General features: G+C 41.4%; 3 protein-coding genes across 3 annotated transcripts; all 3 read right to left on the reverse strand.

Moving 5' to 3' along the window:
* Positions 1–32,343: 32,343 nt before the first annotated feature.
* Positions 32,344–33,311, reverse strand: LOC122722316 (glycine-rich protein 5-like). Its single transcript, XM_043952821.1, has one exon. The coding sequence runs from the start codon at positions 33,115–33,117 to the stop codon at positions 32,470–32,472; it is 648 nt and encodes a 215-aa protein (XP_043808756.1). The 5' UTR covers positions 33,118–33,311; the 3' UTR covers positions 32,344–32,469.
* Positions 33,312–34,165: 854 nt separating this feature from the next.
* On the reverse strand, positions 34,166–36,374 carry LOC110604400 (putative Myb family transcription factor At1g14600). Its single transcript, XM_021742552.1, has 6 exons — positions 36,119–36,374; positions 35,800–35,876; positions 35,678–35,714; positions 34,885–35,098; positions 34,636–34,780; positions 34,166–34,540 (listed from the first exon to the last, which is right to left on the reverse strand). Exons 1-6 carry the CDS (start codon positions 36,369–36,371, stop codon positions 34,358–34,360), a joined length of 909 nt encoding a protein of 302 aa, XP_021598244.1. The 5' UTR covers positions 36,372–36,374; the 3' UTR covers positions 34,166–34,357.
* Positions 36,375–41,945: 5,571 nt separating this feature from the next.
* LOC110604428 (glucan endo-1,3-beta-glucosidase 1) lies at positions 41,946–44,734 on the reverse strand. The gene is made up of 4 exons (XM_021742585.2): positions 44,403–44,734; positions 43,000–44,313; positions 42,361–42,388; positions 41,946–42,157 (listed from the first exon to the last, which is right to left on the reverse strand). Exons 1-4 carry the CDS (start codon positions 44,479–44,481, stop codon positions 42,004–42,006), a joined length of 1,575 nt encoding a protein of 524 aa, XP_021598277.1. The 5' UTR covers positions 44,482–44,734; the 3' UTR covers positions 41,946–42,003.
* Positions 44,735–72,089: the final 27,355 nt, after the last annotated feature.

A 72,089-nucleotide genomic window follows, 5' to 3' on the forward strand; every position in this document is an offset into this window, starting at 1 on the left:
ACCTTCGGCGGCACCTTCGGCGGCCGAAACCCCCCTCCAGAGCCGAAAGTCCAAACTTTCGGGGGCAAGCTTAGGCAAGCTTAAGCAGCCGAAACCACCTCCTTAGCATGTTCGGCGGCCGAACCTTCCTTCGGCGGCCGAAACTGGATTCTCCAGTAAGGCAGAACCCTGCTCTGCTTCATGCAAAACTCACCCAAACTTCACACAAACATGCAACCCAAAAATCCACAACCTATATATACTCAAGTATATGCACAAAGGGGTCCAAAACTAACTTAAAACCCCAACAAACATCACAACTCAACACATAAGCATGCTTTGACCACAAATCAACCAAAACCTCAACTTACCCTAATCATACATCTCTACCCATAAACTCCATAAAACCTTCATAAAACATGAAAAGAAGTTCAGGATCTTCACTTACCTCTTACAACCAAGAAGATAAACGATCCCAACGTGGAGATATGGAGAAACTCTCCCTCAAAGTCTCCAACTTCAAAACTTTGGTTGATGTGCTCAAAAGCTTCAAAACAACATAAAACTCATCAAAACTTTGAAAGGTTTGAAGAAAACATGAAAATCACCCAAGGAAGATCATGGTCTCACCTCTGTCTGTGAATGAAAAGAAAATCTTATCCATTCACCGACCTAGGGCCTTTTATAGGTGGCTGGCCAGACCACCTTCGGCAGCCTAACGTGATTCCAAACTCATGCATGTTCGGCGGCCGAACTTCACCGTCGGCGGCCGAACCTGGAAAATCTTCCTTGGTGCTTTTCATTCAAAAAATCATTTCCTTTTATACTTAAAACATTAAAACATTCCAAAACTCTTTAGAAAAACATAAGTCTTACCCTTCTAGCGAATTCCGACATCCTGGATTCCACCGGAAAGTAGAATTTCGATGCCGGACTCTAGCCGGGTATTACATATTTGGTCCTAACAAGAGAGGTAAGTAAGTGTCAATTCCCTGTGGATACGATCCTTTCACCACTATCTACAGTTTTAATATTGTTGGTAGTTAAAAAGGTTATTTTTGACCGGTCTCGACAACCGAACTATTAAAATTGGCGCCGTTGCCGGGAAGTTGATCTAACTTGTTTATTTTTCTTGTATGACCAGATCTGGACGCGAGAAAATCCTACCTTACGATCCGAAAATTGAACGTACCATCAGGAGACTAGGGAAGCAAGCCATTCGGCCTAAAGAAGCTTCCTGCGCAGAACCTTCATCTGAAACCCTCCCCATCGCAGATCCACCATCGAAAATGGCTGAAAACGTTGCACCACCTGCTGCCAATGCCAAACATGTTGTCCGTGAGGAAATACTTCAAGAAAATCCAGCCGTGAGGGCCCCAGAGCCAAGAGAGAGGACCATGAGAGAATGGGCAGCCCCAATAGGTGATCAAGCACATTTGTGCATCAACTATCTGCCTCTGACCGTTCCTTTTGAGCTCAAAACAGGTTTAATTCATCTTCTCCCTAAATTTAGAGGATTAGAAAATGAAAACCCACACAAGCACTTAAAGGAATTCACTATTATTTGTTCATCCATGAGACCTCAAGGTATTTCTGAAGATCATGTTAGACTAAGAGCTTTTCCTTTCTCTCTTGATGACTATGCTAAAGATTGGTTATTCTATTTGCCACCTGGATCTATAACTTCTTGGGATGATATGGTCCAAACTTTTTTGAACAAATATTTCCCAACATCTAAGTCAATTGGCATAATAAGAGAAATCACTAGCATAAGACAGAAACCAACTAAGGATTTATATGACTATTGGGAAAGGTTTCAAAGACTATGTACATGTTGTCCACAACATGATATGTTAGACAGGTCCCTCATACAATTCTTCTATGGAGGATTGTCATCATCAGAAAGGAGATTTATTGATGTAGCTTGTGGAGGATCCATTGCAGACAAGACGCCTAGGGAGATGAGGGAGCTTATCTCCACTCTTGCAGTCTCATCTAGGCAATATGGAGAAGAAAAGCAAACGCAAAGAGGATTACATGAGGTAAGTACATCCGATGTAGATTCTCGAATTTCTAAACTGACTTCTCTTATGGAAAAGTTTGCTCTTAGCCAAACTCAGCTAGCTCAACAGCCTCAGCAACCTCGGCCATTTGGTATATGTGCCTATGTGGGACACCCAACTGATCAATGTCCTACACTTCAAGAAGAGGACCAGCACGTTAATGCAATTGGGAGATATAACAACCAGGTAAGACGTGATCCCTATTCTAACACATATAATCCAGGTTGGAGAGACCACCCCAATCTCAGCTATGCTAGGACAAACAATCAGACCTACCAGAGGAATCAAGCCCAACCAGTACCTCCCAGTTCAGACCCTGCCATTGGTGAGTTGGCAAAGATGATGCAAATGATACAACAGCAGATTGGAGAATTGACATCCACAATAGGCAGAGCTGTAACTCAAGGTAAGTTACCTTCTCAAACAGAGGACAAACCCAGGGAGAATGTTAATGCCATTACGTTAAGAAGTGGGAAAGAGCTTCAAGATGCCAAGACTGATGAACCAGAAACCATTCATGCGCAAGAACCAGAGGTTTCAGCTGAAACCATTCCTGCACCACCTCCACCTGAGCCAGCCGGCCGACCTCAATTGCAAACTGAAACACCTTGTAAAATAGGGAATGTTGGGATTAAGAAGGCTATGTGTGATCTTGGTGCATCCATGAATGTTATGCCCCTTTCCATTTACAATTCTTTGAATGCAGGTGCACTGAAAGACACTAGAGTTGTGATTCAACTAGCTGATAGATCCGTGGTATACCCAAAAGGAGTGCTCGAAGATGTTCTAGTGCAAGTGGATGAGCTTGTCTTTCCTGCGGATTTTTATGTGATTGATACTAAGGAAGACCATTGTAGCACTTCATCAGACATCCTTCTTGGACGTCCATTCTTGAGCACTGCCAGAACCAAAATAGATGTGCATGACGGCACCTTGACCATGGAATTTGAAGGGGAAGTGATTAAGTTCAATGTCTATGATGCTATGAAATTCCCCCATGATTTGTCCCCTGTTTATGGTTTAGACATGATTGATTGTTTAAATCAAGAGATTTTTAATGAGAATCATGATGATGTGCTAAACAATGATCTCTGCAGGGAGTCTGATCTGAAAAATGAAGAGCTGAAATTGACAGAAACCGTCTGCAGCATCCAGCAGCTGAACTGCAGACCACTACAGGAAGAACAGGTGGTGATCGCACCACTTCAGAAGGGACTGCAGAACCAGCCGCATAAGCCCTTTTAGCTTCCGCAAAAAAGGCATCCTTAGGCCGCCGAACTTCACCATCCTTCGGCCGCCAATCCCCACCAACCTTCGGCCACCGAAGTCCTCAACACTTCAATCGGCGACTCTTCAGACACCATCGCAATACCTTCTGCCTCCAGCTCCAGTGCAGACAGTCCATGAACAAACGAAATCCTCCTCACAATAAATTCTGAAATCTGAAGAAAGTGAAAATGACCTCTATGAGCATATCTGCTATACCCAGAATGATGAGCCATGGTATGCAGATATTGTAAACTACCTTGTTACAGGTAATCTGCCTTCTGACATGCCCAAGCACACAAGAGATAAAATAAAGAGTGATGCAAAGTACTATGTTTGGGATGAACCGTACCTGCGGAGACATTGTTCTGATCAAATGATAAGGAGATATATTCCAGATCAAGAAATCGCTTCAGTACTCGCATTCTGCCACTCATACAGCTGTGGTGGTCATTTTGGACCACGAAAGACAGCCCATAAAATACTTGAATGTGGATTCTTTTGGCCTACTCTTTTTCGAGATGTTAATCTGTTTTGCAGGTCATGTGGTAGATGCCAACAAACAGGAAATCTTGGCAACAAAAGCCAAATGCCACAAAACCCCATCATGGTTTGTGAGATATTTGATGTATGGGGCATAGACTTCATGGGCCCCTTCCCACGTTCTTTTGGATACACTTACATCATTCTTGCAGTGGATTACGTGTCCAAATGGGTGGAGGCCAAAGCAACCAAGACAGATGATGCAAGGGCAATAGTTGATTTTGTGAAAACTAACATCTTTGCTAGGCATGGAGTTTCCAAGGCAATCATCAGTGACAGAGGCACCCACTTTTGCAACAAGGTAGTTGGAAATCTTCTCAAAAAGCATAATGTGGTGCACAGAACATCCAAGGCCTACCATCCTCAGACAAATGGACAAGCCGAAGTATCCAACAGGGAGATCAAAGCCATTCTAGAAAAGACTGTGTCCCCCAGCAGAAGAGATTGGAGTACAAAACTGGAGGACGCCTTGTGGGCAAACAGAACAACCTACAAAACACCCATAGGTATGTCTCCTTATAGATTGGTCTATGGAAAAGCATGTCACCTTCCAGTTGAAATAGAACACAAGGCCTATTGGGCTGTCAAGAATTGCAACATGGATCTGAAGGAAGCCGGACACCATTGCAAGTTGCAACTGCAAGAACTAGAAGAGATAAGAAGAGATGCATATGACACTTCGTGGGACAACAAAACCAAGATCAAGGCCTCCCATGACAACCGAATTTCAAGGAAACATTTCGAGGTTGGTGATAAAGTCTTACTTTTTGATTCTCGTTTGAAATTGTTTCCAGGAAAGCTGCGGTCTAGGTGGATTGGACCATTCATTGTTGAGCACACTTACCCTCATGGAGCAGTAGACATTCGCAGTATAGATACAGGGAAGCAATTCAAGGTGAATGGCCATCTCCTGAAGCCATTCTATGAAGGATTTACAGTGCAACTAGTGGAAGAAATTCCACTAGATTGTCGCTTACTCTGTATAGGCTCATCGCATCATGCCAACCACACCAAAGGGAAGTACTCAGTTTCTTTGTTCTTTTATGTTTCTTATACATTAAGGACAATGCATGAATTAGGTGTGGGGGTACGGCATTTTAAATTTTTTGCTTTAGACACATTTTCCCTTTCATTTCGAGTTTTCCTTTCAGTTTTTCCCTTTCAGTTTGTGTTTTCCTTTCAATAACACACACAACCACAATCTTCTTCTTTTTTATTTTCTTTAATCAAACTGATGAGCTATGTTGGATGAACTTTCTTTCCATGACTCCATTGATGTGATGACTCTTTAAACCTAGGTTGAATTAATTGCAATGAGATATATTCATGCTTGGGAATTGCCTTTTGAATTGAATCTTTGAGCTTTCCATGGTGAAAAATATATTAATGACACTCATTAGAGAGAATGAATTGAGAATTGTGTGAATAAACTTAACATGACTTGTTATAGCAATTGGTGTTGATTTGCCCAAATCATTGAGAAAAAGAAATTCAGAAAAGGCCTAGACTTTATGAGCACAAATTGAAAACTGTTCCAATGGTCAAAAGACTATGAACAGAGCTAGTAGCCATTTGGACAGGTGACCAACTGAGTAACTGGGGGTGGGTATCACAAATATGTACCTTCACGTCAAAAGGTTGGTGACTTTTTCAAGCAAGTTTAAAGTACAAAAAGGCTGAATAAAGTACTTCAAAGTAAGGGCAAGTCACTCTGAAAGCTAGAATATGTCTTAATTGAACAAGAACTTATGCATATATGATCTCTCTCTTGAGTAAAACCGATCCTAGACATGGTAAGTAAAGGGAGACAAGGAAAGAGGTAAGTAACCTTGATGTATATATTCTTCATTGCAATGATTCAAAATAGGGGTCTAGAGTAAGAGCTTAAGTGGACATAAAGGATCAAAGCAAAGAGAGCTTGTTTAACTGTGTTTGTTTGCTTAAGGACAAGCAAAAGGTTAGGTGTGGGGGTATTTGACAGAGCATATTTTAGGCCATATTATCATGATCTTAATGATGTTTATTTGCACCTTTTCTACCTAATTTGGTGGTTTTGTTCATGTTTTGCAGAAACTAGGTATGAAAAGACAATCTGGAGAAAATGCTCTTAAAACTGCCAAAAAGTGCCAAATATGGAAAGTTCCAGAAAAGGAAAGTTTCATATATGGAAAGTTCCAAATAAGAAAAGTTTTCATATATGGAAAGTGCTAAATAAGGAAAGAGTCAGAAAGCACAGTTAGCAAACTGTCCGAAATTTAAACTGCAGAATCTTTCCTGCCTTATTTAGAACATGTGCCAAGAAAGGAAAGTTTTCAAATAAGGCAAGTTTTCAGAAAAGGAAAGTCTTCAAATGAGGAAAGTGCAGAAGCAAAAGTAAATAAGGAAAGCTCAGTCAGAAGATTATTTGAAATTCGAATCGCATATCTCTCTTTCCTTGTTTAAAGATGTGCACACACTGCAGCAGTCATATCTTCCAATTTAGGCAGCAAGATCTCATGAAGGCACACTTGCCTCTCCTGCGTTCAGCGTTCAAAATTCAAACGAAGGCTCCACCTAAAAAGAAAAGATTGGACAGATGCACTTTCCCTTCTGCATTCAATGACCGCGCGCCAACTTCCTTCTGCAGCATGATCCGCGCACCACTCTCTATTCAGGAAGGAGATCTCAATGCACTTGGCCTTTATTTAGTCCAGATTCAAGATTCAAAAGAAGGTCCACCTAAATAGGAAATCTGGACAACTCGTACTTCCTATTCAGAAGCATCTGCGCGCCTGCCTCTTCTGCAGAGCACCATTTGCGCGCCTCCTTCCTATTCAATGCCATCCGCGCGCACACCTCTCTCCTGAAGGTCAAGCCGCGCCATCTTCCTCTATTGGCAGCCTTGAATCACTCTTCCTTCCTTTTCAAGTACAAGGTACGTCCCTTTCCTATTTTGAAAGCAATTTGCGCACCAACTCCCTTCTGAAGCCTTGCAGTCCGATTCTTTCCTCTTCTGCAACAGCTTGGGCAGCAAGTTGAGCATGGGCAGCCTCTACATTAATTAGGAAGCAAGGAAGACCTAGGGCAGTACCTAATCTCTATAAAAAGGTACTCCCATTGATAGCCATGAATTTTTTAGACTCTCAGAGACTCTCAGAGACTCTTCTCCTTCTTCCATCCGGATCAAGCAAGACCGCCGCGCCTCCACCTCCTTCGGCTTCTTCTTCTCTTCTTCTACCTTTCTTTTTGGTTGTTTTGTTTCAGCCATGAGTGACTGAAACCTTTTTATTCTAGTTGAAGAATAAGTGAAGCTTTAGTTGTATTGTGGATTGAGAGACTTGGACTACATTGTTAATCTTTTGTTATTCAGTATTCTTGTGATTTCATGCTTTGAGACATTATTGCTTTGTTATTTAAGATCTACATTGATTCTTTGATGCAAAGTAATATATTGTTAGTTTGAATGATTTTTAGTCTGTAATTGCTTGAATTGTTCAAACAGAAGAACACTTGGTGCATAACCAAGTAAATTGCATGATCTAGTGTTGTCTCCATACATTTGGGTAATTAGAATTGGTTCTCTCTATTTCTTAATGCGATTGACTATTGTAAAAGGCCTAAGGCTCAAAGACGTTCTTTGACAACTTGTTAATTAGTAATTAATTGGAGGACTTTCCCTAATTGATTGAGGTGAGATGCTTCTTCAATCTCCATGGCCAATTTATTGAATCAAACAAAGGAACATATGAGTCAATGATCAATCCCATCAACTAAAGTGAATCTGAATCTTCAACTAGAGCTTTCACCATTATTGTTTCATTCTTAATTTACCATCTGCTTTCTTTTTAATTACTCTTTTTATTAATATAATCAAATCAATCTCAAAGCCCCCATTTTTACTTTACATGCACTTGCACTTTATTTTATTTGGTCCTAACAAGAGAAGTAAGTGTCAATTTCCTGTGGATATGATCCTTTCACCACTGTCTACAGTTTTAATATTGTTGGTAGTTAAAAAGGTTATTTTTGACCGGTCTCGACAACCGTATTGTCAAGTACCTCGCATTCTATTTTCTGAAAAATAACATGCATCATATAAAAATTAGCATCATATGGTTCATGTGGTCACACATGAACCTACGTCATACACATAACATATCATTAATGCATTTGCATATAGTCATGGCATTTCACATCATCATCATGACAGGACTCTATATCCTATCTTAGTGGACATGATTTTTCCTATTGTGTTTGCCCTTCTATAACATCTATGAGCCCGACACTCTAGGTCCGACCATATGAACCTAGGGCTCTGATACCACTCTGTAACGACCCAGAAACTGGACCGCTACCGGTGCTAGGATTCAGGTCGACTTAAGGTCGCCGGAACTTGTAGCAAGCCTACTATGCATTCTGTGTACCTGATAAAATCCCATACATGAACACACATTTTTATAAAAACTTAAACTTTTCATATACCAAGCTCGACCTGTACATTCATCATAAACTGTAAACATAAAATCCACACTAGAGCCCTCATCAAATGCTCTAGTATGGTCAACATCATATACTTCAAGCTTGGTCAACATAACTCATTATAAAACTTTTACATAAAAACATGTTCATTGGGATAAACAAATATAAACTAGGGCAAAGCACAAATCTAATCCATTACATATTACATGTTCACTACTAATCTATTACATAAGCTTATACTAGCCTCTAGCTGACTTCCCGCTCTATTCTTGATCCTGCAAACCTGGGGCTAGGGGAAAGGGATAAGCTATAAGAGCCTAGTGAGCAGAATCATAAAAACAATTTAATAAATATATGCTCTCATGAAATGCATCACAACACAAACAATTCACATCAAGGATGGACTTGTCACCAGTAACCCTCTACATATCCAATGTGTCCGGCCCTTGACGGAGCTCCTCACGACTTTCGCTTAAACATAACATAACATATCCAACTGTGCAAGGGGCGTAGAATGGGCAGCCCTAGTCTTTCCCTTACATAGTGTAATACCCGGCTAGACTCCGGTATCGGAATTCCTACCATCCGGTGGAATCTCGAATGTCGGAAGCCTCTAGTAGGGTAGAAACATGTTTTCATAAAATGTTTTAATGTATTTCATGATTTTAAGTAAGAAAGAAATGAGTTTTTGTATGAAAACAACCTTGGAGGAAAACTCAGGTTCGGCCGCCGAACCTCAAGTTCGGCCGCCGAACCTTAAGTTCGGCCGCCGAACATGCATGCGCTTCGGGTGTGCCTTAGGCCCCCGAAGCATAAGTGAGGGAAGTCCAAGTTCGGCCGCCGAACCTCATGTTCGGCCGCCGAACATGGCATGCATGCGGAGGCGCTTTCGGCTCTCGAACATGGCCTAGCCAGCCACCTATAAAGGGGTCCCTTAGCCGAAAACGGGCGAGTTTTTCTCCCCATTTTCGGCCAAGGTGAGCTCTCCGCCATCCCTCGCTGGTTTTGAGTTCTTTCCTTCAAATCTTTCTCGATTTTCATTAGTTTTACCCTTGTTTTGAAGATTTTGAGCATTTGAGCAAGTTTTGGAGCTTGGAGGTTCAAGGAACTCTCTCTCTCCCATTTTTCGAGCTAGGGTGGTTCTCCTCTCGATCTTCAAGAGGTAAGAGCCGATCTTGAGCTTATGGCAGGTTTTAAGTAAGTTTTAAGTAGATCTATGGAGTAGAATGCATGTTTAGGTTATTGTTAGGTTTATGGGTTTATGTTATGATTTTGGACAATGTGAATGCTTGATGTGTTGTAGATGGGGTTTAAGTTAGTTTGATGCCCCTAGGAACTTGCATGCTTGAGTATGTATGTTGTAGATTAGGAGAAATGCATGTTTGGATGGTTTTGGGAGGCAAATGTGCATGAGGAACCAAGTTTCTGCCCTTTGGCAGAAACCAGGTTCGGCAGCCGAAGGACTTTCGGCCGCCGAACCTGCCTGGGAGGTAAGCCTTTCGGCTGCCGAAGCCTGCCCCCGAAAGAGGACTTTCGTCTCTGGAGGGCAGTTTCGGCCGCCGAAAGTGCCGCCGAACATGCATGAGTTTCGTCTCTGTCTAGGAGTTTCGGCCGCTGAAGGTGCCGCCGAACCTGCCTGACTTTCGGCTTTGGAGGGACTTTCGACCGCCGAACCTGCCGCCGAAAGTGCCCTGTCCAGCCTTCCTTTGCATGTTTTTCTATGATTGTTTCATGATGTTTTAGGGGGTTTTTGGGGAGTAGTTTAGAGTTATGTTCATGTATGTTGGTCCCTCATTTGAGTCCACCTGTGTAGGTTCGGACCCGAGGAACCGAGGACCCCAGCAGTGAGTCAGTTGCCCCAGTGTCTGGTCAGAGCTATCCAGAGGTGAGTGGAATAACTCATTACATTTTTAAAGCAAATAAATGGACATTTTAGCATGATTCACACATCATTAATGCCATGAGATATACTAGGTTGTTGCACTAGAATTCACGAATATGTTGCATTGCATACTCTACTGTTGTTGTTGTGGATGAATGTTGGATGATCCATAGCCCTCGATCTATGATGTGACGATGTGATATGTACGGTACAGAATGTAAGACTAGTGGGACCCATTCTACGTTCGCTGGCACTATGTAAGAGAAAGACCAGGACCCATTCTACGTTCTGGCACATTGGAATGTTATGTTATGCCATGTAAGGGAAAGACCAGGACCCATTCTACATTCTGGCACAGTTGGACTATGTAGAGGACTATTGGTGACAACTTCATCCTTGATGTGATTAGCTGTGATGTGATGCATTCCATGTTATCATATGTTTTGAATGTTTTATTATTCTGCTCACTGGGCTCTAGTAGCTCACCCCTCTCCCTAATCCCCCAGGTTTGCAGGCACAGGGTAGACCAGGAGGTCAGCAAGAGTATTGAAGTCTTGTTTTTGTAATAGATAGTGTGGACATGATAAATGTATTTGATGTTATGTAAAAGTCCAGTTTAGACATGTAATGTAATGAGGCTTATGGAGGATAGAGGTGTGCTTGACCATAGAATGTTGTTATCCCTTTAATACATGATCTTAGATGTTTTATGATGTTTATGTAAACCAATTCAACATATGTTGTATCGCCCATTGGGGCATTGATGAGATCCCACAGAGGGGTCAAAGCTTATGATTATGTCTATGTTCAGTGCATGCACAGGTTGAGTTTGGTGTATGAAAGGATGTATGAAAGAAAAGTTTTAATTTTTATGTATGTTGTTGATCATGTATGGGATTAAACAGGTTTACAGGTTGCATGTCAGGCTTGCTACGGGTCCCGGTGGCCTTAAGCCGACCTGGATCCTAGCGCCGGTAGCGGTCCGATTTTTGGATCGTTACAGAATGGTATCAGAGCCCTTGGTTCATAGGATCGGACCTAGAGTGTCGGGCTCATAGATGTTCTAGAAGGTCAAGCACAATAGGAAGATCATGTCCACTAGGATAGGATGTTGAGACCTGTCTTGTATGATGATGTGAAATGCCATGATTATATACATGTGCATTGATGCTATGATATGAATGATATATATGTGATGTGGGTTCATGTGTTTCCACATGAACCATATAATGCTAATGTTTGTGTGATGTGTACTGTTTTTCAGAAAACAGGATGAGAGGAACCCGTCGATCTGCAAGATTGACTGGAGTACCACCTGAGGATGAGGGCACGAGCGCCCGTCCTCCTGCATTGCCTAGGGCAATGTCATGTAGATCAAACAGAGAAAGAGTGTCAATGGACCCTAGAAGGTCTTTTGATGCTAGCAGAAGGGGGACTGATAGAGGAGGAAGTTCTTCAGATGTGAGGGAGGTTATGGAAGAGGATCAGAGGAGGGATGGGAATCTGGATGTCAGCATGGCGGAAGAAGGGACAGGGGAGTCACAGGGAGGCGCTCAGGCCACGGGGTATGGTTTTCCACCCCATTATCCACCCTTCCCACAGGGTTCAGGGTATTCGATGGGAGGCACATCGGATTACTCCAGCTTTAACCCCTACCCTACCTACATGCCTTATCCACCTTTCTATCCACCTTACACACAGTACCCAGCTTATCCACCCTCACCCTTCTATCCTAACCCGGCAAACCCCACCTCGGGGAATGCTGCACCCCCACCTCCACCACCTACAGAACCAGCAACCCCAGTTACTCAACCTTCTAGACCTAGCTCAGCCGGTGGGAGCAAAGTGAAGATGACAGATTACCTTAAGTTGGATGCTCCCAAATACAAGTCAGGGGATGATCCCTTTGAGTACCTGAGAGTAGTGAAGACAATAACTGATGAGCTAGGGGCAGATGACAGCAGGGCCATTCAGATGGCAGGGTTCACCTTAAAGTGCAAAAAGGCACGGGAATGGTTCAAGTGTTATGTGGACCCAAGACTAAACGGCATGACATGGGAGGAATTTGCGAATGAGTTCGCTGGACGGGCTTTTCCAGACAGTTCCAGAGAACTGAAGATGATTGAGTTTGAGCAGCTGAGGCAGACAGAACACATGTGTGTAGAGGAGTTCACGGATAAATTCTTGGAGCTATTGCCTTTTTCAGGGCAAGCTCTAGATACAGATTCGAAGAAGGCCAAGAGATATGTTATGAAATTGCATTCTAGGTACTCCTCTTTGATTCAGTCAGTTGAGAGGGAAAGTTTCCACACTGTGGTGGATATGGCTCGAAGGATGAAGGCGAGTGCTATAGTTGAGGGGTCAGTGAAGCAGTCAGTGACCCAGTCTTCAGGGGTTAAGACCCCAGGCAGAGGAGGGCCAGGTCTCTCTTCTTAGAGCTCAGGTAGCAAGAGGTGGAATAACACCACCAAGAAGCCGAAGAAGAACAAGTTTTGGAGTAAGTTGAAGTCCAGTCTGGGTTTAGGCGGTGGCTCGAGCTCAAGCTCAGATGGTACAGAATGCCTAAGGTGTGGGAGGCCACACAAGGGAGTGTGTCGGGCTGGGACTAATGCATGTTTCAGATGTGGACAGGAGGGACACATGGCTCGGGAGTGTCCTAGAGCACCTTTTATGGGCCAACCCCAGCAGACAGCTTCTGGTAGTGTGGCGCAGCCAGCAGCTCCAGCCACAACTCAGGGCAGTGGCAGAGGTAGAGGGAGAGGGGCAACCTCTTCTTCTGGTTCCCGAGGTGAAGGTCCATCAGCTCTAGCCAGGATCTTCACCATGACACAGCAGGAGGCTAACACATCCAACACCGTGGTGTCAAGTAATCTCATCATTGGGTGTTCTGATGTGTATGCATTAATGGACCCGGTGCATCTCATTCATTTATTGCTCCGAGAGCCGTTGAGAGGTTGGGTCTGATAGTCTCTTGGTTAGAGTGTCCCCTATGGGTCAGTGGACCCAAGTGTGACCCGTCAGTGGCAGAGTCAGTCTGCCAGTACAGTCCAGTTTTTGTTGAGGGAAGATGCCTCTCCGCCGACCTTGTGGTTCTAGATTTGACAGACTTTGACGTCATTCTAGGGATGGATTGGCTATCTACCCATGGTGCTACCTTGGACTGCAGAGACAAGGTAGTCAGGTTCAGAGATCAGAACGGGTCAGAGGTCGTCTTTAGAGGAGACAAGAGGGGTACACCTAGAGGTCTGATATCAGCTCTTCAGGCTCGTAGGTTGCTTAGGAAGGAATGTCAGGGGTATTTGGCTCATGTGAGAGAGCTAGATAGTCAGGTCAGGGAGCCAGCCTCGGTGCCAGTTGTCAGAGAATTTCAGGATGTTTTTCCAGATGAGCTTTCAGGTTTACCACCTGCTAGGGAGATAGAGTTCGAGATAGAGTTGATGCCTGGAACTAGACCGATCTCTATCCCTCCCTACAGGATGGCCCCAGCCGAGTTGAAGGAATTGAAAGAACAGTTGCAAGAGTTGGTAGAAAAGGGCTTCATCCGACAGAGTACCTCATCTTGGGGTGCTCCAGTCTTGTTTCTGAGGAAGAAGGATGGATCCCTTAGACTTTGTATCGACTACAGGCAGTTGAACAAAGTCACTACCAAGAACAGGTACCCTCTACCAAGGATCGATGATCTATTCGACCAGCTAGCAGGAGCGGGTTGTTTCTCCAAAATAGATATGAGATCGGGGTACCATTAGCTAAGGATAAGGGATGAAAATGTGCCAAAGACAGCTTTCAGGACCAGATATGGGCATTTTGAGTTCCTTGTGATGCCGTTCGGGTTAACCAACGCCCCTGCAGCATTCATAGATCTCATGAACAGAGTGTTTAGCCAATACCTGGATCACTTCGTTATTGTCTTCATAGATGATATCTTGTTGTATTCCAGGAATGCAGAGGAGCATGCCCATCATCTGAGGTTAGTTCTGCAGACCTTGAGGGAACATGGCTTGTATTCCAAGTTCTCTAAGTGTGAGTTCTGGCTGAGGAACATTTCATTCTTGGGGCATGTAGTGTCAGGAAATGGGATAGAGGTGGACCCCAAGAAGATAGAAGCTGTGGCTAACTGGCCTAGACCCACTTCAGTGACAGAGATTAGAAGTTTCTTGGGTTTGGCAGGTTACTACAGGAGGTTCGTTCAGGACTTCTCAAAGATTGCAACTCCTCTGACCAGACTAACCAGGAAGAATCAGAAGTTTGTGTGGACCGACCAGTGCGAAGAGAGTTTTGAAGAGCTTAAGAAGAGATTAACATCGGCACCAGTGTTAGCTTTGCCAGCTAGCAGTGAGGACTTCACGGTCTTCTGTGATGCATCCCGAGTGGGTTTGGGTTGTGTGTTAATGCAGAATGAAAGGGTGATTGCTTATGCTTCTAGACAGCTGAAGAAGCATGAGTTGAATTACCCCACACATGACCTAGAGATGGCAGCAGTAATCTTTGCACTCAAGATGTGGAGGCACTACCTCTATGGGGTTAAATGTGAGATCTTCAAGGATCATAAGAGCCTACAGTACATCCTGAGTCAAAGAGATTTGAACTTGAGACAGAGAAGATGGGTGGAGCTGCTGAGTGACTATGATTGCAAGATTCAGTACCATCCGGGTAAGGCGAATGTTGTGGCAGACGCCTTAAGCCGGAAATCACTCGGCAGTTTATCCCACATATCGGCAGAGAGGAGGCCAGTGGTGAAGGAGTTTTACAAGCTCATTGAGGAAGGTCTACAGTTGGAGTTGTCTGGTACAAGTGCTTTGGTAGCCCAGATGAGAGTGGCACCCGTGTTTCTGGAGCAGGTGGCTCAGAAACAGCATGAGGACCCAAAGTTAGTGAAGATTGCCAGGACTGTTCAGTCAGGCAAAGATAGTGAGTTCAGATTTGACAGCAAAGGGATCCTCCGCTATGGGAGCAGACTATGTGTACCAGATGACATAGGGCTAAAAGGAGACATTATGAGAGAGGCTCATAATGCAAGATACATCGTTCACCCCGGAGCCACCAAGATGTATCAAGATCTGAAGAAGGTTTATTGGTGGCCAGCTATGAAGAAAGAAGTGGCACAGTTTGTGTCAGCCTGCGAAGTGTGTCAGAGGGTGAAGCTGGAACATCAGAAGCCGGCTGGAATGCTTAACCCGCTACCTATTCCAGAGTGGAAATGGGAGAATATAGCTATGGACTTCGTAGTGGGGTTACCGGCGACGTCCAACAGATTGGACTCCATATGGGTGATTGTGGACAGACTCACCAAATCTGCTCACTTCATCCCTGTCAGGAGTGGCTATTCTGTGGACAAGTTGGCGCAGGTGTATGTTGATGAGATCGTCAGGCTGCATGGGGTTCCTGTTTCGATAGTGTCTGATAGAGGGCCCCAGTTCACCTCCAGGTTTTGGCGGAGTCTGCAGAACGCCATGGGTACCAGGTTGGATTTTAGCACTACTTTCCATCCACAGACGGACGGACAATCAGAAAGGACCATCCAGACCATAGAGGATATGCTCAGAATGTGTGTGCTGGACTTTGGCGGTTCTTGGAGGCAGCATCTACCTTTGGTGGAGTTTGCCTATAATAACAGCCATCATGCTAGCATCAGGATGGCTCCATATGAAGCTTTGTATGGGAGGAAGTGCAGATCACCTGTTTGCTGGGAAGAAGTTGGAGAAAAGGCCTTAGCAGGGCCTGAGCTAGTAGAGATTACCAGCAGGGTAGTACCCATAATCAGAGAAAGGATCAAGACTGCTGCAAGCAGACAGAAGAGTTATGCAGACATCCGCAGAAGACAGGTAGAGTTTCAGGAGGGGGATCTGGTATTGCTCAAGGTGTCTCCTATGAAAGGAGTGGTTCGCTTTGGGAAGAAAGGTAAACTAGCCCCACGATACATCGGACCCTTTGAAATCTTGGAAAAGATTGGGAATATGTCGTACAAGCTGGATTTACCTGCTTCAATGGAAAGAATCCATCCGGTTTTCCATGTTTCCATGTTGAGGAAGTTTGTGTCAGATCCGAGCAAGGTTCTCAGTGAGCCTGATGTGGAGGTCTAAGAGGATCTCACCTATGTTGAACAGCCAGTACGGATCATAGACACCCAGATCAGAAAACTAAGGAACAAGGAAATCCCGATGGTGAAAGTCCTGTGGAACCACCACAATTTGGAAGAATGCACTTAGGAGACACGGGAGTCCATGCTCTAGCAATACCCTTATCTTTTCTAAGGTTAGTTCTTTGTGAGTCCATGTGCTTGTATGTATGTTTTGTTTATGCCATGCTATGTGTTAGTTGGTGAACATTCGGGGACGAATGTTCTTAAGGGGGGGAGAATGTAATACCCGGCTAGACTCCGGTATCGGAATTCCTATCGTCCGGTGGAATCTCGGATGTCGGAAGCCTCTAGTAGGGTAGAAACATGTTTTCATAAAATGTTTTAATGTATTTCATGATTTTAAGTAAGAAAGAAATGAGTTTTTGTATGAAAACAACCTTGGAGGAAAACTCAGGTTCGGCCGCCGAACCTCAAGTTCAGCTGCCGAACATGCATGCGCTTCGGGTGTGCCTTAGGCCCCCGAAAGCATAAGTGAGGGAAGTCCAGGTTCTGCCGCCGAACCTCATGTTCGGCCGCCGAACATGGCATGCATGCGGAGGCACTTTCGGCTCCCGAACGTGGCCTATCCAGCCACCTATAAAGGGGTCCCTTAGCCGAAAACGGGCAAGTTTTTCTCCCCATTTTCGGCCAAGGTGAGCTCTCCGCCATCCCTCGCCGGTTTTGAGTTCTTTCCTTGAAATCTTTCTCGATTTTCATTAGTTTTACCCTTGTTTTGAAGATTTTGAGCATTTGAGCAAGTTTTGGAGCTTGGAGGTTCAAGGAACTCTCTCTCTCCCATTTTCCGAGCTAGGGTCGTTCTCCTCTCGATCTTCAAGAGGTAAGGGCCGATCTTGAGCTTATGGCAAGTTTTAAGTAAGTTTTAAGTAGATCTATGGAGTAGAATGCATGTTTAGGTTATTGTTAGGTTTATGGGTTTATGTTATGATTTTGGACAATGTGAATGCTTGATGTGTTGTAGATGGGGTTTAAGTTAGTTTGATGCCCCTAGGAACTTGCATGCTTGAGTATGTATGTTGTAGATTAGGAGAAATGCATGTTTGGATGGTTTTGGGAGGCAAATGTGCATGAGGAACCAAGTTTCTGCCCTTTGGCAGAAGCCAGGTTCGGCAGCCGAAGGACTTTCGGCCGCCGAACCTGCCTGGGAGGTAAGCCTTTCGGCTACCGAAGCCTGCCCCCGAAAGAGGACTTTCGTCTCTGGAGGGCAGTTTCGGCTGCCGAAAGTGCCGCCAAACATGCATGAGTTTCGTCTCTGTCTGGGAGTTTCGGCCGCCGAAGGTGCCGCCGAACCTGCCTGACTTTCGGCTCTGGAGGGACTTTCGGCCGCCGAACCTGCCGCCGAAAGTGCCCTGTCCAGCCTTCCTTTGCATGTTTTTCTATGATTGTTTCATGATGTTTTAGGGGGTTTTTGGGGAGTAGTTTAGAGTTATGTTCATGTATGTTGGTCCCTCATTTGAGTCCACCTGTGTAGGTTCGGACCCGAGGAACATAGGACCCCAGCAGTGAGTCAGTTGCCCCAGTGCCTGGTCAGAGCTATCCAGAGGTGAGTGGAATAACTCATTACATTTTTAAAGCAAATAAATGGACATTTTAGCATGATTCACGCATCATTAATGCCATGAGATATACTAGGTTGTTGCACTAGAATTCACGAATATGTTGCATTGCATACTCTACTGTTGTTGTTGTGGATGAATGTTGGATGATCCATAGCCCTCGATCTATGATATGACGATGTGATATGTACGGTACGGAATGTAAGACCAGTGGGACCCATTCTACAATCGCCGGCACTATGTAAGAGAAAGACCAGGACCCATTCTATGTTCTGGCACATTGGAATGTTATGTTATGCCATGTAAGGGAAAGACCAGGACCCATTCTACGTTCTGGCACAGTTGGACTATGTAGAGGACTATTGGTGACAACTTCATCCTTGATGTGATTAGCTGTGATGTGATGCATTCCATGTTATCATATGTTTTGAATGTTTTATTATTCTGCTCACTGGGCTCTAGTAGCTCACCCCTCTCCCTAATCCCCCAGGTTTGTAGGCACAGGGTAGACCAGGAGGTCAGCAAGAGTATTGAAGTCTTGTTTTTGTAATAGATAGTGTGGACATGATAAATGTATTTGATGTTATGTAAAAGTACAGTTTAGACATGTAATGTAATGAGGCTTATGGATGATAGAGGTGTGCTTGACCATAGAATGTTGTTATCCCTTTAATACATGATCTTAGATGTTTTATGATGTTTATGTAAACCAACTCAACATATGTTGTATCGCCCATTGGGGCATTGATGAGATCCCACAGAGGGGTCAAAACTTATGATTATGTCTATGTTCAGTGCATGCACAGGTTGAGTTTGGTGTATGAAAGGATGTATGAAAGAAAAGTTTTAATTTTTATGTATGTTGTTGATCATGTATGGGATTAAACAGGTTTACAGGTTGCATGTCAGGCTTGCTACGGGTCTCGGTGGCCTTAAGCCGACCTGGATCCTAGCGCCGGTAGCTGTCCGATTTTCGGGTCGTTACACATAGTGCCAGGGCGCGTAAAATGGGTAGCCCTGGTCTTCCGTATCCGTATCATATCATAACCTGCTCGAGGGCTAGTGGGTCATCCAACATCCATCCACATCAACAATAAATTATGCAATGCATCATATTCGTGGATTCTAATGCAAACATCCTATAAACATGGCATTCGTGATGTATGAACATGCTCAAAAGTTTGATTACTTAAAAATAATAGATTAGTTCAGTTCTACTCACCTCTGGCTGACGCTATACTGACAATGGAGCAGCTGACTCACTGTTGGCTTCTACAGTCTCTCGGATCCAAACCTACACAGGTGGACTCAAATGAGGGACGAAACATAACTCTATCAAGACTCTAAACAACTCCCCAAAAACCCTCTAAAATATCATAAAACATGCACACAAAACAAGCAAAGGAAGGCTGGGCAGGAGACTTTCGATGGCAGGTTCGGCGGCCGAAGGTCCCTACAGATTCGAAAGTCAGGCACTTTCAGGGGCAGGTTCGGCGGCCGAAAGTCTCTACAGATCCGAAAGTCACCAACCTTCAGGGGCAGGTTCGACGGCCAAATCTCCCTTCCAGATCCGAAAGTCCACTCTTTTGGGGGCAAGTTAGGCGGCCAAAGACTGCCTCCACAGGCAGCTTCGGCTGCCGAACCTAGGTTCTCCACAATGGTAGAACCCGATTCCGCCCTAAGCATTTCAGCCCCAAAACTCTCAAACCCTCACACCCAACTTCCTACAACAAGCATACTCACTCCATCATGCATAAGGGGTATAAAAACTAACTTAAGCCCCAACAACAATAACAACAAAAACATCACATAAGCATACATTCATCAACAATCTAACTCAAAGCCTATAACCTTAGATCTAGCCATATCAGACATTTTTCACCCTTACCCCTTATTAAAACTTACTTAAAACATAGGAAAAAAGCAAGGATCTACACTTACCTCTTGAAGATCAAAGGTAGATGCGACCCAAACTTGGAGATGGGGAGAAACAGTCTCCAAACTCTAAAACCTTTGCTCTAAGCTTAAAACTTCAAAAACAAACGAAAACTCATGAAAATCTTGAGAGATTTGAAGGAAAAACACAAGATCATCAAGGGGTGACGGAGACTCACCTTGCTCGGAAATGAAGAGAAAAAAACTCTCTCATTTTCGGGCTGAGGGCCTCTTATAGGTGGCTGGCCAGACCACCTTCGGGGGCCGAAAGGAGAGCTCCCGCGGCGACACCACTTTCGGCGGCCGAACCTGAAGTTCGACGGCCGAACCTGGTGTTCGACTGACTTCAAATTTCTTTTCTTTTATTTTAAAAACTTTAACTCAAAATCAAATAATAAAACCATGAAAATCAATTTGTAAAAATATATTTTATCCTTCTAGAGATTCTGATATCTGAGATTTCGGATTCCAACGGAGATTCTATCGGAAAGTTGAAATTCTGACGCCGGAGTCTAACCGGTATTACAAGAAATTGGCGGTGTGAATTTATTCATATAAGTAAAATCACTAATAAAGTTTTTGAGCCACTTGGCTTCAGTGCAAGCTGCATCCAATGCTACTAATTCTGCTTTCATGGTGGAACGAAAAATTATTGTCTGCTTTGCAAACCTCCAGGCAACTGCACCACCACTCAAAATAAAAACATAACCACTAGTTGATTTAGTTTCTTCAAAATCTGAAATCCAATTAGCATCACTATAACCTTCCATAATAGAAGGAAAACCACAATAATGAATAGTATAGTCAATAGTTCCTTTAAGATATTTAAACACTATTTCCAATGCATGCCAATGAGTGGAGTCAAGATTATGGGTATACTTGCCTAGTTTACCAACATCATATGAAATATGTAGTCTAGTATAATTAGCTAAATGTAATAAAGCATCAATTATTTGTGAATATTTATATTATGAAATACTTTCACCTAGATTTCTTCTTAACTTAATTGAAGGATCATAAGGTGTAAAAGCATGAGAAACATCACTATATTCAAACTTTTTAAATATTTTTTCTATATAATGAGATTGAGTCAATGCAATGCTATCACTACTTTTAATTATTATCATTCCCAAAATAATATCAACTTGACCTAAATCTTTCATTTCAAAGTTGTTAGAAAGAAATGACTTAATTTTATCAATAACTTACATATTACTATCAAAAATTAAAATATCATCAACATACAAATATAAAATAACATAAGTATCATTAAATTATTTAAAGTAAATACATTTATCAATAACATTAATTTGAAAACCATCAAATAATATGACTTATCAAAATTTTCATACCATTGTTTCGGAGCCTGCTTCAAACTATACAAAAACTCAACTAACTTACACACTTTTTTTTCTTGACCAAATTTAATAAAACCTTCTGGTTGGTCCATATAAATTTCTTCTTCTAATTCACAATTAAAAAATGTTGTTTTAACATCTATTTGGTGAATTTTAAGATTATAAATAGAAGCTAAAGAAATTAACAATCTTATAGTAGTAATTTTAGAAACTGGTGCATAAGTATTAAAAAAATCTACTCCTTATTTAAAACCCTTTGCAACAAGTTTAACCTTAAATTTTTCAATACATCCATCAGTTCTTAATTTTTTTAAAAAAAATCTATTTACACTTAATCGTTTTGCAACCGAATAGAAGATCAGATAAAATCCAAGTTTTATTAGAAGTGAATCAATTTTATTTTTAATGGCATCTTTCCAAAAAAGAGAATCAACAGACATCATTTCATCATTATATGTTAAATGATCATTTTCAAGTAAAAATGTATAAAACGCAGGTATAAAATCTTTTGATTTTTTTACTTCTTTTACTTCTTCTAGATTCTAATAAATCATTATTATTAGAAATAGGTGGAGTAAATTCACTTACAGATCTAGGTAACACATTTTTCATAGGAAATATATTTTAAAAAAAAACTTGCATCTTTAGATTCCAAATTTCAGGAATATCAGAATTCAAAATAAGAAATCGATAACAATTGCTATTTAAAGAATAACCAACAAAAGCACAATCAATAGTTTTAGAACCTATTTTTCTTTTCTTAGTAATAGGAATATTAACCTTAGTCTGTTTCCCCACACTTTCAAAAATTTTAAAGATGATTTTTTATTTTTTCCATAATTCATAGAGTGTCTTACTAGAATTTTTATATGGAATTCTATTTAAAATAAAACAAGCAAAATTTAAAGCTTTTCCCCAAAAAATTGTTAGGTAAACCAAAACTAAGTAACATAGAATTTATCATATCCATTAAAGTTCTATTTTTTTCTTTATGCTATTCCGTTAGATTGAAGTGAATATGGTGTAGTAACTTGATGAATAATTTCACACACTTCACAAAATTCATTCATATCATTAGAAGTATACTCACATCCTTTATTAGAATGCAAAATTTTAATTTTAATTTGTAATTGATTTTCAACTTCTGCTTTATAAATTTTGAATTTATCAAATAATTTACTTTTAGCATTAATTAAATAAACATAGCAAAACTTTGAAAAATCATCAATAAAAGTTATAAAATATCTTTTTCCGTCACGAGTTAAAACTCCATTAGTTTTTCTAGATTGTTTAGCTTGTACACATATTTGATATTTATCATTTTTTAATATGATGCTTAGGAATTAGTTCCAAAATCATCATACTTATTAACTATCAAAATTAATATTTTATAATCTTCCATGTCAAAAATTATTACATTTAACATTAACAACAGATAATAAAGAAAAGAAAATTGGATTTTTAAACATAGGTAAAATATTTCATTTATATAATCCATCAACTAAATATCATTTGCCAATAAAAGTGCCAAATTTATTTATCACAGCTTTACCATAACCAAGAGTAATAGTATAACCATTAAGGTCTAATAAAAATGCTCTTATTAAATTTCTTCTTATAAAAGGAACATAAAATACATTATTCAAAATCAAAATATTTCCAGAAGATAATTCAAATTTTATTTGGCATTCTCCTAAGATTTCAACTTCACTCTCATTCCCCATATTCACAGATCCTGCACTTGATGTCGGATACGAAAGAAAATATTTTCTATCAACGCATGCATGTATATTAGCCCTAGAGTCTATCTACCAATCATTAGAGTTAAAAATTATATTTATCTCTAGGTTAGAAACAAAATACCTGTGAGATGAGAAAGAAGTATTAGAATCCATAGTCACTGTATTGGCTTGAGGTTTTTGAACAACTTGAGATTTAGATTGTTGACCATGACGGTGAAAGCAATTTTTAGCCAAATGGTTATCCTTCCCACAAACCCAACATTCTAATTTTTTTTTTCTAGCTAAATTTGTTGTTTTTATTATTGTGTTTAGGAAAATTATTATTTTTAAAACCAAAATTTTTGGAATTTTTAAATTTAGGTTTGTAGTTTTTTTCAACAACATGAGCTTTGACTTGAAATTTATTTTTCTGATTTTGATTTTGAAAAAGATGATACCTTTCTTCAATTCACAAAAAAAAAAAAGCAACTCACTAAAAAAAAAATGTTTAGGCTTTTATTTTAAAGTTCTTCAAAACCAGACAAGGAAGTAACTTTTTAATAAGAGAAATAAAACAGTTTGATATATTCGAGATACTTTTTGTATATTTAATGATCAGGTATGTACACACTTATATACTTGTACAAATAGAGAGATTAGGCTAAGCTAACAGAATGAGTTAGGATAACAACTGTACAACTACAAACTAGCAAATTAGTTATTCTCATCCTTATCAGGCCCCCGCGATTCGAGATGTTCTTAATAGGCACACCAAAATATTTTTCGACTAAAGTTCGAAATCGAATAAATACAGGAAGAACCTCAGATTTCTGTTTAAGAAAATAGACCCAACAATGCTTGCTGAAATGATCAAAGAAAATGATGTAATAACGAAAACCATCAACAGAAACAAAAGGGGAAGGCCCCAAACATCCGAACAAATCAATTCTAAGGGCTGTTTAGCATGATAAAAAGACTCTGGAAAAGATAACTTATGTGATTTGCTCACATTACAGGCATTACAAAAATGACCCAATTTATTCAACGAATGAGAAATGTTATTTGTAATACCTGGCTAGACTCCGGTATCGGAATTCCTACCGTCCGGTGGAATCTCGGATGCCGGAGACCTCTAGAAGGGTAGAATCATGTTTTATAAAAATGTTTTAATGTGTTTTATGATTTTAAGTATGAAATTAAATGAGTTTTTGCATAAAAAGTCCTTGGAGGAAAACCCAGGTTCGGCCGCCGAAAGTCAAGTTCGGCCGCCGAACATGCATGCGTTTTGGAGGCACGTTAGGCCCCCGAAAGCATGAGTTAGGGAAGTCCAGTTTCGGCCTCCGAAAGTCAAGTTCGGCCGCCGAACATTGCATGGATGCGGAGGCACATTCGGCCCCCGAACGTGGCCTGGCCAGCCACCTATAAAAGGGGCACTTAGCCGAAATGGGCGAGTTTTCTCCCATTTTCGGCCACAGCAAGCTTCCGACCTTCCCTTTGCAACTCTTGTGTTCTTCCTCCAAATCTCTTCCATTTTTCTTGAGTTTTAAACTCACATTGCAAGTTTTGAGCATTCAAACCAAGTTTTGGAGCTTTGGGAACTCAGGAGCTCATTTTCGTGGATCTCCAAGTTTAGGTCGTCTCCCTCTCGATCTTCAAGAGGTAAGAGCCGATCTTAAGCTCCTTATGTGTTTTTAAATAAGTTTTATGCAAGATCTATGGGTAGAAATGCATGTTAGGTTATATGTTGAGTTATGGGTTAATATTGATGTTTTGAACAATGTGTGTTGATTGTGTGTGTTTGAAGTGTTGTAGTTGGGGTATATGATTGTTTGAGACCCCTAGGAACTTGTATGCATGTTTTGGTTGAGATTTATGCATGATTTGAGGTTTTGGGAGGCAAGGGGTTCATATGAACCAAGTTTCTGCCCTTCTAGCAGAAATCAGGTTCGGCCGCCGAAGGGAGTTTCGGCCGCCGAACCCCCTTGTGGAGGCAGCATTCGGCTTGCCCCCGAAAGAAGACTTTCGGATCTGTCTGGGAGGTTCGGCCGCCGAAGGTGCCGAACAACCTGCTTGACTTTCGGCTCTGGAGAGACTTTCGGCCGCCGAACCTGCCTGACTTTCGGCTCTGGAGAGACTTTCGGCCGCCGAACCTGCCGCCTAAAGTGCCCTGTCCAGGCCTTCTTTGCATGTTTTTATGTGATGTTTTCAGGATGTTTTAGGGGGTTTTTGGGGAGTATTTTAGAGTTATGTTCAAGTATGTTTGGTCCCTCATTTGAGTCCACCTGTGTAGGTTCGGACCCGAGGAACCGAGGACCCCAGCAGTGAGGTCAGCTGCTTCGGTGTTGTCAGAGTCAGCCAGAGGTGAGTGGAACTAAACTTAATCTTTTAAATTAAATGTTTTATCATGTTTCATGCATCATGATCATGCAATAGGGTGATTGCATTAGTTTCACGAATATGCCGCATTGCATCATGTGTTGTTGATGTGGGTGAATGTTGGATGACCCAATTAGTCCATGACAGGAAGACCAGGACCCCATTCTACGGCCTGGCACGGAAATGAAAGACCAGGACCCCATTCTACGGCCTGGCACGATTGTGGACTCGAAGACCAGGAGCCCAGAGGAGGCCCTGGAATAATGGTAAGTAATGTATGTATGACAGGAAGACCAGGACCCCATGCTACGGCCTGGCATCATGTTAGCTTGGACTAATTGGTGACAAGTTCACCCAACCCTTATGTGAATTGTCTGTGTTATGATGCATTTCATTAAAGCATAGTGTTAAAATGTTTTATAGTTCAGCTCACTGGGCTTTTAGCTCACCCCTCTCCCTTTACCCCCAGGCTTGCAGGTACAGTATAGTGCGGGAGTCCGGATAGAGTAAAGAAGTCATGTTTATGTAATAGCTAGCAATGGACATGATCGAATTGTAATGTAATGTCTTAATCAGTATAGTTATGTAATGAGATGATGTATATGGATGATAGAGGTGTGCTTGACCATAGATTGTGCTATCCCTTTAACACATGATCTTAGAGATTTTTACGATGTTTATGTAAACCAACTCAACGTATGTTATGTCACCCCTTGGGGGCACTGATGAGATCCCACAGAGGGATCAATGTTATGTTAATGTTTATGCACAGGTTGAGTTTGGTTGATGTTCATGTAAAGAAAAGTTTTAATTTTTATGTATGTTGTGGATCATGTATGGGATTATACAGGTTTACAGGTTATATGTCAGGCTTGCTACGGGTCCCGGCGGCCTTAAGCCGATCTGGATCCTAGCGCCGGTAGCGGTCCGATTTTCGGGTCGTTACATTATTTCTCCGAAGAACTTCTTGAACGACACGAACGTTAGCATGACCAAGACGCTCATGCCACAAAGAAACAGTTGCTGGAAACGCCTGTGGTGAAAAGGAACGAACTTGGTGCTGCATGGGAAAAATATAGAGACCATCCTTACTCTGGCCTTGGTATAACACCTGCCTCGTGGGGATATCCTTCACAAAATATTTGTCAGGGAAAAATTCAATTGATGTATTATTTTGTGATGTAAAGGCAGATACTGATAACAAATTGTTAGTAACGGCAGGAGAATATAAGACATCATTCATCACAAAATTATGACCATTAATGGATGGAAAAACAGAACCCTGAGATAAGATTGGAAGTTGTTTACCATCAGCAATTGTCAAAGCATGAGTGTTGTGAACGGGAGCAGGTTGTGCAAGTATTTCCTTATGAGCAGCTAAATGATAATTAGCGCCGGAGTCCACAGTCCAAGTAGGAGCAGAGTCTGTTCCAGTAGCAGCAGCATTTGCTTGAGGTGGAGGTTTAGGAGATGGGCACTGTCGTGAAACATGACCAGTACCGTTGCAGTTATAACAAACCAGTTCAGAAATGGGGGACGCATTATAAGACTGAAAACCACGCCCAGAATTATATCCCCTGCCTTGATATTGAGTGGAGTAACGGCCACCACGACCGCGATAACCACGACCACGCCCTCTGCCTTGGCGTCCAGAACTCGCATATTGGGCAGTGGGTGGTACAGCAGACGAAATAGTTAAATTATCAAATTGAAGTTGCGCTTCTTCACTAAGCAGCAACGCATACAATTCATCAAATGAAATTGATGAGTGCCGAGCTTCTTGAACTCTAGCAAAGGGACGATACTCAGGTCCCAAACCAGCAAGTACATCACAGACTAAACTTTCATCAGTAATAGGACAACCAAAAGCACGCAATTGATCAGAAATGGATCGAGCTTTACGCATATAAACATCAATAGTATCATTACCACGAGATAAGTGTTTAAGTTGTTTGCGAAGCTGTTGTACCTTAGTTTTTGCGCCTTTGGAATTGATTACCTCAAGCGTATCCCAAGCATCTTTCGCTGTGGGGCAGTGAACAATCTGGGTCATAATAGTTTCAGAGACAAAAGAATTAATCCAACTGCGTACAATCTGATCGTTACAGAACCAATCCATATATGCAGGATTTGGTTCACCCGTTGTTAGGGTTTCTGGAGGCGCAGTCTTCGAACCATCAACATAAGAAGCAAGTCGATATCCATTGAGTAGAGGCTGGATTTGAGCCTTCCAAAGCAAATAGTTGGAGGTCGTAAGTTTCACAGTAATAAATTGTGAAATATCGGCATGGAGGTAGGAATTGGGGAAGCGCCCGAAACATTAGTTCCAGAAGCAGAGGATGTAGGTTCTGACATTTTGAAAGATTAAGAAGAAGAATATCTGATCAAAGGAGGGAAGAATTTGATAGAGAAAGAATTTGATAGGTGGCTAAAGAGCCCTTTAATGCTCTGATACCATAAAACAGTTTGATATATTCGAGATACTTTTTGTATATTTAATGATCAGGTATGTACACACTTATATACTTGTACAAATAGAGAGATTAGGCTAAGCTAACAGAATGAGTTAGGATAACAGCTGTACAACTACAAACTAGCAAATTAGTTATTCTCATCCTTATCAAGAAATAACTAAAACTAAATCATCAAAAGTAATTTCCTTAATTTTCATGTCAAAAATAAGATTTTCAATATCATCAATTTTTGAAAATCAAACAATTTTTCAATTGAGCATCTTTTTAAACTATTTTCTTAATTACCATATTTATATTCCAAAGTATTCTATAATTCAATGCAGTTTTTGTATGACAAAAAATTCAATAAATATTATCAGATAAAGAACTTAAAATTTTTTCATAACACAAGATATATTTATCATTAGAATATCTTTAGCACTGTTAGGTAGAATAAATTCAGCAGTTTTTGAAGAAAAATCAATAGTTTCGTTTTATTTGATTGCATTAAAAATCACAGAAAAGAATCCTAATTCATTAAATCAAAATTTCATTTGTTGTTGCCAATAAAGAAAAAATTTTTCAGAAAACTTTTCAGGTTAATAAACACAACTAAACAAAACAACTTAACGAGAGTTTAGAATAGCCTGTGGATTTGCACAACAACTAAACAAAATAACTTAACCAGAAGAATAGCCTGTGGATTTGTGGAATGAAGCAGGCTCAAAATGCGCTGTCTTTTGAAAGAAAATCGCCCCTCTGCACTGAGTAAATTTACCACCACGTCTCTCTCGCATGATACTTCAATCCATTGGAGCTCGTGTGCAGCTAAAAGTTCCCTGAACCAAAAATTTCCAATGCTCAATATATATATATAAAAGTGTTTATACTTACTTAGTAGCTAATTTAATATATATAAAAGAAAAAAAGGATCATGAATGAATGCTTAAGGAAAGAAGAAAGGCTCTTTTAAGTTATTTTTTCAAGGCTATAATGGGTGATATATATAGAAAAATTTCAGGAAAAAAAAAAACGTTAGCCTAGTCCTAAAAATCAGCTTTCCTAACAGCTAGTAAACCAAATTTATAAGAACAATATTTTATTCCTAAAAACCAGATAAGTTTTAATCATAAAAAAAAAATTAATAAATATTATTATTATATTTTAATCATATTTTTCTATCACTAGAATTAATCATTTGAAGTCCAGCAAGCCAATCCCTTCTTTCCTTGTATCACTTAGGTTCTACCTATGCATGTCTTCTGAATCTACCAACTCTATTGCTTCCAATATCTTGAATAATTGCTTTATCAGGCCACAACTATGAGGAAATGCTTAATTGCCCCACTATAGATAATCTGAGAATGTTCAAACCTCGTTCTTGAAACAAATCCACTTTCTTCTCAGACTCATAGATGTTAACATTTGATCCGTTACTATTTCCACTTTCTTAATCCAGAGATATAAACACCCATCAATTTTTTCTTCACCGTTGCTCATCAACATCTCTATGATTATGGAATGGAGGTCCCTTGTCCTCTCCAAGTGCAACCTTCTGGGCCTTTAACTTCTTAAGATATGTGAGTTCCATCCGAAGATAATGTACCAAAAGATCTTCTGAAGTTAGGCACGCTCTGAAACCACTCTTCATAAGTGCACGAGCAGCTGCAACATTTAATTTATGGTAAAAATTCCCAAGCTGTAGCATAAATCCAAACTCCTGGGACCTTTGGATGTAACATAATTAATTGAGCCAGGAGCTAAAAATAAAGAAAAAGAAAAGAAAACGTCCATTCCACCTCTGAAACAAAATCAACTTAAAGCATCCAAGAAGACGGTGCATAAAAGAATATTTGATTCGCAAGCTGGCAACACAACGTGGACTTATGGATATTCAATTGAGACCCTTAACAGTTAATATGATCAATGGAACCATCAGGCTGGACTCTATACTCTAGAGGTACTTTAGCACAGGAAAACCAATATCGATGAACACTAACAAACAAGAATCTAAGTACATAGCTAAAAAACACCTAAACAAAAACAAAATTCCAACCAGTAGGCGTTAATAGCCAATCAAATTTAGTATAAAACTGAATCTAACGACTGGTGTTCATGCATATTGATTTCTTCCAAATTAAAAATTTTCCTTTTGTTATCCATTACTTCAATTTTCTCAACAACCAAACAAGAAAATGAAAACATTGAACATACCTACTTTATGTGCAACCACACAGGGAAAGACACACAGAATATACCTTTTCCATTCTGCCATACCTCGCTCCCTAAAAAGCCCAAATACCAATTTCACGGTTCAATATCTCCCTTCTTTCTCATTACTGCAAACCGATATATGTCGATTATTCTTGAAACCACGGGAAAGTGAGAAACAATCTTCATATTTCTTTTTCCCTCCTTTTTAAGTTCACGTGCCACCAATTACATGTGGAGGTGCGCTGCGAATCGACTCGAGATCGCTTCAGTCTATACTCAGAACTTTGGCCTCTGCTTCACGTCAGCTATCTGGCAACGCGGGAACAGCCCGCGCTTTTCTAAATCGTCGATATCGTGGGCCATGCGCTCAAGGCGGGATTGCCCAATGCCCAGTGTCCGCCATTTTTGGAGATGGGTTAGTTGACCCAGTTCACTCGGGAGGTGGGTTTTAGAGAGACGATCGAAATTGATATTGCCATACGGGCAGGGTTTTAGGCAGGAGGAGGAATGAGGCCCTAAAATTAAAGCGGTTCCGCTGCTTCCAAGTTTAACCCAAAAGGCTAGCCCAGTTGGACCCGCTAATGCCATTATCACTAGCATCATTACTTCCTATAATCCAATGCCCATTCCAAATCCTATGCCACCATTTCCCCACAATTTTAACATTAATAAGATTAATTTTTATATGCGTCTAAATATATGAATATAAATTTAACTAATAAAAATATAAAAAATTAATTAAAATTATAATATATCTATAATTAAATTTAAAATAATAAAATTAGGGTTGGAAATGAAATATAATTTGTATAATTTAAGCACAGTTAGGGATGTAAACGGGTAGGGTACCCGCGAAATTGAGAGTACCCAAACCCGAAACCGATTATATATACAATTTCCGAACCCGTCCCAAACCCATTTAATATTTTAATTTTACTATCCGAACCCGTCCCAAACCCGTTTAACAATACCCGCACAATACCCGAACCCGATACAAACCAGCAACTCAGCAACTCAGCAAATAATTTTTTTAATTCAATTCAATGACAAAACCAAATAAACTATCTAACAGTTGCACAATCCAGTAGGAGGAGAAATGTTCAATAATGAGAACCAGCAACTCAGCAACCCAGCAAATAATGATTTATAATCAAATAATTAGATTAATTGTCCATAAATTTTAAAAATTAACAGTATTACATTAATTAAATAGCAAATAATTAGATTTTTTAATATATCCAAATAATCAGATTAATAGTTCATAAATTATAAAATTCTTTAAGAACATACACATAAAAGATCTTGAAACCTGAAAAGAGTTCTAATCAATGCAGATGTCGCCGATTGAGGAGAGAAGGGTTGTCTCTAGCGTCAGTGAAGTGCGGGGAGAGAAGCGTAAATTGAAAAGAATAGATTTCATCCGACTGGGGAGAGAGAAGGAGATATCGCCGACGCCGACCGGGCAGAGGGAAGAGTTGTCTTCAACTGGAAAGTCGGAGATGTCGCCGCTGGAGAGAGAGAAAGAGATATTGCTGACGGAGGAGAGAGAAGATTTATCGTCGACTGGGGAGAGAAAGTAGACGTCGCCGGTGACGACTGGACTGCCGGCAGTCGTCAGTGAAGTGGGGGAGAGGCGTGACTGAGAACTATGGGAAGGGAAGCGAGGGAGAGAGAGAGATGTAGATGAAGAGAGGAAAGAGTAAAATGAAAAAATAAATTAGGGATTAGGGTTAGTTTTATTAGTATAGTTAATCGGGTTCGGGTAACGGGTATCCGATCACCTAATCCCGAACCCTACCCGAATCCGAGACGGGTAAAATTTTTCAAATCCAAATCCGCCCAAATCCGTTTTGTAAAAATCCAAATCCGTCCTAATAGGGTTTGGGCGGATCGGGTACCCGTGAAAATCCGCCCGACTGCCATCCCTAAGCACAGTAATCAAGCATGTTAGCTTTAGGGCCACCACTCTCAATAGCGAATTCCCATTTTCCTTTCTTGATACGATACTCGATATTGCATAGATTAATTGCAAGGAGATCTAGTACTTGATACGATAGAGATAAATTGTTTATTTCCAGTATTGGTACTGACAATTTATTTATTTATTTATTTTTTAGTTATGAAGAAATGTAATGGAAAGAGGAGCAGAGATGAGATGGATGGCATGCTGATGCAGCTGCTGCTGTACTCTTATAGAAGGTCATACAATTACAATATATATTAATTTTAGTACACTTGGCATGATTTTATTTCTACTATATATAGATTGATTTGAAGGTTTTGGAATATATTCACATGTCAGCAACTCAGGATGCATGATGGACCAATTTACCATATTATTTTATATTTTACTTTCATTCTCCTTAAATCAATCACGAACAAATATTTTCTAAACAAATTGAGTTTAAAAAACAATTAATAACATTTAAATTTCATGACTTGTTATTCAAATTATTTTAACTTTTAAATTTCAAAGATAAATCATACTATATACTGCAACCATGTTATTGCCATTGATCACTTTAGAGCTCAAGGCTTCCCACCTCCAAACCCTCCACCATATCCACCCCCTGCACCCTTTCCCTTTCCCTTTCCTCCACCTCCGCCCCCACCTCCACCTCCACCTCCACCTCCACCCCCGCCACCTCTGTGACCACTACCACTACCAGACCCAAAGCCACCTCCAAAGCCAGAACCCCCACCCAATCCACCAAATAGATTTTTGCCGCCGCCGCCACCCCCACCTCCGCCTCCTCCACCCCCACCTCCGCCACCACCGAGCCCTCCACTGCCAATACCAGATCCAAAGCCACCTCCAAATCCAGAACCCCCACCTAGTCCACCAAATGACTTTTTGCCGCCGCCACCTCCGCCTCCTCCACCGCCACCGCCACCGCCACCACCAGCTCCTCCGTGGCCTCCAACTCCATACCCATACCCAGCTCCAAATCCACCCCCAAAGCCAGACCCCCCATCATCTCCACCTCCCCCACCACCAAACCCCCCTCCTCCACCACCACCCCCATTGAAGGTACTACCTGCACCTCCATAACCAGGAAAGAAAAAGAAGGAGGTCTTCTTCTGGCCAATTTCCCCCTTTGTGCTTAGCTTCCTAGCATCAGTGGGAAAAACAAATAGGGCAAGAACAAATACCAGGAAAAGCCCACGACCATCCATTATCAATACCAAAGAGAATGTTATCCCCACTGAAAATGCGGACGACGAATATATATACACAAAAAATGTGCAATTCTTTTTTTTTTTTTTTTTTTTAAAAAGTGACAGTTGAGAGGATTATCAATTGTACAAACTTTTTTTATAATTGGCTTGATTAGGATTTCACCTAACTTTAGAAACATTTAATTATATTGAGCAATAAGGTTATAGAGAAAGCCTTTGTTTGTTTCATAATATATTTATGATGAGAATGCATGGGAGAAGCTTCATCTCAGAGACATTTTGTAATAATTGGCCGATTTAGAAGGTCGCACAGTTTTAAAAAACCACATCTATCCAACAGTTATTGTACTATTGGTAGTCAGCTACCGACATTTTCTTTAATTCTTATTAAATGCTCAAAAACTTGACTGCAAAGTATTATCATCCTCTGCAACTCACGGTTTATACCGATGGCTTATAATGGAAATTGATGTTTTCGGCAGTATTTCATGGAAAGTCCATTTTCTTTCAAATTATAAAAAAAAATTCTAAGGCTTTGTGTATTGTGGCCCAATTGTGTTAGTAGAATAGCAAAAGCATACAATATGTTTTAATATCCAATCCGAGTGAGTAGTTATAATTAAATTTAGAATGAATTTTGAAATTGAATTCAAATTTTATGTATAGAATGATCACTATCCGAATTCGTTTATATAAATAATTAATTTAATATAAAAATATATTTTATAATAATATTTATAAAAACTTTTTATATATTTTTATTTAAAAATTAAAAATTAAATATTTTTCATAAATATTGAATTTTTTAAATAAAAATTATTGATAAAAAATATTTTTTATATAAATTATTAATTAAAATATATAAAACTAAACTATTAAGTTTTATTCAAATAATAATAATTGGATATGAAATAGGTTGAGTTAAGATAATACTAATTTAAATCTGATTGGGTTTATTTAATTTTCGACCATATCCATTTGCATCCCAAGTATCTAGGCAAGAATTCTTAGTTTGCATCCCAAGTATCTAGGCAAGAATTCTTAATTAGGGAACTAAGCTCTCAGTCATCATGTTTTCATTAGTTTGCTGCTCTATTTGAGACGTGCTTTATACATACATACATATGGTTGGTTCCAGGGGGATCTTCGTACGAAAACAATAGCAATATAACAAAGTGAAGCTCAGAAACTTTGAGAATCTCCAAACCGTCTCCTCCATAATGTGCACCATTATATTCTAACCAAGAGTGAGCTCAAGACACACATCCTTCACACATAAACTCTCAGCTTTCCTCAGCTTCAACACTGACTCTGAAGCTTTGGAGTTTAGTAATAAAGACATTTTGTCCCCTTCTACTCTCTGTGCTATCTCACCAAAATCTTCTAAACTCTGCCGATTCTTATCTTGCTCATTAGTCCTCTGAGACATCAAACGTAGACATATATATAAATCTTTTTTCATATACTTTTTACTCACCAATTATAATTATTAAAAGAAGAGAAATAAAATAGTACTTGAGTAGTCGTGCAACTTTTGAGTAGATCCTTGAAGATGATATAAGGATCAGGCTTCTTCTCCCATTCCTTGCTTATTACTTCTTCATGTGAAAATGACTCAGTCAGCAATCTCTTTCCAATCCACATCTCTTGCTTTTCTTCCCTGCACAAATATATACTGTACACGGTTATGACAGCAATATTACCCATTTCAAAAAATACATTAGTGCATATTTTGGTCTTGATAGAGCAGTAAAATTGAAGAACCTTTGTGTTGGCATGCTGGTATTCTTAAGAGCAAGCTTGTAACTGGGTGAAGTACAAGTTCCATGGTCTTGTTGATAGAGTAGTAAATTGTTGTTTAGTTCCTTGTCTTCCAAATGATGATTCTCCGAGCAACTCATAGAATCCAGGTGTGCGAAATAGTTTGAATAGTGAAGTCCAGGTGCTTTATCATTCTTCTTAGCTGCCAAAGCCGCTTCTGCACACAAGGGAGAATCTCATACATAAAAATAGAGATAAAGAGAAAGAAAAAGACACAAAATGTGATATGATTATCCTGCAAATCAATGAGTCGAATACACATAAAAGTCCAGAAGCAAACTTCCACATACATACTCAAACTTTTGTGCAGATAAACTACACTAAACATTAGTGGTGCAACTGAAAATCTGAAGACTCATGGGTCCTACAATGACAATATTTCCTTAATATACTCTTGTGTAAGTACTCCTGTTGCAGCCTTCGATTTGATTCTCCTTTTATATGATAAGTTTCTGACATACATGTATTGTGTATATATGTACAAAAGAAATTACTTTGTAAATTAATTAAAAATTTAATAATTAAGAAGGAATAATTCACATGGTGACAGTTTCTTGTGTCAGTGTTACAATATTGTCAACCAGTTTGAGTTGTTACACCGTATACACACACACAGGTATATGGGGTTAATTAATTCATTTCATTCATCTTTGCCTTTAACCATATCTAAATCTGTAAAGTCTTGAGTTCATGGGGTTAATTAATGGATGATGAGGATAAATTTAATGCAACATACCTTGTATCATCTGCTCATGCTTCATGCTCCTGTACATCTGTCCATATATAGCATACATAAACGTTACAAATCCTCTTACACACAAAAATGCTTTTAGGTCTAATCAGAGACTAAATCAGCACCTGAAGATGGCTTTTTACGTGAGATATGGTAAGCCCCTTCACATTCATTATCTGCAAAACCATCTTTGGAGTAGCACCTGCAATTCAAAACCCACAAAATTAAAACATATTTATGGGTTTTCTGTATTTGATTTCCCCCCACCAAAGCATATCCTTGAATGGGACTTTGTAACGCATTTGAGAGACTATCTCGCAGTGCAAAAATTTAAAATTTTACACCCTTACATCCTGCTGTGTATAGATACATAATCTTAATTTAAAATAATAATAATAAAAATAAGAAGAAGAAGAGAGAGGAAGTTGAAGAAAGCTCACTTACGGTCTTCTCCACCAAGCCTTTCGACTGCATGTACAAAACAGTGGTGAAGATCAGGAGTCCATCGAAGGCGAGGCATTTTTGATCGAACATAAGGCCTAACCATGGGGGATTTCAAGGCTATAGCACCTGGAGAAAGAGGATGATCTCTCCTAGAAAGTCTCACATCACTGGGTGATTTTAAAACATAATCAGGAATATGAAGAGGAGGAGGAGCTTTAGAAGAGGTCTCACTATGTACTAGCAGTCTCTTCATTGTTTATTGAAAGAGATAGAGAGAGAAGGTGGTCTTTGCTGATACAAAAGAGAATAAATACTAGAGAGACTCTGTTGCAAAAAATTGTCCTGATGTGCAGCTTTTTCTCAGCACCCTATTTAAGGCCAGTTTAGTCCCTTGGAGTTTCGATTAGAAAAAGGAAAATTTGGACACGGAATTTCAGACTCGGCTTTTGTTCAAAAATACCTTCATGATTGGGTGAAATGGGTAAAATATTGATTAAACAAATATATATTCACACATATATTCCACTATAATTAGCCTGCCTTTGCATTTTTTAGGAAAACACATTTATTAAAAGGATATCTAAAATATCATTTTATTATTTTAAAATATTTTCATAACTAAAATATGAATTTTATTCCTCAAACTATTTTTTAATAGCATAATAAACAAATTCTGTTGATATCATAATTATTTTTTTTGAATTTATCGTAAATGAATTGTTAATTAAAATATTAGATAATATATTTCACTGTATAAAAATTATTGAATTTATCAATAAATGATGGGTATAATGGTAAGACAGCCATATAACCTAAAAGGGTTAGTTTTATGTAAATAAAAAAATAAAAACAGTAGAATTTAATAAATTATTTCATTTTAAAACGAACAAGATAATAATACTATTGATTTATACTTAATTTTATATTTTCATGCAAGGGGAAATTCAAATTATATATATATATATTATTTTTTTTTTCTTATAGATTGTTGGTTGTTGTTTGGGTGGTGCATATCGCAATATTCTTTATGAAGTCATCCATTGTCAAGTAAGACAAAGAAAAAAGGCTCTTAAAATAGCAAACTTAGCATATGAAAGCAACAATTCTCAGATCAAATTCCCACGCCAATTACCTATTACTCTCAAACAAAAAAGAAATGGGCACATGACCTATGCGTTTGCATGACCTAAAGGAAACATACACACCCACCCTCCAAAATTAAACCAAAACCAAAACCAAAACCTTAACCTTCTCTCCTCTTTGCATTCTTATTTACACATGTATTACTTATATTGTATTCACACATATTTTAATCTCATACAATCGACATGTATTACTTATATTGAAGTTTTTTTTTAAAAACTGTATCAATCATATTAAATATTAATTTATTTTATATGGGTCAGTTGAATTATTTTAAAAATTAAAATTCATGTAGAATTTATTCCCAAGAGGGATTAATAACTTGAGTTGATGTTGCCTTGAAGTGGGTTACTATGGAAAATGTGGAAATTGATTTTATTGGGTTTGATCATAGAAGCATATGGATAAGTGTGGAAATTGATTTACTTGTGGAGGTGAAAAGAGGCCAAAATGGCTGATATAAGGAAATGGTTGTTGGTATGTGGGTTGTCTTGAAGGCGGTTTCAATTTGGGGAATATTCTATGGATGGCCATGGACAGTTCTTGTCTCTGTCTCATATGCCCTAATTACCAAATAAATAATTAAGACGTAATTGTTGACTATATATGATTCTGACATCCCTTAATTCTCTATCTCTCCTTGCCCATAATCACTTTCAGTTTCAATTCCCTACGGTCAACCTTTTCCACATTCTTTATTTTGAGATGCTCACATACTTCTTGTTTCTTCCTCTGCTGACATCTTTGGAAAAACATTGCAATATAGGGCCCTAGGTTTAAAGTACATCAGATTATAGGCTAAAATAAGAAAGGCCCAACTCAAGCAAATACAATAAAAAAAAAAAAAAAAGTTCAGAACGCAAAGGGATGCTATGCGACTCTCTTAATTCTGCCTTGAGGGCAACTGTGCAGAAGCAGCAGAGCATCTATAAGCCCCTCAAGTGTCCAACGTCGAAGTAAGAAAAACAAAAACATGCTCCAAGCAAACAAATATAGCAAGACAATATCGAAGCACCCACGAAACATGCATATCGGAGTTTATCCTTATATTGGAGATCCATGACTAATGATCCACACCTATAAACAAAATCAATAATTTAATTTCAGCGACTCTTCTCCTAAGTACAATGTCATACTATCATGACAAATTATGTTCTAGACTCAAAAGAGGCCTAGTGTGACGAGCTCTTTCCTTGCCGCTGAGCAGGGCAGAGTATTACTTATTACTTGGGATGGGTAGTTCATTTCTCCGTGAATCTGAATGTTTGTAATTTGTAAACCCTGATATAGAACTTCTGCTCCTAATATTGCCTGCACCAGTTCTCCGACCAAAAATGCCACATATTGTCCAAAGACATGTAAATAGCAGTCCATGACTTTGGAAACGTTAGCAGTAATTTATTAGTTTGACGTAATACTTTGGATCTACAGAAAAAGTCGTGTCTGCGCTAATACTTGAAGTTTTTCGATAGTTCTCCATCCACTCTCTTCATATCATGAATCCTCAATATCCTCACAACATAGAAAATATCATGCAACCAATCTTGCAACAGAAAATCAACCAAGAAGGAATGGCCATGCCCATCAATGTGCCATGACTGAACTGTGTCCTCCCAATTCTGGAAAGCAATTTCAAAGAACTGTTTCCTTCCAATGTGCCATGCCAAGGAACAACTGATATTCTCAATATGCAATGGACAAAAGTAACCCTCCAGATGTAGAACAATCATGATGGTGAATGATAATATCAAAAGTTCAAGAGCATAGTAGACTTCCACTAATGGGAAGTTTCTACCACAGATCCTGTACAGTGAATTCAAACCCAAAACCTTTTCCCCCACTTTTTGTTTTTCCTATAACAGGAAGATCCATGGAAACAGTAGCACATTGCTTTGCCGTGTTGAGGGGAAAAAGCAAACATAGAGAAGAAGATCCATCCACATAAAAATTTGAGAAACAATATAAGAAAGTTGTGATTTACCAACGGATTTTACTAACGGATGAAAATCCGTTAATAAATGTAATTTTAATGGATTTACTAACGGATTTAAAATCCGTTGGTAAACCGTTAGTAATACTAACGGATTACTAACCGATGAATATCCATTAATAATTTCAATAAATTTACTAACGGATTTAAAAATTCGTTGGTAAATTTTAATATAAAAAATTTTATATAAAAATTTACCAATGGATTTCAAATCCGTTGATAAACCATTAGTAATACTAACGGATTAATAACGGATAAATATCCGTTAGTAATACTAACGGATTTACTAACAGATTTGAAAATCCGTTAGTAATTTTTGGAGGGAAAAAGCCCGCTCTTTTTTTTTTCAGAATTTACTAATGGATTTAAATCCGTTAGTAAATCCGTTAGTAATTTTTGAGGGAAAAAGCCCGCTTTTTTTTTTTCAGAATTTACTAACGGATTTGAATCCGTTAGTGATCTACTTTAATAAATATAATACCAACTTTTCTCCTTTTATCATTAATTCATTTTATCATTTTTACTTCTTCCATTTTTTTTCCCTTTCCCTCATTTTCTTTCTTTTTCTATTACTTTCTTTCATTTCACTTTCTTATCTCATTTTTTTTCTATTATTTTCCTTTCATTTCTTATCCTTTTTTATCTCATTCTCTTCCCTCTTCAATTATTTTCTTTATTTTCCTCCATAATTTTCCTTTCACTTTCTCTATTTTCTTTCCATTATTTTCTTCATTTTCTTCTCTTATTCTTAATTTTCTCTATAATTATCATTCATATTATTTCCTCTCATTTTATTTTCTTCTATCATTTTCTGTACTGTTTATCTATACTTTTTCTATTATTTTCTTCTCTAATCATTTCCTCTTTTTTCTCATTTTTCTATCATCTTTTTACTCTACTCTCATTCTTCTTCTTTTTCATAATTTTTATTTTTCTATCATTTTTTTCTTTTCTCTTTTTTCTTTCTTTTTTTTTTTTTATCATTTTCTCTCATCTACTTTTCTCTTATTTCTACTTTCTATATATTTCTAATAAATATTGGACATAAATTACAAACTTAGTAACAATAATAATATAATTTTAAATCTTATTGAATTAATAAAAAATAATATTAATAATAAAATTTATTATTTAATTGAAATAATAAATAAAAAATAATATTAATAATGAAATTTATTATTTAATTGAAATAATAATTATTTTAAAAGTATTTAAATTTTTAATAGATTTACTAACGGATTTACCAACGGATTTAAAATCGGTTAGTAAATTATTTTTCTCTCAATTTACTAATGGATTTAAAATCCGTTAGTAAATCCGTTAGTAATACTAACGGATTTCAAAACCGTTGGTAAAAATTTATCAACGAGCTTTTTAACAACGGATCATAATCCCTTAGTAATCCGTTGGTAATTCGTTTACCAACGGATTTTTACAGGATTACCAATGGAAAAATCCGTTGGTGATCCTGAAAATTTTTGTAGTGAAACAAATAGGCAAAACTGTTAATATCCTTATTTTCACTTTCAGAAATCCTTTTTCCTACATTTTCTGTCCAATCAAACAGACGTAGCAAACTATACAGAAAGGGAAAAAGAAAGTGTGAAAACAAAGAAGCGGTGTCTACATACTATACCAAGACAAGGATGGGTATCTCGGGCAATTGGAACGTTGACAATGAGGCTTTGTAACAACACCGATTTGTGGCCCTGGAAACTGCCCATTAATCAAGATTCCCTGCAAAGCTAATCTACCAGGAAAATAAGGGGAAAAAAATCACTTCCTAAACTAAAAAAGCCTGTATACTCATTCGAAATACAAGAAAAGTGCTTGCTTTGCAGGAACAGTATAAAACAAAACCAACAAAACATAGCATAAACATAGTACGTGCCTGTTGCTTAACTCCAAGAGGATAGACGTCGCCATAAATGACTTTTCACGTAAAGAACCTATAAGCGTTATCGCCATTAATGCCGCGAATAAGAAAGAATAAGAGGAGAAAGAGCCCCGCAATTTTCCAAGTCATGTTTGTTTACCAGTCCAATGATTAACTTGTGTTTATGTGGGTGTCTAATTCCTGCTAAACACGCATATTTGGTCTCTCAGCAGCAAACAGAAACTATTCTCAACTGGCACTATGATATACACTTGACTTGAACTTTCAAAGTTATTTTGTAGGTTCATCAATTCTTTGTGCAAATGGATTCAAACGGAAACTGCATCATTCTTAATTTATGAATTCTTTTCAATTTTTCTAAATAATAATAACGTACATATGCTCATCTGGGTAATGTTAAGCCTTTTAGGATACATGTTAATGCTTGTTGGAACTACTACTCATTTGATACATGCAATGTTTTTGGGATTATGATTCGCTGTCTGAATTTGACATTTGCTTAGCAAGCCTTTCTCCTTTGGTGTCTCCTCACAAAGGAACTGCGAGCCTCTTTCTCAGCTTTTCTTTTCAAAAAAAAAAAAACAAAAGAAAAAATTTACTTACTTTGATGTATAGTTGATCAATACTATTTAAAAAATAGTATAAAGATATATAAATGTGTCACTTTGCTCGTTTATTTTCTTTAAAGTATCTCCAAAAACTCAACCTAAAATCTCGCAAATCTAGACACTACTACAAAATCTCCAAATTAAAGTTGATATCTTTTTAAAAGACGAGCAGAACCTTGCACAACACTAGTTAATAATAATCAATGAATTGAAGGCTTAACAATACTAATAACAACAACAATATAATTCAAAATTTGTCTACAAAAGGAATCTGTAGCAAAATAGATAAAATAACAGCCAAGAAAGCTCCTAAACACTTATCGAATGCAATTAAACCATGTGCTGCGCTGCTTGATATGGTTGTGTTTGTGACTGTTCTTGTTTTATTGCGTATTTTCTTACTGCACCAAGCAAATGAAACCTTTGTTAGTAAGAAAAGGAAAGAAAGACCAAACTGCAAGTTGCTCTAGTTAAGTAATGCTTTTGCACTTTCCATCTTTTGACAACTATGCAAAGATAAGGGAATGTGAATAAACTTAAGACAAAAGAAATGTGATTCATTGGTCAAGCTGCTAGACTACCAAAACCAAGCAAACTCTCTCACCTTCCGGGAAATATACAGCTCCCATGACCTGCAAATATTACCAACAGAGAAAAATGGGTATCAGTTTTAAATTATAACCCATTAGCAGCAGGGGAAAATAATACACAAGGACTCCTTTATGTTTAACTTTAGGTGCATACAAGGCCAATAATGGAAGTTGGGTGCAAGAATTTATGAAACAGAATATTTTTGTAAGGCAATCTTACACTTGACAATGACCTAATATCACCGTCCTTGCTCAATGGGGCTCCACTTGAACTAGACTCCGAATTGAACCACAACATGTTTATTCTATGCCCCTTTACGCACTCCAGTCACTTCATAAGCCATGTGCATATGTTCCACGGAATATGATTGGAGCGTGCCACTGTTTCCTTTAGTGGTGTAGGATTTAGGCAATTTGAACCTTTTAGATTCCTAAATTCGTCTCTCTCAAGGCATGTTTGAACAGTTTTAAGTGCTATCTAAATAATAGCCATATTAAAACCCAGCCATTTTCTAAACTTGATATTATTTGCAGATGCAAGAAAACCATGAATGTCCTCAATTTCATTAATATCAATTGACAGATGCACCCAATGCTTTTAATAGTAACAATAATAAAGACACCAGAAACGGAAAAAGAAAGGACAATCTTACTTGGGTCAGTAGTGGTGATCATGGCCACACCCTTGAAATCACAAGACCCAGGAGCCTTCCCTTCTTTTTGGTAATAGCTATCAAATGCATAAGCAGCATGGTTCTTCACATTGTTGGGCTGGTAACAAGCCTCCCCTGGCTGTATTTCGCTGCAGTTAGCCCTTCCTGGTCCACATGCCCAATCCAAAGCTGCCTGCAATGTCCTTGAATCAACACCATCCATTGCAATGCAATATGTTTGGTTCGTTGTATCAATAGCCAAAAAAGTCCCACTTCCATAAACATGAAGCAAATAAACTGGTGTGGAATTCCCATAGAACAATCCCCAATTTGCTTCTGATACTGGTGGTGACCTCAAGTCCTCATTGAATAATTCATATATATACACACTGGAAGTGACTTCTGGATGAAAAGGAGTTCCACTATGATCAAGAACATGCTTAATCAGATTAGAATTGTAGGTGTCTGCATTGTCAATGGTAGCATAGGGCTCTTTTGAATCACCCTTTGAAGGCCATCCAGTTTCAGTGACAAGAACCACAACATCAGTAATATTCAAATTCTTCATAGAAAAATATGCAGCATCAATCATAGCATCAAGCACATTAGTATAATGCAACAGAGTATTAGGATCAACCATTTCTTTAGATGGTGTCAAGGGCTTGAACAAAGAATTATCAAGGGGCACCACTCCTTTGTTTTGCATAAAAACATAGTAAGGGTAAAGATTCATCATCAATGGAGACCCAGTTGTTGACAAAAATTCAAGCAAAGGAAGCATAACTGAGCTCCAACTCTGATTAAAGAACGATTGTGATGGTGGAAATGGATCAAGAATTATAGAAGCTGCATGTGGAGTTGAAATCTTAATCTGGGTATGCAAATTTGAAGCAACTAAAGCACTATAAAGTGACTCTATAGCAGGCATAAGCAGAGGAGCTGAAGAGGGCACAGTCGTCAACACCTCGTCACCAACAGCAATTGCAGTGATTAGAGTTTCAGGATAGTATGCAACAACATTGCGACCAATCCAGGAGGCTGCTGTGGTATTGGAGGAGCCAATAGCAATAAGCTGGTTATTGGGGACGCTAATTATGACACGTATCTTGGTTTTAGCCAAGGCTTTGAGTATATCAGGGTCTGCATCATATAATCGGACATGGGTAATCTTTTGAACTTGCAGAAATGAAACAAGGTCTGTTGCTGACAAGATATCGGAAACGTCTGTCCCAATGTTAAAACCCACAAATGGCTCTCTGTCCTGGTCTTGCTTTTGCTGCTTGATCTGTGTCACTGCTAGCGGAAGTGATTTAGCTGCAATTGTTCAAGAAGAGACCAAAATGAGAAAAGGGTTGCTGTTGGTTTCTTAATATAGTGATCAAGTGAATTCAAAAGCAGCATACCTTGTGAAAATCTTAAAAGTGCAGTGTAGAAGACAAAGATAATGACGACGACGAGGAAACTGAACTTAGAGTTTGCCATAATAGAAAAGGAGCTGGAGCTTTACTTGTGCATCATCTTGTTCTGGTTCAGCTGCAGATTCTTGCATTATCTTCTGGGATTATCGTACAAAAGAAAATATTTTTTTTGGAATAGAATTGTGGGTGGGTTTGAATGATTGATTTGCGTTTTGCTTGTTGACTCAATAGATCTACAGGGTGGAAAAGAAAGAAGCATGAATCCAAAAGTCTGGTAAGGTGAGGATTTGTGGTTTCTACCGCTTTCTAAATGCCGTTTCCCTTTGACCATTTATGGGCTGTTAGGCATGTGAATTATCGAAAGTAACCTTGTAGACCGACAAGCTCTTGCGTTTAAGTTCCAACTAGTCTCCATGTTTATGGTAACTTCACTAGATTGACATGACTTCTGGCATTTTCCCAGCGATATTAATTACTAGTTTTCTTCTTTTGCTCAGTTTGGACATTTGTTTTTTTTTTTTTTTTTTTTCTTTTTTCCCTTTAAAATCGTTTGGGTAAATTGGTATACTTTCTCATAATATTTTCCTAGTATTATACTTTTAATTATGATAAAAATAAATAAGAAAATTTTGATAATATAATATTAGGATTTAAATTAGAATAAGAAAGACAGCAGACAATTAAAGTCTCAAATCTCTTCAATACATTTGATTATTAAAATGTAAAATTTAATTTAAAAATATGAAGTTGAAGTTGAGGAGTGTCTAACTTTTATGAGTGTGGCATGAGCAGAAGGCTCAAAAGCAGTGGCAGAGACACAGTGTAATCAAACAAAAAGAGGTAGCCCAGCGTACCATAGTCGCCAGACTGGTTCACGATCACGAGCACAATAGAAAAACAACAACTGCACCCAGATCCTGAAGAGAATTTGAATTTGAAAGGTCTCACTTTGAGAAAATTCACAAGATTTTAGAGCTTGGAATCTAATAGAAAATCAATTTTAGTGAAATAACTGAATGTACGGGGCAGTGACCTAATGGACTGCTCATGGAAAAGAAAGTATTAAAGTAGCTCTTGTGATTGTGATTGCTTTGCTTGAGACCATTGAAAGATATCTGCTTTCACATGAGATTCCCAAAAATTTGCAAATTGGAATCCAAGGATACCTCAATTTTCATAAGCCTTTTTGGCCAAAGCTAATGGTTGATCTGATTTACTTCAAGTGGTTAAAAACATAATCTAAGTTTAAATTCAAACCCTCAATTTTCTATTAAAAAATTAAGTTTTTTTCTTTTGTATAAATAATTTTATTAATATTGAATATAAAAAGGGCACTTTTTTAAAAGCATGTTTTTCCTTGGTTATATCATTTATTGCAAATGGAATGTTGGAATCCTAAGATCACAGCCATACATGTTTATTTATTATGTAATATTTTCGAATCCAAAAATACATAAATAAATAATAATTTTTAAATTATTTAATATATAATAAATAATCTAACTGAGAGTTTCAGCAACCATAGAATCTAGAAGAGAGAACAGCACTGTAAATGGAAGGTAGTTACAATTAACTTTACAACATACAACTTAACATTTTTTCTCCCTCGAAATTCCGATCCTACTTATTCCTATTTTTTCTGAAAATATGCCACCAGCCATTCAATGTCCTCAAGCATCCTTTTCCGAAACTTGAATCCCTTGGGATATAGACCAACATACTCATGATGTGGATTTGTGGTCCTAATGTAAGTCAGAATAAAAGTGCCTAGATGCTCATGTGAAATCCCAAAGGACCAAACTATCCTCATTGGATAATCCCATTTCATCAATTTCTGCTTTAGTCCCCTTTCTGAACTTGCGGTGACTAAGCAGTAAGCATTGCCTTTAGATGAGCCACCAAGGGATCAACATACCGGTTCATTACCTGCATTTTAAAAATGTAAATAAAATATATCAATGATGATCTGAGATCCAATAGAATAGGGTTTTACAAGGGTTTTGGTATTGAAGAATAAAGTTTGGTCTATCTCTCTAGAGGGATATCCCTTTTATCCTTTCTGTCTGCTTGCTGATGACGTACAACGGCTCTCCTATGATTGGGCCACGCGTCTCTGCCATACAGATATGGACGTACGAGGATATCAGGTGCCTGCTCCATGCGTAACGGCCTCTGATTCTCCCCCGTGCGTACGCTTGAGCGGATCTGCCAGGCTGCATGACGAGTCTCGTTCTGGATCCTGGGCTGGGCCGAGAGCTGGGCTGGACGCAAAACCCAGGAGGAGAAGGAATCCGTGGGGAGGTTATACGGGCTGGGCCGATCTCGATGAGGAAGAATCTGGTGGAGTCCAGCCTCAGGGGTCTGATGATCTGGGCTTGTTTTGAGAGGGCGTGCGGGCCTTCCTTTCATGGGCCGTGGCCGCAATCTAGGCCCAGGAATGGGGGTAGGGAAATCTAGCTGTCATCAATTGCCCCTTCACCTTCTTGGCAGTTATTGCTCCGACTGCCGAGGGGGTGAATATCGAGAACCATTATGACCGCGCCTGTTCGCGTGTAGATGCCTCCATAACTCCCTTTCATCTTTTTGTCATTCCTCATTTCTTGAATCCTATCTGCCTCTTTCCCTTTCTGGCCTTTCCTTACCTCTCAGATACTCTGCTCTTCTTTACTTTCCTGTCATTATCGCCTGGACATGCTTCTTTTCTCCTTTTCCATGAATATCTTTTAAAGATCCTGACATCGTGTGCTTAGAGTCTAGAGTTACTTTGCGCTAAGACTTCAGATTTTGAGTATATATCAGTGTTGACTCCTCTTCACTTCTAGGCCCTTTGTCGGAGAAAGGGAGTCTTTCCCTCCAGCCCTCTGTCTGTTTCCTTCTTCCAGCGAGATTCTCCTGTTTTTTCTGCAAAGGATCTATTTGACGCCTTCTTCAAACGGATTGAGGTGAGCCTAGGGCTTCATTGCTTTGTTGCCCCAGGGGTTTTGTAATACCTGGCTAGACTCCGGTATCGGAATTCCTACCGTCCGGTGGAATCTCGGATGTCGGAAGCCTCTAGTAGGGTAGAATCATATTTTCATAAAATGTTTTAAGGTATTTCATGGTTTTAAGTAAAATGGAAATGAGTTTTTGCATGAAAACAACCTTGAAGGAAAACTCAGGTTCGGCCACCGAACCTCAGGTTCGGCCGCCGAACATGCATGCCTTCGGGAGCGCCTTTAGGCCCCCGAAAGCATAAGTGAGGAGAGTCCAGGTTCAGCCGCCGAACCTCAAGTTTGGCCGCCGAACATGGCATGCATGCGGAGGCACGTTCGGCCCCCGAACGTGGCCTGACCAGCCACTATAAAAGGGTCCCTTAGCCGAAAACGGGCGAGCTTTTTCCCCATTTCCGGCCAAGGTGAGCTCTCCGCCGTTCCTCACCGATTTTGAGTTCTTTCCTTCCAACCTTACTCGATTTTCATGAGTTTTTACTTTGTTTTGAAGATTTTCAAGCTTTGAGCAAAGTTTTGGAGCTTTGAGGTTCAAGGGAACTCAACCCCTTCCATCTCCGAGTTAGGTCGTCTCTCTCTCGATCTCCACGAGGTAAGAGCCGATCTTAAACTCATTTCATGTTTTAAGTAAGTTTTAAGTCGATCTATGGGGTAGAATGCATGTTTAGCTCATGGTTAGGTTTATGGGTTTTATTTGTGTTTTTGATCAATGTGAGTTGCTTGTGTGTTGTAGTTGGGGTTTTTGTGGGTTTGATGCCCCTAGGAACTTGTATGTTTGCTTGTGTATGATTTGGAATGTTGTAGAATAGGTTTATGCATGTTTGGGTAGTTTTGGAGGCATAAATGCATAAGGGAGCTGAGTTTCTGCCATTCTGGGAGAAACCAGGTTCGGCAGCCGAAGGAACTTTCGGCCGCCGAACGTGCTTGTGGAGGCAGCCTTCGGCTGCCGAAGCTTGCCCCCGAAAGGAGACTTTCGTCTCTGTCTGGGAGTTTCGGCCGCCGAAAGTGCCGCCGAACATGCATGAGTTTCGCCTCTGTCTGGGAGTTTCGGCCGCCGAAGGTGCCGCCGAACCTGCCTGACTTTCGGCTCTGGAGGGACTTTCGGCCGCCGAACCTGCCGCCGAAAGTGCCCTGTCCAACCCTTTCTTGCATGTTTTTCTATGATTATTCCATGATGTTTTAGGGGGTTTTTGGGGTCTGGTTTAGAGTTATGTTCATGTATGTTTGGTCCCTCATTTGAGTCCACCTGCGTAGGTTCGGACCCGAGGAACCGAGGACCCCAGCAGTGAGTCTGTTGCCCCAGTGTCTGGTCAGAGCTATCCAGAGGTGAGTGGAATAACCCTTTATGTTTTAAGCAAATCAATTGCAAGGATTGAGCATGATCATGCATCATGAATGCCATGTGATGAATTAGGTTGCTTGCATTAGAATTCACGAATATGTTGCATTGCATATTTTAAATGTTGATGTGGATGAACGCTGGATGATCCATAGCCCTCGATCTATGATATGACGATGTGATATGTACAGTACGGAATGTAAGACCAGTGGGACCCATTCTACGTTCGCTGGCACTATGTAAGGGAAAGACCAGGACCCATTCTACGTTCTGGCACAGTTGGACACTGTTATGTTATGATATGTAAGGGAAAGACCAGGACCCATTCTACGTTCTGGCACAGTTGGACCATGTAGAGGGCTATTGGTGACAGGTTCATCCTTGATGTGATTAGCTGTGATGTGATGCATTCCATGTTATCATATGTTTTTGAATGATTTATTATTCTGCTCACTGGGCTCTAGTAGCTCACCCCTCTCCCAATTTCCCCAGGATTGCAGGTACAGGGTAGACCAGGAGGTTTACAAGAGTAATGAAGTCTCGTGTATGTAATAGATAGTGTGGACATGATAAATGTATTAATGTTATGTAAAAGTACAGTTTCAGTCATGTAATGATATTGAGGATTAAAGATTGTGCTTGACTTTATGTATGAGGTATCCCTTTTAATACATGATCTTAAATCTTTTTATGATGTTTATGTAGACCAACTCAACACATGATGTTTTGCCCATTGGGGCATTGAGGAGATCCCACTGAGGGATCATGTTATGATTTTGAGTATGTTCAGTGCATGCACAGGTTGAGTTTGGCTTATGAATAAAAGAAAAGTTTTCAATTTTTATGTATGTTGTTGATCATGTATAGGATTAAATAGGTTTTCAGGTTGCATGTCAGGCTTGCTACGGGTCTTGGCGGCCTTAAGCCGACCCGGATCCTAGCGCCGGTAGCGGTCCGATTTTCGGGTCGTTACAGAATGGTATCAGAGCCCTAGGTTCATAGGATCGGACCTAGAGTGTCGGGCTCATAGATGTTTTAGAAGGTCAAGCACAATAGGAAGATCATGTCCACTAGGATAGGATGTGGAGTCCTGTCTTGTATGATGATGTGAAATGCCATGATTATATACATGTGCATTGATGCTATGATATGAATGATGTATATGTGATGAGGGTTCATGTATGCCCACATGAACCATATGATGCTAATGTTTGTATGATGTGTACTGTTTTTCAGAAAACAGGATGAGAGGAACCCGTCGATCGGCAAGATTGACTGGAGTACCACCTGAGGATGAGGGCACGAGCGCCCGTCCTCCTACATTGCCTAGGGCAATGTCTTGTAGAGCCAACAGAGAAAGAGTGTCAAGGGACCCTAGAAGGTCTTTTGACGCTAGAAGAAGGGGGACAGATAGAGGAGGAAGTTCTTCAGATGTGAGGGAGGTTAAGGAAGAGGATCAGAGGAGGGATGAGAACCTGGATGTGAGCATGGAGGAAGAAGGGACAGGGGAGTCTCAGGGAGGCGTTCAGGCCTCGGGGTATGGTTTTCCACCCCATTATCCACCCTTTCCGCAGGGTTCAGGGTATCCGATGGGAGGTACGTCGGATTATTCCAACTTTAACCCCTACCCTACCTACATGCCTTATCCACCTTTCTATCCACCTTACACACAGTACCCAGCTTATCCACCCTCACCCTTCTATCCAAACCCAGCAAACCCCACCTCGGGGAATGCTGCACCCCCACCTCCACCACCTACAGAACCAGCAGCCCCAGTTACTCAACCTTCCAGACCTAGCTCAGCCGGTGGGAGCAAAGTAAAGATGACAGATTACCTTAAGCTGGATGCTCCCAAATACAAGTCAGGGGATGACCCCTTTGAGTATCTGAGAGTAGTGAAGACAATAACTGATGAGCTAGGGGCGGATGATAGCAGGGCCATTCAGATGGCAGGGTTCACCTTAAAGTGCAAGAAGGCACGAGAATGGTTCAAGTGTTATGTGGACCCGAGACTAGACGGCATGACATGGGAGGAATTTGCGAATGAGTTCGCTGGATGGGCTTTTCCAGACAGTTCCAGAGAACTGAAAATGATTGAGTTTGAGCAACTGAGGCAGACAGAGCACATGAGTGTAGAGGAGTTCACGGATAAATTCTTAGAGCTATTGCCTTTTTCAGGGCAGGCTCTACATACCGATTCGAAGAAAGCCAAGAGATATGTTATGAAGCTGCATTCCAGGTACTCCTCGTTGATTCAGTCAGTTGAGAGGGAAAGTTTCCACACTGTGGTGGATATGGCTCGAAGGATGGAGGCGAGTGCTATAGTTGAGGGGTCAGTGAAGCAGTCAGTGATCCAGTCTTCAGGGGTTAAGACCCCAGGCAGAGGAGGGCCAGGTCTCTCTTCTCAGGGCTCAAGTAAGAAGAGGTGGGATAACACCACCAAGAAGCCGAAGAAGAATAAGTTTTGGAATAAGTTGAAATCCGGTCTGGGATTTGGCGGTGGCTCGAGCTCAGGCTCAGATGGTACAAAATGCCAGAGATGTGGAAGGCCGCACAGGGGAGTGTGTCGAGCTGGGACTAATACATGTTTCAGATGTGGACAGGAGGGACACATGACTCAGGAGTGTCCTAGAGCACCTTTTATGGGCCAGCCCTAGCAGACAGCTTCTGGTAGTGTGGCACAGCCAGCAGCTCCAGCCACAACTCAGGGCAGTGGCAGAGGTAGAGGGAGAGGGGCAGCCTCTTCTTCTGGTTCCCGAGGTGAAGGTCCATCAGCTCCAGCCAGGATCTTCACCATGACTCAGCAGGAGGCTAACACATCCAACACCGGGGTGTCAGGTAATCTCGTCATTGGGTGTTCTGATGTGTATGCTTTAATGGACCCGGGTGCATCTCATTCATTTATTGCTCCGAGAGCCGTTGAGAGGTTGGGTCTGATAGTCTCTGGGTTAGAGTGTCCCCTATGGGTCAGTGGACCCAAGTTTGACCCGTCAGTGGCAGAGTCAGTCTGCCAGTACAGTCCAGTTTTTGTTGAGGGAAGATGCCTCTCCGCCGACCTTGTGGTTCTAGATTTGACAGACTTTGACGTCATTCTAGGGATGGATTGGCTATCTACCCATGGTGCTACCTTGGACTGCAGGGACAAGGTAGTCAGGCTCAGAGATCAGAACGGGTCAGAGGTCGTCTTCAGGGGAGACAAGAGGGGCACACCTAGAGGTCTGATATCAGCTCTTCAGGCTTATAGGTTACTTAGGAAGGGATGTCAGGGGTATTTGGCTCATGTGAGAGAGCTTAGTAGTCAGGTCAGGGAGCCAGCCTCGGTGCCAGTTGTCAGAGAATTTTAGGATGTCTTTCCAGACGAGCTTCCAGGTTTACCACCTGCTAGGGAGATAGAGTTCGAGATAGAGTTGGTGCCTGGAACTAGACCGATCTCTATCCCTCCCTACAGGATGGCCCCAGCCGAGTTGAAGGAATTGAAAGAGCAGTTGCAAGAGCTGGTAGAAAAGGGCTTCATCCGACAGAGTACCTCACCTTGGGGTGCTCCGGTCTTGTTTGTGAGAAAGAAGGATGGGTCCCTCAGACTTTGTATCGACTACAGGCAGTTGAACAAAGTCACTACCAAAAATAGGTACCCTCTGCCAAGGATCGATGATCTATTCGACCAGCTAGCAGGAGCGGGTTGTTTCTCCAAAATAGATCTAAGATCGGGGTACCATCAGCTAAGAATAAGGGATGAAGATGTGCCAAAGACAGCTTTCAGGACCAGATATGGGCATTTTGAGTTCCTTGTGATGCCGTTCGGGTTAACCAACGCCCCTGCAGCATTCATGTATCTCATGAACAGAGTATTTAGCCAATACCTGGATCACTTTGTTATTGTCTTCATAGATGATATCTTGGTGTATTCCAGGAATGCAGAGGAGCATGCCCATCATCTGCGGTTGGTTCTGCAGACTTTGAGGGAACATGGCTTGTATGCCAAGTTCTCTAAGTGTGAGTTCTGGCTGAGGAGCATTTCATTCTTGGGGCATGTTGTGTCAGAAAATGGAATAGAGGTAGACCCCAAGAAGACAGAAACTGTGGCTAACTGGCCTAGACCCACTTCAGTGACAGAGATTAGAAGTTTCTTGGGTTTGGCAGGTTACTACAGGAGGTTCGTTCAGGACTTCTCAAAGATTGCAGCTCCTCTGACCAGACTAACCAGGAAGAATCAAAAGTTTGTGTGGACCGACCAGTGCGAAGAGAGTTTTGAAGAGCTTAAGAAGAGGTTGACTTCAGCACCAGTTTTAGCTCTGCCATCTAGTGATGAGGACTTTACAGTCTTTTGTGATGCGTCCCGTGTGGGACTGGGTTGTGTACTAATGCAGAATGAGAGAGTGATCGCTTATGCTTCTAGGCAACTGAAGAAGCATGAGTTGAATTACCCCACACATGACCTGGAGATGGCAGCAGTAATCTTTGCACTCAAGATGTGGAGGCACTACCTTTATGGGGTTAAATGTGAGATCTTTACAGATCATAAAAGCCTGCAGTACATCCTGAGTCAAAGAGATTTGAATTTGAGACAGAGGAGATGGGTGGAGCTGCTGAGTGACTATGATTGCAAGATTCAGTACCATCCGGGTAAGGCGAATGTTGTGGCAGACGCCTTAAGCCGGAAATCACTCGGCAGTTTATCCCACATATCGGCAGAGAGAAGGCCAGTGGTGAAGGAGTTTTACAAGCTCATTGAGGAAGGTCTACAGATGGAGTTGTCTGGTACAGGTGCCTTGGTGGCCCAGATGAGAGTGGCACCCGTGTTTCTGGAGCAGGTGGCTCAGAAACAGCATGAGGACCCAGAGTTAGTGAAGATTGCCAGGACTGTTCAGTCAGGCAATGATAGTGAGTTCAGATTCGACAGCAAGGGGATCCTCCGCTATGGGAGCAGAATATGTGTACCAGATGACATAGGGCTAAAAGGAGACATTATGAGAGAGGCTCATAATGCAAGATACAGCATTCACCCCGGGGCCACCAAGATGTATCAAGATCTAAAGAAGGTTTATTGGTGGCCGGCTATGAAGAAAGAAGTGGCACAGTTTGTGTCAGCCTGCGAAGTGTGTCAGAGGGTGAAGCTGGAACATCAGAAGCCGGCTGGAATGCTTAACCCGCTACCTATTCCAGAATGGAAATGGGAAAATATAGCTATGGACTTCGTAGTGGGGTTACCGGCGGCGTCCAACAGATTGGACTCCATATGGGTGATTGTGGACAGACTCACTAAATCTGCTCACTTCATCCCTGTCAGGAGTGGCTATTCTGTGGACAAGTTGGCGCAGGTGTATGTCGATGAGATCGTCAGACTGCATGGGGTTCCTGTTTCGATAGTGTCAGATAGAGGGCCCCAGTTCACCTCCAGATTTTGGCGGAGTCTGCAGAATGCCATGGGTACTAGGTTGGATTTCAGTACTGCCTTCCACCCACAGACGGACGGACAATCAGAAAGGACCATCCAGACCATAGAGGACATGCTCAGGATGTGTGTGCTGGACTTTGGCGGTTCTTGGAGGCAGCATCTACCTTTGGTGGAGTTTGCCTACAATAACAACCATCATGCTAGCATCGGGATGGCTCCATATGAAGCTTTATATGGAAGGAAGTGCAGATCACCTGTTTGCTGGGAAGAGGTTGGAGAAAAGGCCTTGGCAGGGCCTGAGCTAGTAGAGATTACCAGCAGGGTAGTACCCATAATCAGAGAAAGGATCAAGACTGCTGCAAGCAGACAGAAGAGTTATGCAGACGTCCGCAGAAGACAGGTCGAGTTTCGGGAGGGGGATCTGGTATTGCTCAAGGTGTCTCCTATGAAAGGAGTGGTTCGCTTCGGGAAGAAAGGTAAACTAGCCCCACGATACATCGGACCCTTCGAAATCTTACAAAAGATTGGGAATGTGTCGTACAAGCTGGATTTACCTGCTTCAATGGAAAGAATCCATCTGGTTTTCCATGTTTCAATGTTGAGGAAGTTTGTGTTAGATCCGAGTAAGGTTCTTAGTGAGCCTGATGTGGAGGTCCAAGAGGATCTCACCTATGTTGAACAGCCAATACAGATCATAGACACCCAGATCAGAAAGTTAAGGAACAAGGAAATCCCGATGGTGAAAGTCCTGTGGAACCACCACAATTTGGAGGAATGCACTTGGGAGACACGGGAGTCTATGCTCCAGCAGTACCCTCATCTCTTTTAAGGTTAGATCTCTGCTATGTATGTATGTTATGTTTTATGCCATGCTACGTGCTAGTTGAGGAACATTCGGGGACGAATGTTCTTAAGGGGGGAAGAATGTAATACCCGGCTAGACTCCGGTATCGGAATTCCTACCGTCCGGTGGAATCTCGGATGTCGGAAGCCTCTAGTAGGGTAGAATCATGTTTTCATAAAATGTTTTAAGGTATTTCATGGTTTTAAGTAAAATGGAAATGAGTTTTTGCATGAAAACAACCTTGAAGGAAAACTCAGGTTCGGCCGCCGAACATGCATACCTTCGGGAGCGCCTTTAGGCCCCCGAAAGCATAAGTGAGGAGAGTCCAGGTTCGGCCGCCGAACCTCAAGTTCGGCCACCGAACATGGCATGCATGCGGAGGCACGTTCGGCCCCCGAACGTGGCCTGGCCAGCCACTATAAAAGGGTCCCTTAGCCGAAAACGGGCGAGCTTTTTCCCCATTTCCGGCCAAGGTGAGCTCTCCGCCGTTCCTCACCGATTTTGAGTTCTTTCCTTCCAACCTTACTCGATTTTCATGAGTTTTTACTTTGTTTTGAAGATTTTCAAGCTTTGAGCAAAGTTTTGGAGCTTTGAGGTTCAAGGGAACTCAACCCCTTCCATCTCCGAGTTAGGTCGTCTCTCTCTCGATCTCCACGAGGTAAGAGCCGATCTTAAGCTCATTTCATGTTTTAAGTAAGTTTTAAGTCGATCTATGGGGTAAAATGCATGTTTAGCTCATGGTTAGGTTTATGGGTTTTATTTGTGTTTTTGATCAATGTGAGTTGCTTGTGTGTTGTAGTTGGGGTTTTTGTGGGTTTGATGCCCCTAGGAACTTGTATGTTTGCTTGTGTATGATTGGGAATGTTGTAGAATAGGTTTATGCATGTTTGGGTAGTTTTGGAGGCATAAATGCATAAGGGAGCTGAGTTTCTGCCATTCTGGGAGAAACCAGGTTCGGCAGCCGAAGGAACTTTTGGCCGCCGAACGTGCTTGTGGAGGCAGCCTTCGGCTGCCGAAGCTTGCCCCCGAAAGGAGACTTTCGTCTCTGTCTGGGAGTTTTGGCCGCCGAAAGTGCCGCCGAACATGCATGAGTTTCGCCTCTGTCTGGGAGTTTCGGCCGCCGAAGGTGCCGCCGAACCTGCCTGACTTTCGGCTCTGGAGGGACTTTCGGCCGCCGAACCTGCCGCCGAAAGTGCCCTGTCCAGCCCTTTCTTGCATGTTTTTCTATGATTATTCCATGATGTTTTAGGGGGTTTTTGGGGACTGGTTTAGAGTTATGTTCATGTATGTTTGGTCCCTCATTTGAGTCCACCTGCGTAGATTCGGACCCGAGGAACCGAGGACCCCAGCAGTGAGTCTGTTGCCCCAGTGTCTGGTCAGAGCTATCCAGAGGTGAGTGGAATAACCCTTTATGTTTTAAGAAAATCAATTGCAAGGATTGAGCATGATCATGCATCATGAATGCCATGTGATGAATTAGGTTGCTTGCATTAGAATTCACGAATATGTTGCATTGCATATTTTAAATGTTGATGTGGATGAACGCTGGATGATCCATAGCCCTCGATCTATGATATGACGATGTGATATGTACGGTACGGAATGTAAGACTAGTGGGACCCATTCTACGTTCGCTGGCACTATGTAAGGGAAAGACCAGGACCCATTCTACGTTCTGGTACAGTTGGACACTGTTATGTTATGATATGTAAGGGAAAGACCAGGACCCATTCTACGTTCTGGCACAGTTGGACCATGTAGAGGGCTATTGGTGACAGGTTCATCCTTGATGTGATTAGCTGTGATGTGATGCATTCCATGTTATCATATGTTTTTGAATGATTTATTATTCTGCTCACTGGGCTCTAGTAGCTCACCCCTCTCCCAATTTCCCCAGGATTGCAGGTACAGGGTAGACTAGGAGGTTTACAAGAGTAATGAAGTCTCGTGTATGTAATAGATAGTGTGGACATGATAAATGTATTAATGTTATGTAAAAGTACAGTTTCAGTCATGTAATGATATTGAGGATTAGAGATTGTGCTTGACTTTATGTATGAGGTATCCCTTTTAATACATGATCTTAAATCTTTTTATGATGTTTATGTAGACCAACTCAACACATGATGTTTTGCCCATTGGGGCATTGAGGAGATCCCACTGAGGGATCATGTTATGATTTTGAGTATGTTCAGTGCATGCACAGGTTGAGTTTGGCTTATGAATAAAAGAAAAGTTTTCAATTTTTATGTATGTTGTTGATCATGTATGGGATTAAACAGGTTTTCAGGTTGCATGTCAGGCTTGCTACGGGTCTTGGCGGCCTTAAGCCGACCCGGATCCTAGCGCCGATAGCGGTCCGATTTTCGGGTCGTTACAGGTTTGCTTTAATCTTGCTTTCATTATCTTGACAAAAGATTATCCTGACTTGCCTCTGTTTGGAACTTTTTGCAGTACCTGAGATAAAGATGGGTCAGTCCAAACCTCTTGAAAATCTGATATTACCTGGAGGGAGTCTGAAGGTTGCTTCTGAGGTCCTCCTAGTAGGGCGGTTGATGGGAGGAGCCATTTGGCAGGTCGTTGAAATTGTTTTACCCGGATCGTCTGGCTGGCCTCCTCCTCTGGTTACTGTTCGAGCTCCAAAGAGGCTATGGGCCGTTGAGAGGTCTGCTTTGCCTTTACCTTCCTTCGAGAAGGAAATTTCCCCGATGCCCCTGTTGTCTGCTTTTGATATAAATGGAGGTGGCGAAAATGATCAATTTATTGTCCCCTTTGGTGTGGAATACCTGTATTATGAGAGGCTGAGATCTGCTGCACTCAGTCAAGCTTCCGTCGATGCCTTCGAATATATGCTCTGTGATCTGCTTGAAGCCGTACCTCGAAGACTTATGTTTTTCATGCGTGATATACGAACAACATATAATATCTGAGCTTGTTCGAATGTACCGTGAATCACACTTGGGCAACCGAATGTTTGTCTATAGGGGAACAGTGAGAAATGCTTATGGGAATCAACTTATTCAGTTCTCCTATAATAACGAAGCAGGGTTCGGCCGACCTACAGAGCTCGTTTTCCGTATTCAAGAGTTCCTCTGTATCGAAAACTAGGATAGTGGGATAGGTGATAGCGATGTAAATGTAGACGATGTATCTGGGCATGTAAATCCTCTAAGGATAGCTTTTTTATTCTGTAATGTGGGTATTCGTAACGTGCTGTAATGAAACTTTCATTTTTTCGTTCATATCCGAACTGTTCCTTCTTTATTATGAGTGAGATGTTGACTGTTTTCGTGGTTTTCTCTGAGAAGTCTACAATATTGTTTTTTCCTTCTTGCTTTTTAATTGATCCGACCTGGAATCCATTTAGCCAGTCTGAGTTTTCAGTTTACTCTTTCCGAGCTGTACCAGCCGACCTGCGAGCTCACTTTCGGTTTACTTTATCCAAGCGAGACTAACCGACCTGCGAGCTCACTTTTGGTTTACTTTATCTCAGCGAGACTAACCGACCTGCGAGCTCTGCTTTTAATCAAGGGGTTGAGCTTCTGACCCATATCTTTCAATATACTTTTTCCGAGCTGGACTAACCGACCAGTGAGCTTTGCCTTTAATCAATGGGTTGAGCTTCTGACCCATAACTTTGTAGGATTCCGAGGCGCCTTCATCGCTTCGTTCTGGGCTCCTGGACTTTGCTTAATGATGATCCTTCTTAGGTGATAGGCTGGTCTGACCTTTATCATGCTTTCCCCTGTTTGTCTCCTTGGGTCTTTCTATGACTTACTCTTCTTCCTTAGTTTTTACTACCTGAGTGGTGATGATGTGCATTTTGTGTGTCAGGTCGTCCTGAGTGAGAGATTCAATTGGAGCTCGGTCTCAGGGTTTTGACAATTTGGGTTTATCTTATGTAGATGGCGTGTGGGCCTTCGACTGATGGGCTATTGTCATGGGCCTGGCCCTTTGTAGGGGTGGAGAAGCCCAGCGGTCATCTCCTTGCCCCTTTACCTTCTCGCCGGTTATTATCTAACCGTTGAGAGGGTAAACTTCGAGAGCAATTAATGATCACGCCGCTCCAAGACAAAACTGCTCAGAACAACGTTTCATCTCATTATTGCCTTTCACTTCGAATTCTTCCTATCTTCTGAAGAAATTCGCTCTCTTCTGTTCTTGTTTTCCTGCAACTTCTTCTGTTTTTTCCACCCTATTGCGTTTTCAGGTACGCTTCTTTGCTCTTCCATGGAGGGTCCAAAGCTCCCGGATGTCGCTAATCTTAGGTCGCATATCACTTCTTCTACCATAAATAAACATATTTCTTGGAGGTATCTAGATACTCCGCTTTATCTTATTCGAGCTCCTTTCCAAAATGAAAGGATAGTTCTTCCAAACCCTCCCCCCCTGGTTTGATGGATCCCCAGAGGGGGCGTTGTATAGTCTTTTTTCTCAAACAGAGGGATTTCAGTCTACCTTTCCCTTTTACTCCTTTTTTTGCCGAGGTTTTCCGATACTTCGGAGTAACCCCCCGGATGTTATCCCCAAATTCTATTCTGTTCATGAGTTGTTTCGAATCCATCTGCCGAAGCTGGGGTTTCACACCCACGGCCTGTCTGTTCGTCACTTTCTTCTGTCTCGTTAAGGCGGTTCAGAATTTCTATTATTTTTCCCCCCGTAGTGGGTTGTCTCTTTTCACGGGCTACAAGGATTCCATAAAGGGATGGGTTGAGAATTTCCTTGTGGCGGAGCTGAAATTAGAATCCGCCTTATCATGGGAAGTGGATCTAAGTTGGGAGGATGTTCCTCCGGGCTGCAATGACCTGCCCCGGTTGACCCTTATTGAGCAGGTGGGATTGCTTCGACTGACTTCTGTTGAAAAGAAGTATGACGTCGAGAAGTGTATGTTCGTGTCTAATCTTAGGGATATCCGGGACACGGGTATAGTGCCTCGTCCAATGACTGTTTCTTTGTTGTAAATGATATTATAAAATGCGCTAATCCTTTATAGTTTCGTGTTTTTGCAGCTTTTGTCGTTGAAATGGAAGAGATCAGGCATCCGAAGAATTTAGTCCTGTCTCGGGATAATATGCATGCAATTTTTGATGCCCTTCGGGCTGGGCGTTCTGTGCCTGAGGTCGCTGCAGAGGTGGCTCAAGTTGCTTCTTCCAAGAAAGTTAGCCAACCTCCTACCAAGGCTTCCTCTCGAGATCCTAAGCTGAGCTCTCGAGGCTCTAAGTCATCTCGGCCCTCTAGTCGTGGCAAGTCGACCTTGACTATTAAGCCTATTGAAGAGTCTAAGTCTGCTCAAGGTTCTTCAGAGGGTGTGAGGGAAGTTTCTCTAGCCATTGTGGAGCAGACCGAGGTCGTTAAACAGGCACAGTTGGGTCTTGCTCGTTCTTCTGAAGAGGTGTCAGGGGGAAAATTTAAGTCCCCCATTACCGAGGATGAGGAGGTCCCTGGGAAGGGAAAAGAGATCGTCCTTGTGGAGGATGACGTTTTGGAGGCGCCTGCCAAAGATGCCCCTGCCCCTGTGGGGTCAGGTTTGAGTCTGGAGACTCCGTAGGGAAAACCGGGGACAAGCGTCCAGCGCCTCATGGAACACCTGCCCCTCCTCCCTGGTGGCCTGCTGCTTCTCTCTTCCTACTACTCTCTTCTTCTGCTTTACTGGCTTGGCCTCGGGGAGTACATTCAGTTTGTGTGTCATGACCTTAGGGTCAATTCCAGGCATGTCGGAGGGCTTCTAGGCGAAACTAGACGCATGACCTCGGATCAGGGCCATGACTTCAACTTTTTGTTCTTTAGTGAGGCCGGTGTTGAGACTGAAGACTTTTTCTGCCTCTGCTTCTGACAAAGGGAAGATCTCCAGTTCCCCCACCGGTTCTGTCCTGGCTTCTGTTTTCTCATCCCGAACCTCTAGAACTTCCGAGTCAAGAGCTTCTCCAGTGGAGCTTGGTTCTGCTACTGTGGCTAAGTATACTACTCTTGCCTCTTCCTGGCTGTCCCGGACTATTCCCACTCCTTCTTCTGTTGGAAATTTAAGCGCCAAATACCTGATACTGGTGACAGCTTCGAAATTGAACAGCGCAGGCCTCCCCAAGATCACATTATAGCTTAACGGAAGTTTGACCACTAAAAATACCTCGTGGTGAGTACGAGTTCTGGGTGCTTCACCTAAGGTGAGAGCCAGCTTCACCTTCCCTTCTACGAGCACCGGTACTCCTCCGATCCCCTTGATTGGTGCCTGGTCTCGGACCAACTGTTCTTCCGGAATTCCTATCTACTGAAAAACCCGGTATGGTAGCAAGTTGACTTTACTCCCGTCATCCACTAAGACCTTCTTTACCCGATAATTGTGAATGACGGCTTCAATGACGAGCGCGTCATCATGGGGCATCTGAATACCCTGAGCATCTTCTGAAGAGAAGGTGATGGTCATGGGAGAGTGGTCAACGATCTGCATGACCTCGGTGCTGCTGGTCTCTCCCTCCCGATTTCTCTTCTTCCCTCGGCGGCCCATCCGTCCTCCCGTTCCTCCAACAATCATGTTGATGGTCCCACTGGATCCATCGTTCACTGGTCCCGTTCCTGTTCTCCTCGGCACCTGAACCGCCAGACTGGATTGAGGCCTTTGTCCCTCTGATTTCTTTATAAAGTTCTTGAGGTGCCCCCTCTTTATTAACCTCTCGATCTCTGCTATCAACTGGAAGCAGTTGTTGGTATCGTGGCCATGCGTCCGATGATACTGACAATATTTGTCAGGATTCCGTTGGTCTGCTTCCGACTTCATAGGTTTGGGCCACTGGAGGAATTCCTTATCTTGGACAGCCATGAGCACCTCGGCTCTGGACGCATTTAGTGGAGTTGGCTTCTCAGGGACCCAAGGGGGAGGCAATCTTGACTCAGGGACCCGTGGAGGAGGAGGCCTTTGATCCCTTCGCTCCCAGGCCTGCTTGTTCGGCTCGGGCCTCTTGCCGTGTTTCTTTTCATGTTTCTCCGGCCTCCTTTCTTCTGAGGCTTTTTCTTTTCCTGTCATCCTTTTGGCAAATCGGCTTGTTACTAAGGCGTCATCCTGCCTTATATACTTCTCCGCTCTCTGCATCAGGTCGGCCAGGGAGGTCGGAGGCTTCCTGCTTAAGGAACCGAAGAACTCGGCAGAGGTCGTTCCCTTTTGCATTGCCTCTACCGCCCTTCCTTCATCGAGATCGGGAATCTGCAGGGCCTCCGTATTGAAACGAGCGACATACTCTCGGAGTGATTCACCCTCTCTCTGTCTTACTGTCTCCAAGTAGCTCGTCTTTCTCTCTGCTGGCACCCCGGCTATGAATCGACTGATGAAGCGAATGGCTAGGTCTCCGAAACTTCTGATACTTCCGGCCTCAAGGCTGTTGAACCACGCCCGCGCTGGTCCCGAGAGCGTCGTTGGAAATACTTTACACATTAAGGCATCTGACAGAGTTTGCAACGCCATGAAGGTCTTATAGTTCATGACGTGCTCCCTCGGGTTACCAGTTCCATCATAAGCCGCCATTGATGGCATCATAAACTTCTTAGGGATAGTCTCCTGCTGCACCCACTTTGAGAAAGGGGAAGAAGTAGGCAAAGAGGTTTGGCTTTGGTCTTTCTTACCTAGCTCGGCTAGGAGCTGTTCTCTCAATTTCTTCAACTTTTGGTCCACCTTCTCGTCTTCTGGGCTGGGTTTTTTCTCCAGGTGGTACTCCTCCTCCTCTGCTTCAGTTCCCGTCCACCCGATTATTTCGGCAGAATAGTTATCCACCTCCTCATTTTCTATCATCTCTCTCGCCCTCCTCGCATGGATTCGGGCCTCCGGTCCTTCCTCTTCGCCGGCTTTTCTTCCTCTTTCTTCAGTATCGCGGCTGCTGGTTTGAAGACGGTCAGGTGCAGGTCGGGGGTCATTGGTCTGAGGTTCCTCTACAACCGGGAGTGTATTTACTGGGGTGTTGAGGCCTCTCTGTTGCATTATCTGCCCCAACCAGTGGGCGGTATTCTATAACTGGAAAGCCATGTTTTGAAGATCCTGGTTAGACAAGGTAACAGCGGGAGTATTCCCTGCCAAACTTGGCGAGGGATTAAGAGGAACAGGTGTTTGGTTGTTTAATGTCGTAGGACTAGAAAAGGAGAATTGTTGCCCCTCTTGGGCAGAGCCTAGGTCATTTGGGACGTTAAGGTTACTTTCTTGATCATTAGCCATCGTGGATCTCAGTGGGTTTTGTTAAGAGTGAAAACTCCGGTGATGAAAAGATCTCCGTCGTTTCCCACAGACGGCGCCAATTGATGATCTGAGATCCAATAGAATATGGTTTTACAAGGGTTTTGGTATTGAAGAATAAAGCTTGGTCTATCTCTTTAGAGGGGTATCCCTTTTATCCTTTCTGTCTGCTTGCTGATGACGTACAACGGCTCTCCTATGATTGGGCCACGCGTCTCTGCCATACAGATATGGACGTACGAGGATATCAGGCGCCTGCTCCATGCGTAACGACCTCTGATTCTCCCCCGTGCGTACGCTTGAGCGGATCTGCCAGGCTGTATGACGAGTCTCGTTCTGGATCCTGGGCTGGGCTGAGAGCTAGGCTGGACGCGGAACCCAGGAGGAGAAGGAATCCGTGGGGAGGTTATACGGGCTGGGCCGATCTCGATGAGGAAGAATCTGGTGGAGTCCAGCCTCAGGGGTCTGATGATCTGGGCTTGTTTTGAGAGGGCGTGCGGGCCTTCCTTTCATGGGCCGTGGCCGTAATCTAGGCCCAGGAATGGGGGTAGGGAAATCCAGCGGTCATCAATCAATATTTACTTTTTGGACATTTTACATAATCTGGGACATAAAGGCAAAATTGCCCCAAGCCCTCTACGAAGAATGTGTCGTCCCCAATTTTCAGTGTCTTTCCAATTCCAACTAAACTTGTAAATGTCCTTGTGCTCCTTTCCACCTTCAACTATGTCCTTGTGAGCATAAACTCCATCACAAACTTTAAGTGTTAAGAGTTGAATATGATGGCCCACGAGAACTAGGACGAATGATACTTTCTCCAGGATCCTTGTTAGATAAAAACTGTTAAAGGCAGAGGCTCATCAGTCCAAATTTAGGCTACTTTAGCATGATATTATTAATATTAATTTGCATTTATTCTGTCTAATTTTGTGATATTGACCTTATTTTGCAGAAAATAGTGCAAAGAGGCAATTTGAAAAAAATGCCCTTAAAACTGCCTTAAATGGAACAAAGGAGAGCAAGTATGCCAAGTTGCAACTGAAGAGGAGATAAACAAGAAAAGTAATTTGAAATTCAAATTTCAAATCTCCAAGAGCATTCAAAATTCAAGATTCAGCTAAATAAGGAAAGTATCAAATAAGAAAAGTTGTAAATAAGGAAAATGCATAGCGATTTGAAATTCAAATCTTCAAGAATTCTTTTCCTTATTAAGGAAGCCAAATCTCTAGAAGATGCACATTCAAATTTGAAATTCAAATTCAGCTTGTCAAGGAAGCCAAAGAAGACACACATGCCACCTCAAGTCTTGCACATTCAAAATTCAAAATTCAAAGAGAGGCTCCACCTCATCAGTGCACACATGGGCGGCATGGACAACATCTTGGGCAGCAAGGAAGACCTAGGGCAGCACCTAAACTCTATAAATACATCTCTTAAGGCTACCGCACCTCTCTTCTTCTCTTCTCTTCACATTTGGCCGGCGCACCTCCATCTTCTCCAAGCTTCAGTTCCTCTTCTCCTTCTACCTTTCTTCTTTATTTTTGGTTTTGTTTCAGCCATGAGTGGCTGAAACCTTTTAATTCTAGTTGAAGATTAGGTGATACTTTGGTTGTTTTATGGATTGGGAGATCTGAACATAAGTTGTTTATCTTTTGGTTATTCAATATTTGTGCAATTTCATGCTTGATTCCATTATTGATTTGTTATTTTGATCAATGTGGCCAATTGATTCTTGATTGCAAGGTGATATATTGTTAGTTTGAATAGTTTTAAGTCCGTAATTGCTTGGATTGTTCAAACACAAGAACACTTGGTGTAAAAAACTAAGGAAATTGCATGATCTAGCGATATTTCCATGCGTTTGGATAGCTAGAATTAGATCTCTCTATCTCTTAATATAGTTGACAGTTGTTTTGATGCCTAAAGTCCAAGGACGTTCCTTGACAACTTATTGATTAGTAATTGGTTAGAGAATGTTCCCTAATTAATTTATGCTTAAGGAGAGACATGGTGCTGAGAAGCGTTTTCCATCTCCATAACTAATTTATTGAATCAAACAAAAGAACCTAAGTGTCAATGATCAATCCCAACAACTGAAGTGGATCCAATTCTTCAACTAGAGCTTTCTTATTATTGATTTCTCTTTGCTTTTATTATTCGCTTACTTTATTGCTTTCTTTAGTAGTTTAATCGAATCAATCTCAAACCCCCCCTTTTACTTTATTGTCAGTTTATTCCGCTTTCAATTTATTTCGCTTTCAGTTTATTTTGCTTTCAGTCTATTTTCTTGGTCTTGATAAGAAAGATAGGTGAGTATCAATTCCCTATGGATTCGATCCTTTCACCACTATCTACAGTTGTAAGATTGTTGATAACCAGAAAGGTTATTTTTGACCAGTTTCGACAACCGCACAGTCAGAGGCTTTAAGACTTAGTAATCAATAGTGTTACAACACTTCCAATTTAAAAAAGTTCAAGTAAAATCCATGCCCAAACTACTATGATTCTCTTTACGAGCCTTTTCTTGCTCACGCTGAAGCCTACTTGGATCTTCATGGTAATGTGGATCAAGGTCTCAGACCTGCTGATATCGGTTACTCCTCATCTCTCTCTCTCTATAAACTAGAAACACCAGATACCTATTGTCACACCTCCACAATTTTCCCCGAAATATCCAAACTTTTTTTTACTTGAGTTGGTGTCAATTTTGGTGCCAAGTAGGTGGCACAATGATAGAGCATATTTTAGTCCACATTTTCATGATCGTATTGATGTTTATTTGCACCTATTCTACCTAATTTTGTGGTTTTAATCATGTCTTGTAAATATTAGGTGTGAAGAAACAAATTGGAGAAAATGCTCTTAAAAATGCCAAAGGAAGCCAAAATTCAGCAACCTTCGGAAGCACTTTTGGAAGCCAAAAACCAGTCACCTTCGGCGGCACTTTCGGCGGCCGAAAGAGGACTCCAGAGACGAAACTCTACCACCTTCGGCGGCACCTTCGGCCGCCGAACCTTGCGTCCAGAGCCGAAAGTCCAGCCTCTGAAACTCATTTTAGGCAGCCGAAAATCCCTCTCAACACTCTCTTTCCTCATTCAAGAAGCCATATCTCAAGTTGCCATATTTGAGGAGCCAAACAAGGGAAGTATTTTGAGATCTAAATCTTCAAGATTCACATTCAAATATTGGATTTCAAGATCAAGCTATTTAAGGAAGCCAAATCCAAAGATCACATGTTTCCCACTTAGTATCGTTCACATTGAAAATTCAAAAGGAGGCTCCACCTCCCTTATTAGTGCATGGGCAGCCTCTTAACTCTTAAGGCAACATCTTGAAGACCTTGGGCAGCAATTAAAAAGACCAAAGAGCCCCCACTTACCCCCCATCACATGCATCTCGTTTTTGCCTTCACCCATGCACAAAGAAGGCACATATGGGATCAAGGGCACTTTGGACAGCTTCTAAAAGACTCATGGACTGCCACCAAACCCTAAGGAGCCTCTCAAGATCTATTTAAAGGCTTCAAGAAGACAAGAAAGGCAGATTTCATCCACCTCTCTTTCAAGAATTCGGCAAGGCTCTCCAAGCCTCCCCACACTTTGGTTCTTCATCTTCTTTTCTTTTATTTTCTGTTTTGGTTCAGCCATGAGTGGCTTGAACCCTTATCTCTAGTTGAAGTTTGGTTGAAACTAAGGTTGTTTAAAAGGTTGTGAGATCTGAACATAAAGTGTTTGCTTTTGATTTATTCAATATTCATGCAATTGTGCTTAATTCTAAGATTGCTTTGTTATTTTGATCAAATTGGCCACTTGATTCTTGATTGCAAAGTTAATTGATTGTTGGATTAGGATATTTGTTAGTCCGTAATTGCTGGAAATATTCTGACCTAAGAACACTTGGTGTAAAAACCTAAGAAATTGTATGATCTAGCAACATCTCATGCGTTTGAGTAGCTAGGGTTTGGATCTTTCTAGTTCTTCATGCAATTGGCAATTGTTTTGATGCCTTTGGCCCAAGGACGTTCCTTGGCAATTTGTTGATTAGTAATTGGTTAGAGGACGTTCCCTAATCAGTTTGTTCATAAGGAAAGACATGGTGGTGAGAAGCGTCTTCCACCCCCATAACCAACCTATTGAATCAATCAAGATAACCATGTTTCAATGATCAACCCAAACAACCAAAGTGGATCCATATCTTCAACTAGACTTTTCTCATATTGATTTCTTGTTTTATTTTGATTACTTACTGTTTTAATTGCTCACAATAGTTGTTAGTTAAATCAAATCTCAAAACCCCCCCTTTTTACTTTTATTGCACTTGTTTCTATTTCTCTTTGATTACTTGCTTTCAATTGTGTTTTCAATTAATTCTCTTGGTCTTGATTAAGACAATTAAATAAGTAATCAATTCTCTGTGGATTCGATCCTTCACCACTATCTGCAGTTGTAAATTGTAGGTAACCAAGAAGGTTATTTTTGACCGGCTTCGACAACCGCACTGTCACACAAGCACGGGCCAAGTGATTTTGGGGCATTGAAAATTAATCTGAGCACTGATAATTTCATTGGGTCTAATCTCGGCGATCTAGAGCTCATTTGGTGGCAAATTGGGCCATTCAGGTACCTATAAGCGTGATGGGAGCCATTGGGCGTATGGCTGAGTTGGAGATGCGCTGGGCTGGAATTGGCGTGTGTGGGCTGGAGCTGTCGCTGGGACAGATGCTGAGTGAGCTGCGAGGATCTTGCAGGCCAGATCAAGCCCTAGTGTGCGCTCAGCAATAGGCCGACGAAGGGAGACGCGTGCGGGCCAACAGCAGGCCAGGTGGAGCGCGCGGGCCAGCAGCAGGCCAAGTGAAGCGCATGGACCAGCAGCAGGCAAGGTGGAGCCAGCGCACCAAGCAGGCAGGAGGAGCGTTGGGCCGCGAAAATCATGCCGATCGATGCAAGCAGGTTGGACAATTTTTAGCAGGAGCTGGCAGATTGCAATCGGCCCATTTTAGCTCACTTTTCGTATGTTCAGCATGGGAAGATTCCCGAAGCTATTAGAGGGAGCTGGACACAAATGGGAGAGGCGGCAGCAGCAAGGCTTCTTCAAGAAGCCTCCATGTGGCAAGCTATCATTGGAAGGCTTGCTCAATGAGCCAATAAATTTCAGCCACATATTGAACCCATGCACAACTATAAATACCCCTTTGTACATAACCATTGAGAACACAACAGAGAGCACTTGTGAGAGCACTTGTAACGACCCGGTGACCGGACCGCTACCGGCGCTAGGATCCAGATCGGCTTAAGGCCGCCGGGACCCGTAGCAAGCCTACTATGCATTCTGTAAACCTGGTACATCCCATACATGATCAACAATTTCCATAAAAATTTGAAACTTTACATCTACCAAGCTTAATCTGTGCATGCACACAATATCTGTAAACATAAACCCCATACTCGAGCCCTCATCAAATGCTTTAGTTGGGTCATCGTTTCATATCTTAAGCTTGGTCATCAATATATATCATTATAAATCACAATAGTATACAAATCATGTACAAAAGGGATTAATCAGTTCTAGGGCCAAGCACAACTCTATCATCGTTATACATTACATGACCTTACATTATTTTACAATACATGTCCACTGTCACTATTACATAAGCTTTTCTCCTGTAGCTATCCCATGCTATCTCTGGCCCTGCAACCTGGGGGTTAAGGAGAGGGGTGAGCTACTAGAGCCCAGTGAGTAGAGCACCAAGAAAATCAATAAAACATGCCTCTATGAAATGCATCACATCACAAACAAGTCATAGCAAGGATGAACTTATCACCAATAGTCCTCACACATGCCATAGTGCCAGGGCGTAGCATGGGCCCTGGTCTTTCTCATAACATAATAATATAACATGACGTTGCATCATGCCAGTGGCATAGAATGGGCCTCTGGTCTTTATCTTACATGGTGCCAGGGCGTAGCATGGGCTCCTGGACTTTCTCATATATCATGCCAGGGCGTAGAATGGGCCCTGGATTCCCCTCAAGGACTAAAGGATCATCCAACATCCATCCACATCAATAACATATAATGCAATGCAACATATTCGTGAGTTCTAATGCAATACAACCTCATATATTCATGGCGTTTATGATGCATGAGTCATGCTAAACCCTTTCATTTAATTTAAAACATAGTTCAGTTCTACTCACCTCTAGTAGACGTTGGAATACCTCTAAACCAGCTAACACTGAGGGCCTCCTTGGTTCCTCGGGTCTGAACCTACACAGGTGGACTCAAATGAGGTACCAACATACTCTAGCATAACTCTAAACATTTTCTCAAAAACCCCCTAAAACATCATAAACATGCATGGAAAAACAAGCAAAGACAGCCTGGACAGGGGACTTTCGGTGACAGGTTCGGCGGCCGAAGGTCCCTCCAGAGCCGAAAGTCAGGCACTTTCGAGGCAGGTTCGGCAGCCGAAAGTCCTTTCCAGAGACAAAAGTCACAACCTTCGGCGGCATGTTCGGCGGCCGAAACTCCACTCCAGAGCCGAAAGTCCAAACTTTCGGGGGCGGGTTTAGGCGGTCAAAACAACCTTCTCAAGGGGTTCGGCGGCCGAACCTTGCTTCGGCGGCCGAACCTGAGTTCTCCAAGAAGGTAGAACTCGATCCAACCTTATGTCTCCAACCTCCAAAACCTCTCCAAGCATGCATAACTCACCAACAAGCTCTCAAACACATGCATATATCCTTCTCCATGCATATAGGGGCTTTAGAACTAGCTTAAACCCTAAAAACAACACAACTACACACATATGACTTATGATCAACATAAACCCTACCCATGCAAACCATGCAAAACCCATGCAAAACTCACTTAAAACCCTTCAAAACATGCTTAAACCATAAGAAAAGGTGAGGATCCATGCTTACCTCTTGAAGATCGAGAGGATTGATGGTCTTAACTTAGAGATGCAAGGAAAAACAGATCTAGAACCTCCAAGCCTCACAACTTAGCTTCTTTGCTCAAAAACTTCAAAACCAACATGAAAACAACTTAAAACTTGCTCAACTTGAAAGAAAACCAAGAAATCAACCAAAAGAGGTCAAGAACTCACCTATACCCGGAAAGAGAGAGAAAACTCACCTCAAATCCGGATAAGGGACCCTTTTATAGGTGGCTGGTCAACCACCTTCGGCAGCCAAAGCTGCCTCCACAGCTTCCCCACTTTCGAAAGCCGAACTTGGGCTTCGGTGGCAACGAAAGTATGCCACCTTCGGCGGCCGAACCTTACATTTTCCTCCTTGGTCTTTTCTTTTCAAAACTCCAAGTTTTCTTACTCAAATCACTAAAAACATGAAAAAAACATTTTGAAAAACCTTTCTTTTACCCTTCTAGATAGCTCCGACATCCTTGAATTTCGAATTCCAATGGAGATTCCGCCGGAAAGTAGGAATTCCGATGCCGGAGTCTAGCCGGGTATTACATTCTCCCCCCCTTAAGAACATTCGTCCCTGGATGTTCCTCACTAACACATGCAAGGAAGAACATAAGCATATAAACATAACAACATAGAAAATACAAAAAGAAACACAAAAACACTCTAACCTTAAAAGAGATAAGGGTATTGCTGGAGCATCGACTCCTGCGTCTCCCAGGTACATTCTTCGATATTATGGTGGTTCCAAAGGACTTTCACCATCGGAATTTCCTTGTTTCTCAACTTTCTAATCTGCGTGTCTAGAATCCGCACTGGCTGCTCAACATAGGTGAGATCTCCAAGGATCTCTATATCAGGCTCACTAAGAACCTTGCCCGGATCTGACACGAACTTTCGGAGCATATAAACGTGGAAAACCGGATGGATTCTCTCCATAGAAGCAGGTAAATCTAACTTATACGATACAGTCCCAACCTTCTGCAAGATCTCGAAGGGTCCGATATACCGTGGAGCTAATTTACCTTTCTTCCCAAAACAAACCACCCCTTTCATTGGAGACACTTTGAGCAACACTAACTCTCCCTCCTGAAACTCTAGATGCTTCCTGCGGACATCTGCATAGCTTTTCTGCCGACTCACAGCAGTTCTAATTCTTTCTCTGATTATAGGCACGACCCTGCTGGTGATCTCAATCAACTCAGGCCCTGCTAAGGACCTCTCTCCAACTTCTTCCCAGCAAACAGGTGACCTGCACTTCCTCCCATAAAGAGCTTCATATGGAGCCATCCCTATGCTAGCATGATAGCTGTTATTGTAGGCAAACTCCACCAAAGGTAGATGCTGCCTCCAAGAACCGCCAAAATCTAGCACACACATTCGGAGCATATCCTCAATAGTCTGGATGGTCCTCTCTGACTGTCCGTCAGTCTGCGGATGGAAAGCAATGCTAAAGTCCAACCTTGTGCCCATAGCATTCTGCAGACTTTGCCAAAACCTGGAGGTGAACTGGGGTCTTCTATCTGACACAATTGAAACAGGAGCCCCATGCAACTTGACTACTTCATCAACAAATACCTGAGCCAACTTATCCACAGAGTAGCCACTCCTGATAAGGATGAAGTGAACAGATTTGGTCAGTCTGTCCACAATCACCCATATGGAGTCTAGTCTGTTGGACGCTGCCGATAACCCCACCACAAAATCCATAGCTATGTTCTCCCATTTCCACTCTGGAATCGGCAGTGGGTTAAGCATTCCAGCCGGTTTCTGATGTTCCAGCTTCACCCTCTGACATACCTCGCAAGCTGACACAAACTGTGCCACCTCTCTCTTCATGGCTGGCCACCAATAAGTTCTTTTCAGATCCTGGGTGAACACTGTACCTGGCATTATGAGGTTCTCTCATAATGTCTCCTTTCAGGCTCACATCATCTAGTACACATAACCTGGTTCCATAGCGAAAG

The sequence above is a fragment of the Manihot esculenta genome, chromosome 17 (assembly GCF_001659605.2).
Source record: "Manihot esculenta cultivar AM560-2 chromosome 17, M.esculenta_v8, whole genome shotgun sequence".
NCBI classification, from domain to species: domain Eukaryota; kingdom Viridiplantae; phylum Streptophyta; class Magnoliopsida; order Malpighiales; family Euphorbiaceae; genus Manihot; species Manihot esculenta.

Excerpts from the sequence above, each read along its gene's own strand:
- LOC122722316 (XM_043952821.1), bottom strand. The coding sequence starts at position 33,117 with ATGGATGGTCGTGGGCTTTTCCTGGTATTTGTTCTTGCCCTATTTGTT.
- LOC110604400 (XM_021742552.1), bottom strand. The coding sequence starts at position 36,371 with ATGAAGAGACTGCTAGTACATAGTGAGACCTCTTCTAAAGCTCCTCCT. Across the intron at positions 35,877-36,118 it reads AAGGCTTGGTGGAGAAGACC|GTGCTACTCCAAAGATGGTT; the intron begins GTAAGTGAGCTT and ends TTTGAATTGCAG. Across the intron at positions 34,541-34,635 it reads AAAGTTGCACGACTACTCAA|AGGACTAATGAGCAAGATAA; the intron begins GTACTATTTTAT and ends TTGATGTCTCAG.
- LOC110604428 (XM_021742585.2), bottom strand. The coding sequence starts at position 44,481 with ATGGCAAACTCTAAGTTCAGTTTCCTCGTCGTCGTCATTATCTTTGTC. Across the intron at positions 42,389-42,999 it reads GATCACCACTACTGACCCAA|GTCATGGGAGCTGTATATTT; the intron begins GTAAGATTGTCC and ends TAATATTTGCAG. Across the intron at positions 42,158-42,360 it reads AGCTGTATATTTCCCGGAAG|TAAGAAAATACGCAATAAAA; the intron begins GTGAGAGAGTTT and ends TGCTTGGTGCAG.